This window comes from Euprymna scolopes, chromosome 5 (assembly GCF_053919585.1).
Source record: "Euprymna scolopes isolate OS-2025 chromosome 5, ASM5391958v1, whole genome shotgun sequence".
NCBI lineage: Eukaryota > Metazoa > Mollusca > Cephalopoda > Sepiida > Sepiolidae > Euprymna > Euprymna scolopes.
The window spans coordinates 113894543-113966631 of NC_136486.1; the positions used below are offsets into that span (position 1 = coordinate 113894543).

At 32.1% G+C, this 72089-nt stretch overlaps 1 protein-coding gene across 1 annotated transcript; it reads left to right on the top strand.

Annotated features, from left to right (window-relative positions):
* The first annotated feature begins 7142 nt into the window (after nucleotides 1–7142).
* On the top strand, nucleotides 7143–48961 carry LOC145276961 (perlustrin-like protein). The gene is made up of 4 exons (XM_080128501.1): nucleotides 7143–7301; nucleotides 25847–26124; nucleotides 35757–35843; nucleotides 48535–48961. The coding sequence occupies exons 2-4, from the start codon at nucleotides 25883–25885 to the stop codon at nucleotides 48593–48595; spliced, it is 390 nt and encodes a 129-aa protein (XP_079984627.1). The 5' UTR covers nucleotides 7143–7301; nucleotides 25847–25882; the 3' UTR covers nucleotides 48596–48961.
* Nucleotides 48962–72089: the final 23128 nt, after the last annotated feature.

Here is a 72089-nt window from a genome sequence, read left to right on the forward strand (position 1 = left end):
CGCTCTGAAGAACTACTAACCCTTGTGCGTCCTCGACGAAAATACCCCCGACAAACTCGACAAGCAGCACACTAGAGAGCCCTAGATGTAAGAAAGTCTTCTACTTTAATAGCTTCTTCCCCAGAACTGCTAGACTTTGGAATTCCCTTTTTGGTTCCTGCTTCTCTAACTGTACTAACTCCCTACATAATATCTCTGCAACTCATGTCTCTGATAGTAGCCCCCTACATCAAAATGGCACAGTGCCTTTTTTGAGGTGAAAATGTAAAAAAAAAGAAAAATTGTGGAGATGAAAGAGGCTGTGATGATGGTCATTGACAAGCTCACACAAGAGGACTTTCAGATGGCCTTCCAGAAGTTGTTGGTAAAGTATAAGTGCATTGCAGCCAGAGGAGATCACTTCGTATAAGACTAGAGTTTTATGTGTGTACTATCAATAAAAGTGTGCATATGAAAAAAGTCTGGAAACTTATTAAAAGCACCTCGTATATGACTTTCAAAGACATGCAAAGAATTACAATGGCTTCTAAATTGACGGTTTATCAGTTGTTGGCATTAGTTTCCCTGATATTTTTCCAGTCAGAGTTATTCCTAGAAGCTCACCGGGGATTACGGGAGGGACTACGAAGATTGCCAACATCCTTAGTGAAAATGATTGGTATGGAACGAACTAGATTCGAACTTAAGACACTCAGGTAGTCAGTCTGTGTCATTAACCACTGTCATTTCCAATTAGTTTATGCGAGGCAAACAAACTCTAATATAACATTAATGATTCTTTGTACAGGTGAGGATTGTTAATTCTTTTGGACAGTTATTTATCAGGTAAAAAAAAAATAGTATAAACAGTCAATCCTAGAGTACGTGTGACCTTTTTGATGATCAACATTAAACCTATTTTAAAAAAAAATGTCGTCCAGATAACTAATTGGAAAATACTGTCTAGTTTTTAAACTTAGTTTTTAAAAAAAGTTTTATTCAGCATCGCTTTTTCTTAATTCACGGAGTCCTAAAATCACGCCGTCAAGAGAAGGTCAACCATCGGTCACTGGTATAAAATATAGACTAGGAGCACAAATCCTTTTCTTCTTCTTTTCGGAATCGTCATAAAAGTGGCAACATGTTTGCTAAATCCCTTTATTTGTTTTTCTTCTAATTTTCTGACGGAATCAGCAAATCAACAACATTTAATTCTCTACTATTCCAGAGAAGTTCTGTGACATGTGGCCTTAGACATCTTACTAAGTTCACTTTTCATATATCCACGTATTAGGAAGTTTTATCATGACTTACATATTTTACTGTATTACATAGTGAGCGTAAATAAATCCAGTCATATTCTTATAAGTACAGTTTTTAGGTATTCGTTAAATGTCTTGTCGATGGAAAGACGCAAGAAAAATTCTGTGTATGCATTAAAAATTATTTTATGTTGTTGTTAAATATTATTAAATAACAAATCATTTAGAGTTAAAATTTCACGAAAACACTTGGACATAACTACGAAAAGGACACCTAAACAGAGAAACTGAATTGTTAATAACAGCTGTACAACATAACGTGATTAGAACCAACTATATCGAAACAAAGATCAATAAAACACAAGAAAACAGTAAATACAGACTCTGTCGATAACGGATGAAAAAATAAACCACATAACAAGCGAATGCTGCAAATTAGCTTAAAAGGAGTATAGGAATAGACATGACTAGATGGGAAAAGCAGTATACTAGGAACTATGCAAACAGCTGCATCTTGAATACATGGACAAATGCTACAAGCAAACCCGGTAGCAGTACTTGAAAGCGGAAACCATTAAGTCCTATGGAACATGGACGTGCAAACAGATAAGCTCATTTAAGCAAGGAGACTAAATATCATAATAGTTAACAAGAAGAAAATGTCCTGCCAAATCGTAGATTTCGCCGTTCCAACAGACCACAAAGGAGACGGAGAAGCAAAGAAAATTCACTAAAAGGGATATGGAAGATGAAGAAAGTCAAGATAACTCCAATAATAGTAGGAGCAAAAAAAACTTATATATGTATAGGCCATAACATCTCACGACTGACATTTTTTTAGTTTTTTTTTTTAATTAATTAATGCGTTACGAGAATGTGAAGGGATACTGTTATTTTCGTAGTCATAAGATTTTGCACAGAGGACTTCCCTTGAATCAAGTTCTCCCGGCTTGTATCGTATGGGGCATATCCTAACATATGGGAAACTCGTTCGGGTCGTTTCGTAACCTAATCAACAGAGATGATTATCAAATGAAAATGAATGGTGAATACGTAGAAAACTGTTATGAAAAAAAAAAAAAAAAATACCCACCAGATATTGTATGTTATTGATGTATTGATTTGGATACCAACATTTGTTATAAATATCATTCAAACACTACCGTGTTTGAATATATGGTTAAGTGGCAGTTTTAGTCATTTAGAACTGCTTTAAAGCTTCACCACTCATTCATTTTTCGACCAAATTTCAAACAATTATTACAGTTTATATATCACCTTCTCAGCTACATTGTGACAAAAAAAAAATTCAATTTTGTTCAGTAAAACAAAAGTTATGATGGTGTTACTGGTGTTCAAAATCGTAAAAAAAAAAAATAAAACAAAAAAAACATACAGAGGTAAGCGACGTTTTTTTATGACTGGTTTCCATAACAACCATGTCGCTTCAGCGACTATTGTTGCTACCAATTCACTGCTCTCACAAAATGAGAAATAACAAGTGAAACAGAGAGAATGAAAGAACGAAAGGGAGATAATTGGGAGGATTTTATTGAAAGCAGACGAGTGCCGTACATTGTTATTACATATGTGTATGTTATGTTTATGGGGCAAAAAAGTAAGACTGAAATTAAACAAAGAACAAGTGAATTTACTGGAAGCCTGAAAAAAAAAATCATGGATTATAATAGAAAAGTGTAGGGGTGCAGAGGTTTAGGTGGAATTAAATATCTTTTCGCCAAACAAAATAATAAAAAAAAAAAAAAGAATCAAACAAAATGACACCTCTTTCTGATTTAAAATGCACCGCATTTATTTTTTTAACACAAACAACAAGGTGAATGAACAAAGGTCCGATCGGTGAAAGTTCTTTCGAAGTCATTATGATTAAAATGTTAGATGAAAGCCCTTCGTGGAATCAAGGAGTTTAGAAGGTTAAAGTCCTGTGTGAAAACAATGAGATTATTTTAAAGTTTGTGTTTTATCTGACGAAGTTCCCCTTACTTAAAAGTCCCATGAGGAAAGTAATTCGTCAGGGAAGTAATTCGTTGTTATTAATTAGAAAATGTGCGGAATGGATGCGTGTGTGCATATGTGATTTTTGAGTGTCCGTGTGGTGTGTGTAATCATGGTGTTGACGGCTTCGGCAGCAACGATGTTGTGAAGACGAGAGACATGTTCTTGCGTGTCATCGAAGCGAGAGTAAAGGAAGAAGACTGAATTGATTGAATGAACGAATGAACTGAATTAATTGAATTAATTCTAGAAGACTGTTTGATGCGTTTTTATACATTTTGGGCCGGTTCCAAAAACAAGATTGCTACTGCTGATTTTTTGGTTTTTTGAAAAGCGTTAAAAAGACAATCTTCTGAATTTTATCATTGGTCGCTTGTGTCACGTGATACTGTCGCCAACTACGTCCGCCAGAAATATGTTCATTTTATTTTTGTTGTGAGAAAAGTGTGTGGGCGTATTTGAAATTGTGCCGTTGCTGGAAGAACTTGTTTTTGTGGAAAATACGCGGAAAAATTGAAATGAATAAACGTTCGTTTATTTGCGCGCGCGCGCGAGTGTGTGTGTGTGTGTGTGTGAGTGACTGCACAAAAGTAATATAGTTAAGCTTAGACATGGAAAAGTAAAGGACTAGTTGTAAAAACTGGAAAAGAAAAGGATAAGATAGTCTAGTAAAAATATAATAAATTTATAACTTAAAATATTGCAGCATTAAGAATTTTTTTAAAATTCAATTTATAACATTATATAATCAATTCTTAATGCTGCAATATTTTAAGTTATAGATTTATTATATTTTTTTACTAGAACATCTTGTCCTTTTCTTTTCGAGTTTCAACAACTAGTCCTTTACTTTTCCATGTTTAAGCTTAATCATATTAGTTTTCATGCTCGCATTTTTCGATTCTTACTCGCTACTTAATTTAGCTGAAATAATGCGAAGCTCACGATTTGTTTACAAACAAACGTTTGAGCCCTCTACGAGTAGCGGACGAATGTTTATTTAAATAATCGTTCGGACAGGTTAATTTCGGCCACCGATTCCGTAGTCAAGGGGTAGGACTGCCGACTGTCATCACGACGGTTCTAGGTTCGATCCTCGGCTTGGGAGAGGTGTTAGTCTAGCGGCACTGATGAGTTGTGAAACAACGAAACAGGTCTGTATGTCGATGACTAAAATATATTTTATAAAGCTCCCCTCTTTGGTAGAGCACTCTCGTAAATTATCTTACTCGCTACTTAATTTAGCTGAAATAATGCGAAGCTCACGATTTGTTTACAAACAAACGTTTGAGCCCTCTACGAGTAGCGGACGAATGTTTATTTAAATAATCGTTCGGACAGGTTAATTTCGGCCACCGATTCCGTAGTCAATGGGTAGGACTGCCGACTGTCATCACGACGGTTCTAGGTTCGATCCTCGGCTTGGGAGAGGTGTTAGTCTAGCGGCACTGATGAGTTGTGAAACAACGAAACAGGTCTGTATGTCGATGACTAAAATATATTTTATAAAGCTCCCCTCTTTGGTAGAGCATTCTCGTAAATTATCTTACTCGCTACTTAATTTAGCTGAAATAATGCGAAGCTCACGATTTGTTTACAAACAAACGTTTGAGCCCTCTACGAGTAGCGGACGAATGTTTATTTAAATAATCGTTCGGACAGGTTAATTTCGGCCACCGATTCCGTAGTCAAGGGGTAGGACTGCCGACTGTCATCACGACGGTTCTAGGTTCGATCCTCGGCTTGGGAGAGGTGTTAGTCTAGCGGCACTGATGAGTTGTGAAACAACGAAACAGGTCTGTATGTCGATGACTAAAATATATTTTATAAAGCTCCCCTCTTTGGTAGAGCACTCTCGTAAATTATCTTACTCGCTACTTAATTTAGCTGAAATAATGCGAAGCTCACGATTTGTTTACAAACAAACGTTTGAGCCCTCTACGAGTAGCGGACGAATGTTTATTTAAATAATCGTTCGGACAGGTTAATTTCGGCCACCGATTCCGTAGTCGAGGGGTAGGACTGCCGACTGTCATCACGACGGTTCTAGGTTCGATCCTCGGCTTGGGAGAGGTGTTAGTCTAGCGGCACTGATGAGTTGTGAAACAACGAAACAGGTCTGTATGTCGATGACTAAAATATATTTTATATATATATATATATATATATATATATATATATATATATAATGTTTCAAGGAGATGATTTGGTACGTCTGGAGTCAGGTCCGGGTTGTAGATATTAAGCGAATACCAAAAGTTGCTTATATATTTTGTATGCACAGAATTCACTCATAAACTAATTAAAGGATCATTATGAATTTTGGAACAGTTGTTCGGCGCAAGAAGTGGTAATGAGGGCTAAACTAAGTTCATTTTTTAAAGGTATGTGTGCTCTTCCACCGTATTTTATGCATTATTGTTTTTAATTGTTCGAAACAACAGTTCAGGCGCGTGTTGCCATATATTTCTGATCCAGTTGATTCTGGCGAGGAACATAAGCAATAATACACATTCACCTAAACGTTGTGAGAAATTCCATATACATTCGCCATCTTTCTTGTTTAGGCCGCCCACGCAGTTATGGTGGTCGGCCGTCATTGATTAATTTGAATGAGTCAGGTGATTTGCTTGGCGCTCTTTTTTTGTATCATGCTTTTATTTTTCAGTCTACGCAAGAACTCGGCAAAGGGATAGACTCCAAAACAGCGGCTCCCACACGAAAAGAGAGCTACGTCAATTCCTTCATGTTATATCACCAAACTGTTGGTGAACAAAGAATCACATCTCTACAAGCAGAGACAATTTTATATTGCTGAAATTATCTTAATTACAGGATGACGTTAATGAACATTTCTTCACGTTTTATTTATCAAATATTGGAGCTTATCTCAATTCAACTAGAGTCCGAAGTGACTCCCATTATGCCTTATTATAGGCGCCAATACTCCCGCCGAGTCCTCCATGAATATATATGGATTCTTTCGAGGAACAACTAACTGCCACTCCGTCAATAGGAGTTTATACTACTGGCTCCATGCATATGGGAGCAAATCGGGCCACCGTTTTGCAAATGGACATTACCAGAACCCATAAACTTTCATTGCTGTTACATTTGAATAAATTTGGAGTTTGAAAGGTATGGCTTTTGTATTTGTGGATTCTTTTGTCTCTGCAGGGAGTAAATTGGGATGTGAGAAATAATTTCTTACAACGTACTTAGGCATAAAGCACACACATACATGCCCACAGAATTTGGAAAAATGGTCGCACGCATTTGCGTTTCTCTCTCTCTCTCTCTCTCTCTTTCTCTCTCACACACACACACACACAAAAAAAAACCTTGAACACTTGCAGGCAAAGCAATCACTAAATAACACGCCAAAATTAATGACGTAAAAGTCGTAGCCATGTTTAACAAACAAAAGTTTCGTATATGCTTCAATGTTTAAAAACATGAAAAGGTCTTTAAGTAAAAGGGAAAATGATATGTGCAGCTAATATTTAAAAGAAGAAAAAGAAAATAAGTCAAGCTAAAATAAATAAAAAAAAAAAATAAGACGTGCGTCTAATGCAAAACAATAAAATGACAAACAAAAACGACCTCGTCATGAACCCGATGTTGGATAAACGGATATCTTTCTCACTTGAAACCAAATAGACCTTGTCTATTGACTTTGTTAGTAACCCAAACCAAAAAGGCACATCCTTCATTTTGTCAAAAGCAACTGATTGGTCGGCCACAAATAACAATGCAAACACTGCGCTTTGCCGCCAAAATCCGTCAGAAATTTCCTTCTCATTCTTTTCATTTGCTCGTAAAAAAATATATAAATAAAAAAAAAATAAAAAATAAAAAGAACAAATAAAAAGAAAAAGAAAAAATGGAATTTACACTCATCCTTTGGAGGACATCTCATTTTCTTTTATGTAGATTGTCTTTATTTATCGCAGAAATTTACTTTTTCGTCTATCACAACTTCTTTTTTTTTTGCGTCAAAATTACAGGTGTATTTCATCAGAGAGGTTTGACACCAGGGTTCAGGTGAGATTTCTTTTCTTTTTCTCTGACGTATCAAAAAGAATCATATTAACAGCAAGCATCAATGATGTAGATAAGAAGAGACTGTAATTTTATTTGGTTATATTAGTTGCAATAACCGTCAGAGAAGGGATATTTACAAACACGCAGGAACTCTTTTTTTTTCTTTATTAACTTAATATTCATTTTTTTTAAACAGTTTCAAACCTTTTTCATTTAGTTATATTTAGAACATTTTTCCATGCAAGCATTTTAATTTATGTTTTTATTTTTTACTTTATTTTAAAATATTTAAATTTTAGAGTCTGTAGGCATATATGTTAGTTTAAATTCAATTTTTCATACGAGAATTTAGAACGCTAAAACCAACGCAAAACATTTAACATTACAAAAAGATTTATAAACCAAGATCGATGACTTTTTAATGAAACAGTTTATAACATTAGATAAAAGTGGAATACCTCTAAAAATCAACTTTTAAAAGGCAAGTCTAATTGGTTTGCTAGAGCACTTTTACTAGGTACGGGCAATTAATGGCTACTTCAGTAGGGAGGTATTGTTTTTAATGCCGGTTAATCATAATAATTTTTTAAATTTTCGAGTACTTTTTAATTGTATTTGAAAGATTATAGTTTAAAGTTAATTTCTCAAAGAAAAAAAGTGTGTGAAATAAAAAAATACATGGAATAATTTTGTCTCAAATCTGAAAAAACATACATTTCACGTAAAAATTCATTATGACAAAAATCGTGTTTACATTTTTCTAGCAAGAAAAATATAAGTTTTCTGGAATTATTTCTAAGTTAAGTATTAAGTTAAAATCTTAAGATAATGAATTTATACAATAAATGTACTTAACTTTTGCAAAGAAAAAGTAATAATTATCCAAAAATGTGTAACTGGTAGCAACGAGACTCGTTCAGTCGTATCAAAATAAACTCACGCGGCAAAAATGAAATATGTATGGAAAGACAAATTAGACATAATTTATGTCGTTATTACAGAGCGACTTTTTTCTTTTTTGAGTCGAAGACCCTCCTTCCTTCATTTAAAAATGCATAAAAGTTAATTAAATTCATTAATTATACTACTGACAATTTATTCTTTGAAAAAAAATGTTAGCGACATTATTTATTAATATTAATACAGAATTACAATTGGTTAAGAAAACAATTTATAATCATTGAAAAAAAATCACACACTAAAAAAATACAGACTTACGCAAAATTTATCATAATGTTTACGTGAAATTTAAAGTTGATGAACTCAAACAGGCGGGTAGTTGAAAAGAGGAGGAGGGTGGGCAAAACAGACTGGTTTTCTTTTCAACTCTGCGCATCCGTACTTACGCACATGGAACGTTCGTATAATTTTTGCCATTTTTTAATTAAATTATTTTTCTATGTTCCTGTTTTTCAATTTATTTTTTTTACTTTATTTTCCAAGATTATATGAACAGTATTTTACATTGATAATTATACGTTCTTGCGTGCAAGATTACGTTAAAAATGTAAGCGTAAAAAAAAGTAGAAATAATTTTTGCAATTATAAATTTTTTTGTGAAAATATTAAATAAACAATGCTGAATTCAATGGTAGTTCGAGAAATTAATTTTTCTTCGAGTTTATCGAATTCATTAATACGAACTTCAGGGGCTTTTTTCGTAATGTTCCTGTAAAAAGTATTTTATTTTTATTTTATTGTTACAAATTACGATGTTTTATTTACATAAAAAAAGCAAAAATAAATTCTTGCGTTTTTTTGTTACTACTGAAAACCATAATTTTAGTAAAGGTATTTTTTGTTTAAACAAAATAATACATTTTCACTACATTACATTTTGAGCATCGGCATCCATTTTGCACGTATCTAACTTTTACCTAATGCTATAAACTTTGTTTGGGTTTATTTTATTATACAAATAGATTCGAGAAAGTTGTCAAAAAACAAATATATAACAAATAAATGTTATCAAAGCTAAGATAGGTTACTTTTCTACCTAACTGGATAATTTTTTAGTGTTTTTATTTAATGTAACATGTTTATTCAGCTCGAGAAACATACATACAGTGTTTACCGATGTATTTGAAAATTACAAATGGTGCCAGGCTCTCTGTTGAATACGATAAGTTTTGGAAAATTAGTTAAAAATTAAAAAAAAACTATACAAAATACTGTTAAAAACACACCGAATATATGTCAGCCTATCTCACAGTAACATATATTGAGCGAGTTTCTAACAATATTTTGTATAGTTTTTATATTTAACCCATTTTCCCAAAATTACCTTGTGACACGTGTTCAACAGAGAGTCTGGCGCCATTTGTAATTTTCAAATACATCGGTAAACACTGTATATTTTTCTAGCTGAATAAACATGTTACATTAAATAAAAACACTAAAACATTATCCAGTTAGGTAGAAAAGTAACTTATATTGTCCTTGATAACATTTGTTATATATTCGTTATATGACAACCTTTTCGAATCTATGTCTATATTAATACAAACCCCTTTGTTTCATTGAAAAATCGTCGAACTTGTTTATTAAATATTTAGGTACGGGCAAAAAAAGAAAAATATAAGAGGACATAGTTTTGAAAACCGGTTTATCATAATTCTTTTGTAGATTTCCGACTACTTTGGGATTGTATTCAAAAGATTAAAGTTAATTCCCAAAAGGAAAAAAAAAATACTTGTGCACGTGAAAAAAACAAACTTATAATGAAAAATGTTTTCACGGCTGACAATTTCAGCTAAATTTTGAATTCATTGTAAAAATACTTTAAAAGATAAATATTAGTTTTCTGTGTCTATTTCAAAGATGTTAAGTCCTAAGATATTGAATTAAATTTTAAAAAAACACCTTCTTTGTATAAAAAATAGCTTAATTAGCTCCCAAAAGCGAGAGATTTTACCCTTCGCAGAATCGCAACTAACTGAAGTTTTGTAAATATGTATTATACAGAAGCCCAAATGTAGGACAGTCGAAAGGCTGTCTGGAAATAACGTCAGGTAGCTAAAAGGAGGTAGGGGTGCTGGTTTTCTTTCTTCCTCCCGCCCCAGTCCTGCATCCGTACATTTCTATTGTGAACGTTTGTATCATTTTTACCATTTTTTTTAATTTAATTATTTTTCTATGTCCCTGCGTTTAAATTTTAAAAATAAATATTTATTTTTCAAGATTATATAAAAATTATGTTATGCCAAAAGTTTCGCATTCATTCAAGCAAGGAATATATTAGAATCTTACATATAAAAATTATACGAAACATGTTATTAAAAAAAAATGTAGAAATATTTTTGTAATTATAATTTTTTTGTGTGAAAATAGTAAATAAACAATGCTTAATTCAATGATAATATCAGTAGTTCGAGAAATTATTTTGTTTAGAGTTATATCCAATTCATTAATACGGACTTTAGGGGCTTTTTTCGTAATGTTCCTGTAAAAATTATTTTATTTTTATTTTATTGATTGTTACAATTTGTAATGCTTTATTTTCATAAAAAAATAAAAAATAAATTCATGCATTTTTTTTTACTACTAAAAACCATAATTTTAGTAAAGGTATTTTTTGCTTAAACAAAATAAGATTTAAATAATAATTATGTTCCATTATATTTCGTCGTCATTATTCGATAAATACTGAAAATTTCATTAAAATTGGTTAATTTTCTGATTTTTTGTGAATTTTTAAGTGAAGGGAGGGGTCAAAATGTTTATACATTATTCGATAAATACTGAAAATTTCATTAAAATTGGTTAATTTCCTGATTTTTTGTGAATTTTTAAGTAAAGGGAGGGGTCAAAATGTTTATACATTTTGAGTATCAGCATTCATTGTGCACGTATTTATAAATATTTCATTCTACTCTGCAATTGGCGTCGCATACTTGTCCAGAAAATTCATTGTCGAGCCCAAATATCAGCTTTTTTTTTTTTGTTATTAATATTTTTGTAATGTTAAATGTTTCGCTTTGCTTTTTAGCGCCCCAAATCGTGGTATGAAAAAATGAATTAAAGAAGTTTTAAATTGTTAAAAAAAATGAAAATGAAAGAAAGTTTTGTTTTTAATTAAAGAATCGCACTAAAAACTTTTGGGACATTTCTTGAAGAAGCTCGGATTGGATTTGAATTATTGTTTCTTTGAAATAAAAATGAATTGTTTGAAAACGAATCTAACTTGCAATGAAAAATACAAATAAAATTCGTAAAATGCCGATGAAAAAAAAAGGGATTTAGTTTTGTTTTTATTTGCATATTTTAAACGCGAAAAATTGTCGATTAAAAAAAAAAGCTTTCATTGCTTTGTTTTTATTTAATTACGCATGCGCAGAATTTTTTGATCCAGAAACTGTAAACTGGATGGACGGTTTCAACGCCCAAGCAAGACGATTTGAGGTTTATAATATTATAGATATATGATTAAATTAGTTATCAAATGATGATTCATTAGTTCTTTTTTTTTTTACTGAGTGGGTCACAGTTTATCAAAGCTCAAGGGCCACTCGAGTATAAGAGATAATGAGTGTCAGGTAGCTGGTGTGACAACGCCATGATGATTGGTAATGATGGAGCAAGGGTATTGTTTGATTATTGGAGAGAACGGCTCAACAAGAATTTGTTTACGTTAGACTTGAAAACGGTCATGATATAGTCAGCTAGGAAGTAGTCCCGCGATATTGTCTTCCACAGACGGACAGTTCTAAGAAAGAAACTTTACTTGTGGAATTTTCGTTTAGTTTTATGCACAGATGGAGAATAAGGTAAATCGTTGAGAGTTGCTGTAGCTAGACGGTGTCTGCTGCAAATGTTTTGCGGGGAGCACCATAGAAAGGAGCTCAGTCAAGCACCTATCATGAAAATAATGGTAGAACAGAGATAGATTCGCAACGTCTCTTCTGTGAGAAAGAAGAAGCAGGAAAGATAAAACGGCCTTGTCAGTTAGATTTTGGTTTTGTACCGAGTCAAAAGTAGGAAATGGAAATCGCTCCAGACAAGGTATGAAGCCACTTAGTGAAAGGAGCTAAATAAGTACTACTCCAATGTCAAATACTTGCTAGGTGTTAGATGGAATAGATTCTAATCTAAAAAACAGCAATTCTTCCCTCTTTGTCAGAAACATCGCTCATGGAATATGATGACTAAAGAACAAAAAGGAAGTGAGAATTGCGAGGCTCACAAGGCGTGGAAACAGTACTTTATCGTAGAAAGTATTTGAATCTTATACAAGTAGAGGATTGCACCAGGAATGTAAATAAAAATGCTCTCGCATTTTTATTTACATTCCTGGTGCAATTCTGGTGGAATGAGTTTAATTAGTCCATCATTTAATTTCAGATTAAACTAACAAAAAATTAATTTTAGATTAAACTAACAAAAAATTAATTTTAGATTAAACTAACAAAAAATTAATTTTAGATCCAACTAACAAAAAATTCATTTTAGATCCAACTAACAAAAAATTAATTTTAGATCCAACTAACAAAAAATTCATTTTAGATCAAACTAACAAAAAATTCATTTTAGATCCAACTAACAAAAAATTCATTTTAGATCCAACTAACAAAAAATTCATTTTAGATCCAACTAACAAAAAATTAATTTTAGATCGAACTAACAAAAAATTAATTTTAGATCGAACTAACAAAAAATTAATTTTAGATCGAACTAACAAAAAATTAATTTTAGATCGAACTAACAAAAAATTAATTTTAGATCGAACTAACAAAAAATTAATTTTAGATCGAACTAACAAAAAATTAATTTTAGATCCAACTAACAAAAAATTAATTTTAGATCCAACTAACAAAAAATTAATTTTAGATCCAACTAACAAAAAATTAATTTTAGATCCAACTAACAAAAAATTAATTTTAGATCCAACTAACAAAAAATTAATTTTAGATCCAACTAACAAAAAATTAATTTTAGATCCAACTAACAAAAAATTAATTTTAGATCCAACTAACAAAAAATTAATTTTAGATCCAACTAACAAAAAATTAATTTTAGATCCAACTAACAAAAAATTAATTTTAGATCCAACTAACAAAAAATTAATTTTAGATCCAACTAACAAAAAATTAATTTTAGATCCAACTAACAAAAAATTCATTTTAGATCCAACTAACAAAAAATTCATTTTAGATCCAACTAACAAAAAATTCATTTTAGATCCAACTAACAAAAAATTCATTTTAGATCCAACTAACAAAAAATTCATTTTAGATCCAACTAACAAAAAATTCATTTTAGATCCAACTAACAAAAAATTCATTTTAGATCCAACTAACAAAAAATTCATTTTAGATCCAACTAACAAAAAATTCATTTTAGATCCAACTAACAAAAAATTCATTTTAGATCCAACTAACAAAAAATTCATTTTAGATCCAACTAACAAAAAATTCATTTTAGATCCAACTAACAAAAAATTCATTTTAGATCCAACTAACAAAAAATTCATTTTAGATCCAACTAACAAAAAATTCATTTTAGATCCAACTAACAAAAAATTCATTTTAGATCCAACTAACAAAAAATTCATTTTAGATCCAACTAACAAAAAATTCATTTTAGATCCAACTAACAAAAAATTCATTTTAGATCCAACTAACAAAAAATTCATTTTAGATCCAACTAACAAAAAATTCATTTTAGATCCAACTAACAAAAAATTCATTTTAGATCCAACTAACAAAAAATTCATTTTAGATCCAACTAACAAAAAATTCATTTTAGATCCAACTAACAAAAAATTCATTTTAGATCCAACTAACAAAAAATTCATTTTAGATCCAACTAACAAAAAATTCATTTTAGATCCAACTAACAAAAAATTAATTTTAGATCGAACTAACAAAAAATTAATTTTAGATCCAACTAACAAAAAATTAATTTTAGATCCAACTAACAAAAAATTAATTTTAGATCCAACTAACAAAAAATTAATTTTAGATCCAACTAACAAAAAATTAATTTTAGATCCAACTAACAAAAAATTAATTTTAGATCCAACTAACAAAAAATTAATTTTAGATCCAACTAACAAAAAATTAATTTTAGATCCAACTAACAAAAAATTAATTTTAGATCCAACTAACAAAAAATTCATTTTAGATCCAACTAACAAAAAATTCATTTTAGATCCAACTAACAAAAAATTCATTTTAGATCCAACTAACAAAAAATTCATTTTAGATCCAACTAACAAAAAATTCATTTTAGATCCAACTAACAAAAAATTCATTTTAGATCCAACTAACAAAAAATTCATTTTAGATCCAACTAACAAAAAATTCATTTTAGATCCAACTAACAAAAAATTCATTTTAGATCCAACTAACAAAAAATTCATTTTAGATCCAACTAACAAAAAATTCATTTTAGATCCAACTAACAAAAAATTCATTTTAGATCCAACTAACAAAAAATTCATTTTAGATCCAACTAACAAAAAATTCATTTTAGATCCAACTAACAAAAAATTCATTTTAGATCCAACTAACAAAAAATTCATTTTAGATCCAACTAACAAAAAATTCATTTTAGATCCAACTAACAAAAAATTCATTTTAGATCCAACTAACAAAAAATTCATTTTAGATCCAACTAACAAAAAATTCATTTTAGATCCAACTAACAAAAAATTCATTTTAGATCCAACTAACAAAAAATTCATTTTAGATCCAACTAACAAAAAATTCATTTTAGATCCAACTAACAAAAAATTCATTTTAGATCCAACTAACAAAAAATTCATTTTAGATCCAACTAACAAAAAATTCATTTTAGATCCAACTAACAAAAAATTCATTTTAGATCCAACTAACAAAAAATTCATTTTAGATCCAACTAACAAAAAATTCATTTTAGATCCAACTAACAAAAAATTCATTTTAGATCCAACTAACAAAAAATTCATTTTAGATCCAACTAACAAAAAATTCATTTTAGATCCAACTAACAAAAAATTCATTTTAGATCCAACTAACAAAAAATTCATTTTAGATCCAACTAACAAATAATTCATTTTAGATCCAACTAACAAAAAATTCATTTTAGATCCAACTAACAAAAAATTCATTTTAGATCCAACTAACAAAAAATTCATTTTAGATCCAACTAACAAAAAATTCATTTTAGATCCAACTAGCAAAAAATTCATTTTAGATCCAACTAGCAAAAAATTCATTTTAGATCCAACTAACAAAAAATTCATTTTAGATCCAACTAACAAAAAATTCATTTTAGATCCAACTAACAAAAAATTCATTTTAGATCCAACTAACAAAAAATTCATTTTAGATCCAACTAACAAAAAATTCATTTTAGATCCAACTAACAAAAAATTCATTTTAGATCCAACTAACAAAAAATTCATTTTAGATCCAACTAACAAAAAATTCATTTTAGATCCAACTAACAAAAAATTCATTTTAGATCCAACTAACAAAAAATTCATTTTAGATCCAACTAACAAAAAATTCATTTTAGATCCAACTAACAAAAAATTCATTTTAGATCCAACTAACAAAAAATTCATTTTAGATCCAACTAACAAAAAATTCATTTTAGATCCAACTAACAAAAAATTCATTTTAGATCCAACTAACAAAAAATTCATTTTAGATCCAACTAACAAAAAATTCATTTTAGATCCAACTAACAAAAAATTCATTTTAGATCCAACTAACAAAAAATTCATTTTAGATCCAACTAACAAAAAATTCATTTTAGATCCAACTAACAAAAAATTCATTTTAGATCCAACTAACAAAAAATTCATTTTAGATCAAACTAACAAAAAATTCATTTTAGATCAAACTAACAAAAAATTAATTTTAGATCAAACTTACAAAAAATAAATTTTAGATCAAACTTACAAAACATTAATTTTTGATCAAACTAACAAAACATTCATTTTTGATCAAACTAACAAAACATTCATTTTTGATCAAACTAACAAAACATTCATTTTGGATTAAACTAACAAAATATTCATTTTGGATTAAACTAACAAAATATTCATTTTGGATTAAACTAACAAAATATTCATTTTGGATTAAACTAACAAAATATTCATTTTGGATTAAACTAACAAAATATTCATTTTGGATTAAACTAACAAAACATTAATTTCAGATTAAACTAACAAAACATTCATCTTGGATTAAAATAACAAAATATTAATTTTTGGTTAAACTAATAAAACATTGTTTTGTCTGCTGACAGAAGAGTCAGCTCAGGCGTAGAATTCACCGGTGTTCAAAATTTATATAATAAAGGTAATGTGCCTAGTTCGCTTTGATAACGACGAATGCAAACTAAGTTTATGAACAAAGGAAGAAACACTTAATATTAATAATAACTAATAATAATAAAAAAATGGGAAGGTTAATTACGTATGTAGATTTATGCGCAAACGAGAAGACGTAATCTTGGTAAATGATAATAAAATGTATAAAATTCATTCTGCCTGTGTGTGTGTCTGTCTGTTTCCATTTTTTTCAAAGTATATTTCCCTTGAGACGCAAGGTCACAGAGCAGCTCGAAGGGGGTCAAATTATTGACATTTTGTGTACGGTTCTTTTATGTTTTTTTAGCCGGTAAAAATAGCTGCCCAGAAGTAAAAATAAAAAATAAAATTGGAGCTTTGAAAGTGCAATTAGTCTAAATGTGTCATTTATATGTATGCGCAAATATATACATTTATACATTAAAGTAGGTTCATTTTTTACTATTTCTTATTCATCAAAGGGTACCGAATATAGGTGTAGTGTTATATGCTTTGGTTTCGATTCTAGCTGATGGCAACCAAGTCATTTCTTTTTTAATTTTGAAATCACTAATGTATAATTATATATTAAGCATAACACACACACACACACACACACACACACACACACACACACACACACACATAAACGTGAGAATGTGTATGTGAGGACACTTCTCAACCTATATACTCAACGGATTTTTAATCTATAGACTTGAAATTTGGTATATAGGATATTCAGACACGTGGAAAACTTTTTAATCGGTTTTCATCCGGCAAAAACGGACTACTGAGAGGTCAAAATTGAAAAATTGGTATGTGGCGGGGTCGTCGGATTTTTATGTTTGTTAACTATTCCACGAATGCGCATGTGTGAATGATTCACATAACAAATTCATTATATTAAAAATAAGAGCAATTTAAAAACACCTTTTAAAGATCGTGTCAAGCTGGCCTAGTAGTTGTCGTAATAGGCTAATTGTCTTTAGGGTTTGGTTTCCATCTTAGACCGAGTATTTTTTTTTAAAATTTAATTGCAGGAAGTTAAGTGTTTAGAAAAAAAAAAAACCCATAATACTCGCGTGCATATGTTTCAGTTTCAGGTCGTCAGTCCGTGTCGTTAACCACCTGACAGCCGTCACCTTCCCACAACAAACAAATAATAATAAATATTAAATACGTGAGTTAATTTGAAACCACTATTATATATTAAGTATAATATATATATATATATATATATATATATATATATATATATATATATATATATATATACTAGCTGTACCCGGCCACGCGTTGCTGTGGCTCAGTTTGTTAAAATGGAACACATTCCTCAAGAAAAATTGCATTTTGTTCGTTTATTTACTTTTATTATTTTTTGCAATTTTTTTAATCAATAAAAGTTGTTATTTTTTCCCCCCAAAAAGATTAATTTTTTACCATAAATTGTTAGGTGAAGGTGTTTTTTTTCAGGAAAACTTGCACTTCTTTTTTTTTTTAAAGAAATTCGGCAGTAAACGTTTCTCTTTGAGAACGGAATTTTTATTATAAAAAGAACAGATGAATGCTTTACATGAACACTGTAAATAGTTATGTGAATGTAGAGAAAAGTTTGATTCTTTTTTTCATGAGAATGTACAAATTATTTTTGTAACAGATGTTCAGAAAATAAATAGAAAAATACTTCCATCATTAATTATGCAAAAAAATAAATAAAATGTTGATTTAGTGTTTCAATATTATGCTTATAAATTACGATAAAATTTGCTGAGTATGCGCTGTTTTATGGTTGTTGTAAAAATGGAACGGAAACTTAAATTTCGCTCCGTTTTAATCTTTCTTAATTTTTTAATTGTGCCCCCCCCCAACGAATATAATCAAAACAGTAACATTCAACAATTGTACTTTATGTATATAAAACACAAAATATTAAAAAGAAAAAAGTTAATAACGAAAAGGAAATAATTCCATTTTTAAACGAAAAAGTAAGTTTGGTATAGCTTTTTGTTATTTTTTACATAAGTCCAGCTGACCATTCACATTGGAAGTGTCGACATTTATAGGTTGTCGGGTACGTTTACAACGAATAAACACTCCAATCTAGTAGATGTATCAGAATTTTTGTAGGAATTTTTGACACCCCTATCACGAAACTGCGAATAAAATATAAAAAAACTCGTAATTTCTCTTTTAAAAGTGGGTTGTTTATTTTCTTTATGGATTATACTTCCAAAATAAACTATTAAAGTTGTTTTAAAAGTAATAGAAATATTGTTTTTTATTTTTTAAAAAACAGTAATGAATTTTACGAACTCAATATTTTTCAATTTTTAAACTTTAAAAATCTATCAACATTTTTCTATTGATTCTATTTTTACGATATTTTCAGGATCAATGTGAAATTTTATGCTCTTTCCAATAAACCGAATATAATATTTTAGACAAACGTTTTTTTTTTAAATTAACGCCCCCCACATTTTCAAGTGTCTATTAAAAAGTAAATAATTAATTTACTCACCAAAGTTTTATATGTCACAAATTGAAGAGAAAAGTTCAATAAATAATATATTCAAATTTAAAACAAAAAAAGTAGTGTTTTTAGAAATTTACCTGTAAAGTCCGAAGTTTAAAACGTTAAAAAAAAACACGTTGTTTGCTTTTTTTTTAAAATGAAACCTTGGTCCTTGCTCCTTTAATTGAAAAAATAAATTAGGGCTTGAGTTACATTTTTCGAGTAGTTATAAGCTTGGAAAGACGGGGTGGAATTATTCACTATTTTTCACGAAATTTCTGACACACCTACCAATCTACCCGTGTTAGAACGGCTTTCGGAATAGACACCCCTAACCTTGCCAGCATACCCGAAAAGCTATAAAAGTTGACGTGTCGAATGTGAACGATGAGTTGGACGTAATGTAAAAATGTACCGAATTTAAAAGGGAACGAAATTCAAATTTCCGTTCGATTTTTACAACCGTAAAGCAGAGCATTCTATGCAAATTTTACATAACTTACTGTATTAATGCTATTTTTTTTTGGCTTAAAAAAATATTTAGGTTTGGCTATAAATTCCTAAACTCATTTCACCCTAAATAATTTAGGTGACTGAAATAGGAACCTAACTGAATCTTTAATTTCCTGAATTGTATGTGAGAAATTCATTTTTCTTCGAGTTATATCGAATTCATTAATACGGGCTTTTTTTCGTAATGTTCCTGTAAAAATTATTTTTTATTGTTACAAATTTATATAAAAATAGCAAAAATAAATTCTTGCGTTTTTTATTTACTACTGAAAACCATAACTTTAGTAAAGGTATTTTTTGTTTAAACAAAATAAAACATTTTCACTAAGAGTTAAATAAAAATAATTAGTTCATTATATTCTGCGATCATTATTTGATAAATACTGAAATGTTCATTAAAATTGGTTAATTTCCTGATTTTTGGTGAATTTTTAAGTAAAGGCAGGGGTCAAAATGTTTATACACTTTGAGCATCGGCATTCATTTTGTCTGTACCTACCATTTTTCGATGAATATTTGATAGGAAAGCGACCACGTGTGGTTAATTTAAATTAAATTTCAATCACATGATTACATTATCAATAATCATGTGATTAAACCCATTGAAAATTTACCGATATTGTAAACACATTCTGTGTAGTGGTAAGACCAAAATATCCTCTACATGCAGTGTTGGCAACTGAAATTTAAGAAAAAAACGCGAGATCAGGAGAAAGAAATCTCCAGAAAATCGCTAGATTTTTAACTTTTATCGTCTGAAATTGTCAAAAATCGCTAATTCAACCCCCCCAAACTCCATATTTTAACTTTCTACCATAAAAAATTATAAATATAGTATATACAATATATAAAATGTTTCGTGTTTTCTCACTATATGTTTCTGGAATTATATTGAAGCGGTTAGCTCGCCAGAAGGCTTACATATTTTATCAGCTAGTTTTACCTGTTTTCTCAGAGAGGGTATTTTTTTTTCTTTGCAAGAAACAAATCATAAACTCAAACTTTTTATAATAAAAGTTAAATTGAAATATACTGCAAACTAAGCACCACAATAATGGTGCAACATATTTTGAAATTAGAAAAATAAAAAAACAAAAAAACTTTGTTTTAGCATGTTAAAAGTATTTAGGTTGGTAGATAATTAAATTCTAGTGGTATAATTTTTTTTTTGCTGTTGTTTCTTGCTTTTTACAATTTCCGACTAATTTAGAAAAATTAAGCGGGGTTGATTAGATCGTATTTTAAACTAAACTTCGAAGGTTGGAATGCCCACCCACCTAAAATGTACTTAGAAAAATCGATTTTATAGCGAGATTTAAGAATGGTTAGCCCCCAAAAAAGGTGAAAAACGAAACAAATAATCAATAAATAATTGTCACCAAAGGCAATAAATGCTACTTTTTTTTTACTTACATGAATGAGTTTATTTTATGCTTTAAAGTATTTTCAAGCGCTTTTCTTTATTTTTTAATCTAAAATTGCGGGTGTGTGGGTGCGATATATCTCCAGATTTTCTAGAATTCCCCGCTAGATTGCAAATGAAATCTCCAGATCTAGCAGGAAAACCGCTAAATTGGAAACACTGGTCACGTGACAGGAAGCGGTAATAAATAATTGTCCCTAAATAAAAAAGAAATGGCCTATCGGTACAAAGAAAACCACCTATTTATCATAGAAAAATTAAGTATAATGTTATAATTAAAAAGAAATATATAAAAACACACATGGATATAGTAAACATATTATACCAAAACGTGGAAGCCATCCGTCCAGTGTTTTTTTAGACAATTAATTGCGAACGAACCAAGAGTTACATTTATATATACAGTTGTGCGCAAAAATATTCGACCCCTGTCTAAATTTTCTTGTTTCGTTGAATTTATACTTAAAAAATCTTCATAACGCCTTTTAACGGCTAATTATGAATAAATTGTATATTTTTCAACAATTAATGAGGAAAAGTAATTCGAGATTAATAATATATATCAATTTATTTACAAAAAATATAAATATGAATGTTGCAAAAATATTCGACCCCTTTAATTTAAAGTTTAAATAAAAGCATCATTAAGTTTATTATTTTAGTCTGACCTTGTATTTATTTCCTATAAATAATATTTATGACTCTACTGAATTTAAAATCAGTTCAAATTGAACTTCAACGCCATATTGAATGATTGAATAATTGTTTCAAGTAAAAAAAAATTCTTTTTCAACGTCAACAAATCTGCAACTATGACAAAGAACAAAGAGTACTCTGAAGACATTAAAAAGAAAGTAATCGATGCCTACCAGTCTGGAGAAGGTTATAAAAAATTTCCAAACGTTTTTCTATAGCACGGTCGACTATTATGTCCATTATCAAAAAATGGAAAGTAAAAGGGATTGTATCAAGTCTTCCAAGATCAGGTCGTCCAAGAAAAATTACGACACGTGGGGCTAGGAAAATTGTTAGACAAGTTTCAATAGACTCTAAATCTAACCTAAAGGACGTGCAGAACGATTTGAAGAAGGCTGGCTCAGATGTACATTTGTCAACTATTCGTAGGGCATTAAATCGTGCCGGATTGCATGGGCGTATTGCCAGAAGGAAGCCCTTACTTTCCAAAGCTCATCAAAAGGCTCGATTAAATTTTGCAAAAAGAGTTCCTAGAAATGCCTATTGATTACTGGAATAATATAATTTGGTCAGACGAACTATTTGGACGCAACCAGCAACGCTATGTTTGGCGAAAAGAAAATACTGCTTATAATGTGAAGAATACCGTTCCAACCGTTAAGCATGGAGGTGGATCAATCATGGTGTGGGGCTGTTTCAGTATAAATGGAACTGGAAGATTAACCATAATCGATAGAAGAATGGATTCAGTAAAATATCAGTCCATACTGAAAGAAAATCTCGTTCCGTCTGCGAACCGGTTGGGGCATGGAAGGAGGTATACCTTTCAACAGGACAACGATCCTAAACACACTTCAAAGAGCACTAAGGCATGGTTAAAGGTAAAAGTTCTAGAATGGCCTTCCCAGTCTCCAGACCTAAATCCGATTGAGCACTTATGGTATGATTTAAAAATTGCGGTACATAAAAGAAAACCATCTAATTTGATTGAATTAAAACAGTACTGTTAAGAAGAGTGGCTTAAAATTCCAGTGGACAGATGTAGAAGTCTCGTTAGATGTTATAGGAAACGTTTACTTGCAGTAATCAAGGTCAAAGGAGCTTCAACCAAGTATTAATGAAAAGGGGTCGAATACTTTTGCAATATCCATATTTTTATTTTTGTAAATAAATTTATTTATATTATCAAGCACTAATTACTTTTTATTATTTTTTGTTGAAAACTATACAGTTTATTCGAACTTAGTCGTTAAAGAAGGTTTTAAAGATTATTGAAGTATCCATTCAAAGAAATAAGACAATTTTGGTAGGGGTCGAATACTTTTGCGCACAACTGTATATAGATATATATTTCACTTAAAGAACAAAAACGCGAGTAAAGTTTTGCAAGAAAAATACGTGACATAAGTTTTTTACAAGAACTAAGTTGATTCAACTATTTCTTGTAAAATTTATGTCACGTATACAAGACCACCCAAAACTCAAGATATGCTGCCCCCTTACCCTAATAATAAGTGGTCTTATAAGCATTCATCTTTCAATTCCTTCCTTTCTCTTTCCTTCAAAGTATAAAACAGAACTTTACACACTCAAATTTAAACGAAACTTTTATTGTGCATAACATCCATCCAAACGTTAAATGTTCCTTGTTGGTCTTGTTTTCGTATGGAGTTGTTATTGCATGTTTTAACACATAGCAAAACCCATATATTTATCAATATTTTGGGACATGCTCTTTTATTTTTCACTGATGGTGGCAATGTATTCTAACTTCTTGGGGTCTCCGTTTGCGTCGAACAACCAATAAGAGAAGAAACACAAATGCCTTTTCTCATCAATTTAATTTTTTCGATTTCCTTTCTTTTTACTTGAATGAAATTGACCGTTAACGTTTCCACGTATTCTTTAAACGAAAACGCTCTCCCTTAATTCCAATACCAAAATTAAGTCACCGCTGGAAATTAAACTTTCACCATTACTGTAGTCGGGCAGAAACAGTAAATTATCTGTCTATCTATCTATCTATCTATCTATCTATCTATCTATCTATCTATCTATCTATCTATCTATCTAATTATCTGTCTATTTATGTATCTATCTATCTATCTAATTATCTGTCTGTCTATTTATGTATGTGTGTATGTATCTACCTATCTATCTATCTGTCTATATAAATATATGTGTTTATCTGAAACAACTATCAATAATCCCCCCCACTCTTTATCTGTGCCTAAACCTAAAACGTAGATTCCATGAACAAAGCTTCTTTCTTAGAACTGCACGCCTGTGGAATTGTCTTCTGTTTTCCTGCTTTCCGGCTGACTACAATATGGTTGTCTTCAAGTCTAACGTAAAAAGTTCTTGATGAGCCGTTCCATATAAGTTAACAAATTTACCGAATTGATTACTATATTGTCCAATTTCTACTGTACACTCTTTAACCCTATTCCTCAAGTGGCCTCTTGGCCTTGATAATGTGGTGATGCCTGTGTAAAGAAAAAAAAAAGAAATAAAATAAAAAGAAAACGTCACAAACTAGAAAGTTTCAAAAAGCAAAAGAAAAACGTATACATCGGTATAGATAAGGAAAAAGAAATGAAACGTCTGGTTATAGAAATAAATTTGTGTTCTCATTTCTTTTATTCGTTTGAAAAACCTTTGTGTGACAGTACGAATATATATTAAAAATAAATGCATACTACTCTTTATTATATATTTGTTGCATAGGAGACCAAAGTTATTAAAAAATTGTCACAATTAATCTCAAGAAAAATGGATTTACACTCTCAGAGCATATAAACTTTATAAAACATTCCAGAATCACAGAAGTATTCACTTAATTCACAAGAGAGAGAGAGAGAGAGAGAGAGAGAGAGAGAGAGAGAGAGAGAGAGAGAGAGAGAGAGAGAGGGATGGTGACATTCATATTGATGAGGGGCAGATACATTTATACAGATATTACAGAGGGAGAGAGAAGAGAGAAGACATTTATACCTTTTACAGTTCTGCGGATGTTCCTTCTTTTAACATATATTAGAGTGGAGAGAGATTGATCAGTTTTTTAACACCACAGGAGACAGTCATTACTGAGATGAAGAGGGGGACACATTTCTTAGATGGAGAGGGGGATACATTACTTAGATGAGTCATACACAAAGTTTATTATAAAGATGAATGGGAACAATGTTTATATAAATGATTTCACTTTACCTTCAATTTAGTAGAAAGACGACACGAAGACGGCATTTACAAAAATATGAGATGTTCTTTTATTCCATTTGACCGGTCAAAATGATGATGACATCCAGGAATTCAAAGTTGTTTCTACATATTTAAAACTTTCCCCTCCGCTTCTAAAGGGTGACCCTCCTCTGATTCGATCTGGACTCAACTTTGGACTCCGTCTCTCTCTGTCTAACTCTCTACGACTCTAGCTCCTATATTGAAAATTCATTTTTGCCATGAAGTCATACGTGTGTCCAAAAACGTGATCGACCTACGTGGAGTGAACATGCGTGGTTCGTACATGTTCCCAAACCATTTCTGCAGACAAAGAATTCTTACTAACCTATTTTTCGACCTAACTTATTTTTCAATATGTTTTTAATTTGCTATTGTTCGTTATTTTCTAGATGACCTTATTTTAATTCAGTTTTCATAAAAAGAATTGAACAATCAAAATTCCTTTTGCAACAACATATCTAAACTATTTCATGTGAACTGAACAATGCTAAATTCCATTTCTGAATCTATTTCTGAACCTTGCTTACAAGGTTCGAATCTCGGTCTATCTAATGTTTTTCTTACTTGCAATGTCCCAGAAAAATATATTTGCCTGAAGTAGCCTTCGTTATAGTCATTGAGCAATACAATCTAGTAAGTCACCGTAATGAACTGTTGTTCATAGTCGTAACATATAATATGCTTAAGGTTTTGGCTTTCATCGTATCTTTTAACATGCTTCCGTATATTCCGGTCAGTGTTTATGACTTACACCAGCTAATCATATTCTTGTGTGGAGGAACCCGGATGTATTCAAATGCATTGCATCCTATAGAGTGGAGGACTGGATACAATTTTTCTACCAATCTAATACAATATTTTTTGTTTTAAATTTTCAGTTCTCTACAGTCTTCCAGACGGCATCGAATCACAAAATGGCAGTCGCTCGTCTCCATCGTTTCTTCATTTTCTTACAGACGACACTATGTCTTCTCGGAATTTTTCTGTCGCCAGTCGAACCGTTTTCTCCACCCGTTTGTCCGTGCCGATTAAAAGACATCAGATTCACTTGCTCAACACTGACGTCGAAAACATGTGAAATCGTTTATGATTTTTGCGGATGTTGTCCAAAATGTGCCCTGGATTTGAACGAAAAATGCCAAGCATTTGGAACACCGTAAGTTGATTGTAAACCACATTCATATGAAGATAGATATGAACAGATTGATACAGATCTACCTTATGTGTGTGTGTGCGTTTGTAAACAAATATATATTTATAATATATATATATATATATATATATATATATATATATATATATATATATATATATATATACAGTGATGATCATATTTATTGGCACGGTAAAATAAAAGTTAAATTTTGTCTAATAAATTCTAAAAAAGGGATTAAATTAAAGAAAATAACAAAGTATATTATGTATTTTTAACTGGCCTTTCCGATGCAGCAATCGGATTTTAGAAAAAATAACAAAGGAACAACAAACATAATTGCAAAAAACCCTTGTTCAAAATTATTGGCACGGCTTTGTTTTTCTTTTAGTATCAGTATAATATCAATCAATTTCCGGTTTACGTGCTTTCTGAACTTTTTTATAGCCATATTATGCTTGTTTAACGCTAATTCAGTGAATAATTTTTTTCAGATAATTTTTAGATAGCGATTTATTTAAACTATTATAAGTGACTAAATTATAATTTTCAATCGCCATGGTTAAAACGAAGGAACACAGCGAAGACGTCAGGAAGCTTGTTGTAGCATGCCATACCAATGGGGAGGGCTATGATAAGATTTCAAAGAAGCTAAACCTTCCCAAATCCACTGTTAGAGCCATAATAAACAAGTTCAAATCGCAAGGCCACGTTATGAGTTTAGAGGGTAGAGGGAGAAAAAGGATTCTTTCCCCAAGAGATGAACGGAAAATTGTTCGACAAGTAAAACAAAACTAAAGGATCTCTGTTGGGGAGATTGTTGATGAACAGAGCACCTCTGGAGTGAATGTATCTCGACATACAGTTGGTAGAGTTTTGAAGAGAGCTGGTTTAAAAGCATGTCGTCCGAGAAAGACTCCCTTATTGAAGCCTATGCACCTGAAAGCAAGGCTAGCCTTTGCAAAACGTCATATTGATAAAGATGTTGCATTCTGGAAACGTGTTCTATGGACTGACGAAACGAAAATAGAGTTATTTGGCCATAATAAAGTGTCTTATATTTACAGAAAATCTGGCGAAGCTTTCCTGCCTAAGAACACCATACCCACAGTGAAGCACGGTGGAGGCAGTTTGATGTTTTGGGGATCCTTTGCTGCCTCTGGACCAGGGCGACTTGTTAAGGTCACAGGTAGCATAAAAAAGGAAGATTATGTTAAAATATTGGATGAAAACCTGAAAGACTCTGCTAAAGAGCTCTCACTTGGTCGTCGTTGGTGGTTCATGCAAGATAATGACCCAAAGCATTCGGCTAAACTGACTAAGAAATGGCTTGAGGACAATCATATTAATGTTTTGGAGTGGCCATCACAAAGCCCAGACCTTAATCCAATTGAAAATTTATGGAGAACATTAAAATTGAGGGTAATGCAAAGGAAGCCTAAGAATCTTATTCAATTGGAGGATTATTGTCAGGAAGAGTGGGCTAAAATTACTACTGAAGAGTGCAACAACTTGGTTGTAAACTATGAAAAGCGACTGAGGAAGGTAATCAAGGCCAAAGGCTATACAATTGATTATTAAATAAATCGTGCCAATAATTTTGAACAAGGGTTTTTTGCAATTATGTTTGTTGTTCCTTTGTTATTTATTTTTTCTAAAATCCGATTGCTGCATCGGAAAGGCCAGTTAAAAATACATAATATACTTTGTTATTTTCTTTAATTTAATCCCTTTTTTAGAATTTATTAGACAAAATTTAACTTTTATTTTACCGTGCCAATAAATATGATCATCACTGTATATATATATATATATATATATATATATATATATATATGTATATATGTATACACATACATTTGTAAACAAATATATGCTTATAATGTATACATATTCAATAAAGTTATTAAAAAATTGCCACAATTAATCTCAAGAAAAATGGATTTACACTCTCAGAGCATATAAACTTTATAAAACATTCCAGAATCACAGAAGTATTCACATGAGAAAGAGAGAGAGAGAGAGAGAGAGAGAGAGAGAGAGAGAGAGAGAGACAGACAGACAGACAGACAGACAGAGAGAGAGTAAAAAATGCAGTTTGTTTAGGAACTAATATATATCTTTGATGATCGGTTTTGTATATTCATGCCATCGAATGAAACACTTGTAAGGCACAGCAACAAAACAAGATGTGAATTAAATGAATGCTTCTGTGACTTTGGAATCTTTAACAAAGTTTGTATGCTTTTATATTATATGAATCTCTTTGGATGCAGGCAAAAAATATAAATTCATCCAAAAATTATCTTTAATATATATACAGAGCAGACAATTGTTTCGGCCTACCTTCAAGATATTTATAACATCCATAATGTATATTACAATAGAAAAATGCGAGCATGAAAAGTAGGACAAGATATTGCAGTAAAAAATATAAATTTACAACTTAAAATATTGCAGCATTAAGAATTGATTATATAATGTTATAAATTGAATTAAAAAATTCTTAATACTGCAATATTTTAAGTCATAAATTTATTATATTTTTTACTAGAATATCTTGTCCTTTTCTTTTCCAGTTTTAACAACTAGTCCTTTACTTTTCTATGTTTAATCTTAACTATATTACTTTTCATGCTCGCAGTATTCTATTGTAATCCATGATTTTTCCAGGTTTCCAATAAATTCACTTGTTCTTTGTTTAATTTCAGTCTTACTTTTTTGCCCCCTAAACATAACATACACATATGTAATAACAATGTACGGCATTCGTCTGCTTTCAATAAAACTTCCCCAATTATCCCCCCTTTCATTCTCTCTGTTTCACTTGTTACTTCTCATTTTGCAAGAGCGATGAATTGGTAGCAACAGTAGTCACTGAAGCGTGGTTGCTATGGAAATCAGTCATAAAAAAACGTCGCTCACCTTCTTACAGTTTTTTTTATACCATTTTGAACATCAGTAAATTCATCATAGCTTTTGTTTTACTGAACGAAAATTGAATTTTTTTTGTCACATATATAACTGTAATAATTGTTTGAAATTTGGTCGAAAATGAGTGAGTGGTGACGCTTTAAAGCAGTTCTAAATGACTAAAGCTGCCACTTAACCATATATTTAAACACGGTAGTGTTTGAATGATATTTATCGTTTTCTGAATTAGATCATCATCGGTACTCATGTTTTTTTTTTTGTTTTTTTTTTTTTACACAGTGATCACCACTTTCCACACTTTAATAGTTTTTTCTGCACACACACACACACACACACACACACACACACACACACACACACACACACACACACACACACACACACACACACACACACACACGTTTATGTTTATAAGTAATGTAACTACTTAGGGTAATAATAACATAAATAAGTAACACAAAGTTTTACATTTAGATAGCTTAATAGTGCAATACTAGAGTTATAAATATTTCGTAAAGTACCACGTTACAAGGACATTGATACAGTTACTCATTTTCAAAATATCGGTCTTTTATTAGTAACAACTGGCGTACAATAGTTTCGGCCCCAATGTTGGCATATACTTATATACTTATATAATAGTCCATTTATTGTAGTTTTGCACAACAGGGCATCTCTTCAGCGCAAAGAAAGAACCAACTATTAAAATTTACTTATTTATTGTATGAAAAAAAAAATGAATAACAGTAACAGTAATATATCCCGATCTTTTGAACAAAATTATCGTACAATAAATGTGATCTAAATTTAATTAGTGCCATTTTTTTTTGTATTACATTGTGCGTTATATAACTTATGCATGTCTGATAACAGTATGTCTTATTTAGCACGTCAATTACGCTTATATAACTAAAAACGTAATCACCAAAATTTAGGTTTCTGACTAAAATTTATACAAACATATAATACAACTTTTTCTCAATGATATTATGTGAATATGCATTCCAAAACTTTCCCTACAATTTGTAGAGGACTAGGATATATAAATCCTAATCCCGTTACAAAAGGAAAATAATGAAACGAATGGATTGAAGGAAACAAAGACTCAATTGCTGGAATAGATAAACATGTCGTTTATTTACTGTTGAAAGAATGAATGTTTTAGATATAACACGTGTTCATGTCCGCACGGGTGTAACCATTGTTTGTTGCGGGAGTGGTGGTGTAGAAAGAAAAAGGAAATGTGTGTTCATCTCACGTTCGGGTCACTATCGTTTGTTCACGTGTGGGAAGAGAAGTGAGTGATGTAGTGGAAAATGGGAATGATAGTCCAGCGTGTAGATAAAGAAAAAGATAGAGACTTGACATCAGTTAACTTGTACGCCATGTTTGCCGTCAGCTAAGCGGTGGTGTTCTCTGGCACGAGTAGTAGATAGAGAGAGAAAGAGTGAGAATGTCAATCCAGTTCATGGAGAGAGAAAGCATATAAAGTGTACGTACTGTCTGTTGGCTTTTTGTCCCACATAGTAGCAAGTGGCGTGAGGCACGCGCGTGTACGCGCCTGCCGAAAAAGGCGGTGGGAGCAGCTGGTGCGCCGACCACTCACCTCGGAAAGCGAGTTGGAAAAAGGGCTGGAAACAGATTGTCTCTTGCTTTTATAGGTGTTTCCGGTGGTCTTTTGCGCATGTGTGGATTTCCTTTGAAAGGGGAAGTGACGTTGTCCATGCATGCGTGTATGTGTGCACGTTAGCGTGTGTGTGTATACACGTGAATGTGAGTGTATGTATGTGAACGTGAATATGTGTGGACGTGGACGTGGCCGCGTATGTTTGTGTGTGCGTATGTATATGACAAGTAATATAGCTTGAGATGTGAATGCATGTTTTTGTGTGAGACTAGAAAAGGCTCACGCAAATTCTTTATTTTAAACTCAAACTTAATAACAAATTGCTATTTTTCTCTATACACATGTTTACGGTTTTTGTTTACGGTTTATGAAAGAGGAAGAGTTCACATTTATAAAAACAACACTGAGTTTATTTACGCGAGACTGTTTCTCATTCACTAGCAAATAATAATAAAAAACGTTATTACTGTTCAACTTGACATGATGTGAGAAAGTAGTTGTATTTTATTGGTCAACCGACTTAGTCAGATTTGGACCTTGTCCGTTGGTTCCAAAAATTCTCAATGACTACTCGTTACATTTTTCTGGCCAAAAATAGCACTTTTTCTTTTCTTTTCTGATCATTAGATCTTGTTGAAAATTACCCAAAAGCAAGATCTCATACATATACATCTGGAAACGTAATATTTGACCCTTGGAAAATTCTGGTTGCTTCGACAGGAGGTTAAAAAGAAATTAAAATCGTCAAATATAGCACATAGAATATTTTCCGACCATTAGATTTTGCTGAAAATTACCCAAAAGCAGGACCACATAGATATACATCTGAAAACATTATATTTTATCCTGGGAAAATTTTGGTTTCGTCCCCAGGGGGTCAAAAGGGGTAAAAATGGTGATTTTTAGTCCAAAATCGCAAAAAAAAAAAAAAATAAGTAAATAAAATAACACTTTTCGGGACATAGAAAGCTCATTAGTTTTTGCTGAAAATTACCCAAAAGCTAGACTACATATAATATTTGACCCTTGAAATTTTTAGGTTTCGTCTTCAGGGGTAAAAAGGAAAAAAAAAAAAAATGTGGACTTTTTGTAAATTAAAATGAAAAAATTTTGGGTTGTTTCTCTGTTTCAAATAAAATGTTTAGGTTATTTCCCTTTGATTGTTAAGTTTTTATTTATTTATTTATTTTAATATTGTTCCTATTTACTTGCCTCCCCACAAAGGCAGAGTTATACACAAGGTCGGTTATTAATGTGGGGAAAATCTAGCCCTCCAAAAAGGGGCACTCTGGATAGAAACAAAATTAAAAATTGCCTCAGTCTAGAGGGATATTCATTTCTACATTGAATTTAAATGAAAATTGTTTTTTTTGCACTCATACATTATACAGACAGCGCCATTGTTAGGGGCGATAACACCAATTTCTTCTGTGAATAGTTACAAAACACCCCCTTCCCATGTTAAATAATAGGTTTCTAAATTATAACATTAAAAAGAGCATTGCGCTTAAATTTTACATTTACCGAAAAAAAAAAAGGTCATTGAATTGTTTTCTTGTCTAAATTTAATAAAACATTTCTTCTTGGCCAAATAACACACAAAATGAATAAAAAATATGAATAACACCAAAATACTTGAAAAGCAAAAATTATTGTATAAAAATGTATCAAAATATAATTGTAAAAACATTTATTGAAAAAATACATTTTTTGTATTAAAGCAACATTACTTGGCTAAGAGCAAAGTGTAGTATCTGATCTTATACTACACATCCTCTTTTCTGTCTTCAGTCAGTGGAGGAGAAATCCTTCTAGATTGAGACAATTTTTACTTTTGTTCCTCTCCCCAAATTAAAAGCCGACCTTGTGTCTAACTCTGCCCTCGAGGAACATTGGATTTTTTGCAAACAATTTAATGGAAAGAAGTTGCCATAAGAGAAAAATAGAATTTTTCATAAAAAAATTGTTTGAATTAAAGTAAAACTATAACAAAATATAATTTTAATTATTGTTACTATTGAATTAGATTGAAAAGTTGCGCCCCCTATCGGTCGTTTAATGAAACCTAACAAAACAAAATGGCCCCGCCCGTATAATGCATAAGTGCCTTATATTTTGATAAAGTAAATGTTTTTACAATTTTATTTTGATGAAATAAATGTTATTTGGTGTTTTTGCATTTAACGACCCTGCGCTATTTGTTAAATATTATTTACAAGTTAAATTCAAGTTTTATGATATCATTTTTATTAAATTGCTTTCTTAAACATTTGGCCTTGGAAAATAATCATAGTCTGGCAACTGTGTATCTCGGCCCGTGTCATACATAACTGCCAAACCTGTTATAACTTACTCTTTTTAAGTCATCATTTTTATTATTATAACAAATATGGTTTAAGTAGAGATAATTTGTTTGGAAGAAATGCCAAAATCATTTCACTCTAAAGAATTTATGTGATTGAAATAGAAATTAATGTGGCAATCTGGCAAATTATTTATTTTTTTCATTTAACAACGAAAAAGTTTTCAAATTTAATTTTGTTCACTTGAACAAGATTTCTATAAATTTGATGCATTTCGATTAAATAAATTGTTTAAAATATTTTTTTTAGATGAGGATTGGTATTAATTTTGAACTATCGCTCTCATCTTGGTAGTTTTTCTCACAATAGAACCTTTTCTGACCTTTAGATTTTGCTGAAAATTACTCAAAACCAAGACCATATGATTATACATCTGAAAACGTAATATTTTACCCTGGAAAAATTGTAGGGCTTGAGAACCGGGGTGTTTTAGGGGTAAAAAAACACCTATTTTGGGGCTCTTTTTTTTTCTTTCCAAAAATTCATACTTTTGTCTAAATAGGGGGTTTGAATGGTATCGAATTCATGTAGTTTTTGGCTTGTTGTTTTATTCAAATTAATGCATCGTTTTTCATGAAACGGTGTCATTTGGCTGTTTTACCCTGATGTTTTACATCAGATTAGGGGTTTAAATGAGGAAAATAGCCAAAATCAGTCGGGAGACCATGTAGTTTTTGGCTTGTTTTTATGTTGTTTATTTTAACCGATAACGTAAGTAACTGTAATATAGTAAATGGCGTTGTGTCATACTAGGCTATTCCGATTAATGAATGGCTCATGGGAAGTCAAGCGTTACGGAGGGTCAATAATGCAGAAAGTGACTTATGAATAATATATTTCTGTAAATATGAGAAAATTCATTTGTGACTTGAGTGAATGGAAAATATACGACTTTGTTTGGATGGCATTACTGATGAATTCTCATCAAATCTTTCATGGAGTTCATATATTAGTTCAATTGCTCTTTTTGTTTCTCGTAAAGTCGGTTCTCTCTCTCGCTCTAATCACTTTCTTGTGCCTGAAATTATTTTTTATCGCTACGATTCTATTATCAGACCATGTATGGAGTACTGTTGTCAGATTTGGGTTGGTAAATCTGTTGGTTGGTTGTTTTTGTTTTACGGCATATCAACCCTTTTCAAGTTATTTAATGCCGAATCCAGTGATTTTGAAGAACAATGTAATGTTTGGGGTGATATAGATAACTTTGAATAAAAAAAAAAAATAGCTAGGCGAACTTAATGAGAAAGACTAATAATTCTATGTATTAATTCATACTAAAGAAATGGATCCAAATTAATTTCAATGAAATATGTTAAAAACAAAACAAAACAAAACGACAATGTTCCTGCTATTATGTATATGTATTACTTTAATTCTAATCCACCTACTTTTCCATAAAACTAAATTTGTAATCATTAAATTAGACAGCCTGCCTGCAACACTTATCGCTGGATTCGTTCGCCCCTTTTGCGTGGAGAAATTTAGCAACGGTTTGACCCCAACACTATACACCAAAGTACATATTTACAGAAGCTACAAAACTTTCAGCCAGCCGAACGTATCACTATTCCGTCTATCTAGTTTTCAATTGTAAACTACCAACGATAAGAAAGATAACGAATATGTGACGTTACGTCACGGCTTGTATAAAAAAATAATTTTTGGTAATTTTTTTTATGCACTTTAGCAAAGATCTTTAAAAAAAGACAAAGAAAAAATCTTTATTATAAATTTTTTTTTAATTTATTCCCGTTATGGAATGAAGTTCTCATGAAAGAAAAATCACTTAACTTAATCAATTAGTTTTTATTACATAGGGAAATCACAACGCAAACATCTTGGCAAATTTAGCTACGGAGAGTGATAGGGGTGGGGCGCCATGGGGAGATAACGCTATATAATTCTTGAAGTTTGCCAAATCGCAGTTATTAATACTTTTAGGTATTCCTTTTTTTTTTTTTCTGTTTTCGATCTCCCACCCACCAATATATATATATATATATATATATATATATATATATATATATATATATATATATATATATATATATATATATATGAGAGCAGAAAAAGTCAGATTTGCAATTCACCCTAAAAAAAATAAAAATAAAAATGCCCACCCCCATCTAAAACGAAAAAAAAAACTTTCCTTGAGCGGTCAGAACTCTCCAATAATACCCCCCCCCCTAGAAAACGGAAAGAAAAAAGAAATACCTGAAATTATTCAAAACTGAACATTTTGGCAAACTTCAAGAACTATATGGAGTCATATCCCCTGGCTTTGTAGTTAAATTTACCTAAACATCTGCATCACAAGAGATCTTACTAAAATTTCGTTTGCCTTTGTAAAAAAAACAAAACAAAAAAAAAAAAAACATAAACAAGAAGAAGAAAAAGAAGAAGAAGAAAAAGAAGAAGAAGAAGAAGAACAACAACAACAACAACAACAAGCTACTTGATCAAATTAAGTGAATTTTTTTCTGAGAACTACATTCCTTAACGGGCACGTATATAATGGAGATTTTTCTTTATCTTTGTTTTTTAATATCTTTCCTAAACTGCATCAGCACCATTTTTTTCTTATTGACAGCATAAGTAAGTAATAGAACTAATAGAATTATTTTTAAATGTGTTGCTTTGTTAATATTTGAAATGAATAATAAAAAAAAAATACGATTATAGTTTTTTTTTCTCTTTTCTATCTTCAGGTGCAAGAAAGGCTTAGTGTGTTTATGGGATCGTTTCTGGTACGAAGAACCTATTTCCGGCAAATGCGTTTATGGCAAGTATTTCCGGTAAGGCAAGAAAATTACGCCCATTTATTATTAATTCTGCTGAAAGACTTTTTCTCGTTTCTTTGCTAGAACGGATTCTAATATTATTTTTTGGAAAATGCAGCGTGGTCAAATATATATATATATATATATATATATATATATATATATATATATATATATATATATATATATATATATATATATATATATATAAAATAAAATACGCTGAAGTGCGCTTGAAAGCCTAATCACAACGTAATATCAGGAAAATAAACAAATTTTTTATTTTGCGTATTTTATTTTATTCAAATTAAATCAACGTTTCTATATGGGACTCACACCCTTGACGATCTCCAATCATACAAACCACATCACAAACTATAAGACAAACATTAAAGACAACAAAACATCTAACAAAACAAACCAATTTCCAATGAAGACATATACACTGTTCCTTGCAAAAATTGCCATCATATATACCTTGGTGAAACACAGCGTAGATGAGAGAAAAGGCTCAATGAACATAAAAAATATATAAAAAAATAGCAATCCTCTGAATGCATTATTCTTTCATTCATTGCAACATAATCATACTTTTGACTTAAGGCAAAAATAGTTAAATTTATTTCAAATAAACCGTGACGGAGACTTCTTGAATCAGCGGTTATCACAAATTCTAGCACAATTAATCAACGTGAAGGTTTCTGTAATGTATCGACATTAATAATGTTTTAGTGTGACTTTTGATACTAGTTATTGTGAACACAAATGACGCCAGTTGTAAAATTTGTGTTATAATCTCAATACCCGATAACGATCATCACAATAACAAAAAATAGCATATGGTAGCAAGAAAGACAGACTAAATATTAACTTAAATATTTTTGTGAAGAAACGTAATGAAATTAAAAAAATCCTATTGTTGATAAGAAAGTTCTGAGAAGTTTAGTTTGGAATTAATTAGAATTTTCTCTTGTTAAAAAAGTTTCTACAAAAAAATAATAAAGTCCTGAAGCATCAAGGTTAGGAAGATCAACATTAATTAGAATTGTCTCTTCTTGATTAAAAAGTTCCGAGAAGAAAAATAGCAAATAGCATCCACACGTTGGGATGTTTTGTCGCCAACGTTGAGCGAATGGCTTCTGCTGCTATGAGAAAGAGAGGGTGAAGGCTTTTGCATAGTTGTTGACTCCGTTGTCAGAAGGAAAGCGTGAGACATTCGTGTTAGCTGCTGTTGGTGACAGCTGATGACGCAACCTTTTTGTAGCACATGTGGTGGACATAGTTGAAAGCATATTTTCAGGTGTAAACAATTTGCCGCTGGGTGTGTCTTGAGGGTATGATCAACCTTGCTATAGGGTATGTTGTTTTTTCTTACTCCGCATCTGTTTTGTTTGTATTTTAACCTGGTGTGTCTGTGAGAGAAATTAGATTAAGTTTGTCACTTGTAGTTCTGTTAGATATTTTATCATATATTTCCGTATTTGATCTGTCGAATTTTTCTGACCCCCCCTCTCTTAGTGTAGCTATTTTCTTGGCCAATGTGCTTTGCCCGATAATTCTTTGCTATAATGAACTGTATATCATAGTGAAAGGATATGTACAAATAACAGTTTAATGCGTCGTTAGCAGTCGACTGAATGTCGAAGTAAAACACAGGTCAGCGCCATTTTTATTTATATGTCACCGTTGTTGGTATCAGTGGCTGCTCCTGGTTTTTGAGTGTCTTCGCTCCTGCTGATGCAAATTGTGCTTTGTTCATGTTGTTATTATAGGCTCGATGGAGATCTTGTATTTCATCATATAACAATAAACAAACTCCTGTTAAAAGAACATAATTTAATTTTGAACACAGGTTAATTCCCTCACACCATAGGAAACACCAACTATAATAATTAATACATGCAACCAGTCAATAAATTACATAAAAAATACACATTTAATTTCAGTTACGCATCCATATTTGAATTATAACATACATATTTGTTCCAAAAAGAATATGAATTGCATCATATCTTTTTAAATATATTAACGGCTATATGACGTTATAGAAAATCTCTTTCAAAACGCTATGCCCCACCCCACTTTTTTTTTGAATATCCAACAACATTTTTCATTTCTGAAATGGAACAAGATCATACGTTTCATTGCATCAAAAATATATTTTCAAATATTTGTACTGGTGTTTTGTCTTCTTAATTTCATTCATCCAGAGGAAGTCTTGCACTAAAGACACATAACTTTTTTTTTATATCCCTATCTCGTTGTAATACTATTTTCATTATTCTCATCATTGTGTGTGTGTGTGTGCGTATGTGTTTGCGAACTTTAAATATTTATATTTTCTTTTATGAAAAACATTGTTTCTTACTAAAATTCTTTTTCCTTTTAAGGACCCTCGCCACAAACTTTCCAACTGTTTTTTTATGAATATACATTTATCTGGGCTGAGTTGTTTGGTGGTCTTCCACTAGTCAACGAAATACGTGTAAGACATATTACATGAAAATATAAATATTACGAGTGCGAATTAAAGACACACACACACACATTATATATATGAGCAAACAGTTAATAAAATATGTTAAAAAACACTTTGAAATGAGTTAAAAACATTTAATCTGAAAAGGAAACACTAGATAAATGGATAGTCCTTAATCCGAGGAGTTTCGAAGAAATACTTTCCTTCTCATCAGATGGTAGGAATTAGCAAAATGCGGGATTGGATTTTGGATTATATATATATATATATATATATATATATATATATATATAGTCATCCACATACAGTACTGTTTCGCTGTTTCACAGCTCATCAGTGCGGCTAGACAGGCAACTACCTCAAGCCAGGATTGAAACCCGACCGTTTATACGGCAGTCAAGGCTTCTAACCATTACGCTATTGGCGGCTGCTTGAACGAGTAGTGAGTTTAACGATGTTTTGATATCGTCCGAAATACCTCCGCTCGATTTGTTTACACAAAGAGCGTCGCTTATATGCTAATGGTAATTCGTTTTTCACTTCTCAATATGCTCAACTCAAGGTGAGGAGCACTATAGTCATCCACATACAGTACTGTTTCGCTGTTTCACAGCTCATCAGTGCGGCTAGACAGGCAACTACCTCAAGCCAGGATTGAAACCCGACCGTTTATACGGCAGTCTAGGCTTCTAACCATTACGCTATTGGCAGCTGCTTGAACGAGTAGTGAGTTTAACGATGTTTTGATATCGTCCGAAATACCTCCGCTCGATTTGTGTATATATATATATATATATATATATATAAAATTTAAGGTTAATATTTTCCAGGGGTAAAGTAACCAATGAAGTTTTAACAAGATTAATACAAGAGTGCTCAATATCTAAGTAGGCCAAGATATACTTTCTATTTGTTTTTACATAAGAATTGGTATGTCACTACACATTCAGGAGTATGTTCATGTGTACAACATACGAAAGCCTATACGAAAGCTTTCAGACCTAGCTTTCATATAAGCTGTACCGCCTGAAGAGGTCTCTAGTTACAAGTAACCGAAATATGCTCATGAATATGTAGCGACATATCAATGCTTATGTAAAAACAAAAACATATATATATAAAACATATACACTGGAGTCCTTCAAGGGTCCATCCTGGGTTCAACTCTCTTCCTAATCTACATCGATGATCTTCCAAATCACATCCTTAGATCATTTGTAGACATTTATGCTGATAACACTACTATCTATGGCAACACATCAAAGGCCGCAAACGACCAAGTTCTCTCTGATTCTCTCTCTTCTGATCTTGAGCATGTGGTACAATGGGGAAAGAGGTAGCTGGTTTTTTAAATGCATCTAAAACTAAGCATCTATCTTGACACCATGAACGCTCTGATCCCCGTCTGGCATCAATGGAAATGAACAGCTCTCATCTTGAGGAGGCTCCACGCTTTGACAAGCTTCTAGGTCTGACCTTTACTCCTGATCTGAGATGGAACACATACATCAAATCCGTTGCCAAGGCTGCTGGAAAAATTGTGAGATCGTTCTACCACTCCAGGAGATATCTACCTGCTCATGCAATTCTCTACCAGTATAAGAGCCAGGTACATCCAAGGATGGAGTACTGTTGCCACATCTGGGCAGGAGCTGCTAGAAACAACTTATCCTGCCATGACAGAGTTCAAAATAGACTTCGTATCCTAGTGGGGGATGCCCTTTTCTCTTCCCTGCAACCTCTATCCCACAGAAGAGACATTGCGAGTCTTCCTCTGCACTGTCGTTATTTTCATGGCAAGTGCTCGTTTGAGATCCAATCTATGGTTCCCCCTCGCCAAACATTCACGAGAAACACTCATCTAGCTGAAAACACTATCAATAATTTCTCCCATTCTTTATCTGTGCCTAGACCTAAACGTGGATTCCCTGAACATAGTTTCTTTCTTAGAACTGCACACCTGTGGAACTCTCTTCCGTTTTCCTGCTTTCCAGCTGACTACAATAGGGTCGTCTTTATGTCCTATGTAAACAAGTTCTTGATGAGCCGTTCCTCTTAAGTATTCCAATTTATCAAATTTACACTTCTAGCAATTACTATAATATTGTCTCTTTGACTACTGTACACTCTTTAACCCTTATCCTCGAGTGGCCTCTGGGCCTTGATAAGTGGTGATTCCTTTGTAATGTACATGTGTGTATAGTCTTGTTTATACTAATGTTTGCGAATATTACTAAACGAAAAAATGAAACTCATAGAGGATTCGAACTCAGTGATATACCCGGCGAAAGAAGAAGAAGAAGAAGAAGAAGAAGGAAAGAAGCAGCAGCAGTAAAATGAAAGAATATGATACTAAGTGTATAAATAATGATAAAACGTTTAAGGTATTGACTTACCTTTAAATTCAAAATTATCTATCTTATTCCAAATATTTTTATGTCACATGACAAAAATCATCCAATTGGATAACAACAATGCACCGATAGGTGTATCAGAATTGTGGGTGAATTTATGACACCCCTAAACGAAATGCGAATAAAATATAAAAAAACTCGTAATTTGTCTTTTAAAAGTGGGTTGTTTATTTTATTTATGGATTATACTTCCAAAATAAACTATTAAAGTTGCATAAAAGTAATAGAAATATTATTTTTATTTTTTAAAACACTGTAATGAAATCAATTGAATTTTATGAGTTAAGTATTTTTCAATTTTTAAACTTTAAAAATCTATCAACATTTTTCTATTGATTCAATTTTTACGATATTTTCAGGGTCAATCTGAAATTTTATGCTCTTTCCAATAAACAGACAAACTTTTTTTTTAAAATTCACCCCCCCCCATTTTCAAATGTCTATTAAAAAGTAAATAATTAATTTACTCACCAAAGTTTTATATATCACCAATTGAAGATAAAAGATCAATAAATAATATATTCAAATTTAAAACAAAAAAGTAGTGTTTTTTAGAAATTTACCTGTAAAGTCCGAAGTTTAAAACCCTTTTAAAAAAAAAAAAAAAAACGTTTTTTTTTTGTTTTTTAAATGAAACCTTGGTCACTGCTCCTTTAATTGAAAAAAAAAAATAGGGTTTGAATTACATTTTTCGAGTAGTTATAAGCTTGGAAAGACAAGGGATCGAATTATTCAATATATTTCACGCATTCGTAAGGTTAGTTTCTAACACACCTGCACTGCAGTGCAGGTGTATCAGAAACCTGCACCGATCTTGATGCAAACTAGAGGTCACGGAGTGTAAATACTTAACTATATAGCTCGAAACCACAAACACGTTAAATAAAATATAAAAAACTCGTAATTTCTCTTTTAAAAGTGGGTTGTTTATTTTCTTTATGGATTATACTTCCAAAATAAACTATTAAAGTTGTATAAAAAGTAATAGAAATATTATTTTTATTTTTTAAAACACAGTAATAAAATCAATTGAATTTTACGAGTTAAGTATTTTTCAATTTTTAAACTTTAATAATCTATCAACATTTTTCTATTGATTCAATTTTTACGATATTTTCAGGGTCAATGTGAAATTTTATGCTCTTTCCAATAAACAGAATATAATATTTTAGACAAACGTTTTTTTTTTAATTCACCCCCCCAATTTCCGAATGTCTATTAAAAAGTAAATAATTAATTTACTCACCAAAGTTTTATATATCACCAATTGAAGATAAAAGATCAATAAATAATATATTCAAATTTAAAACAAAAAAGTAGTGTTTTTTAGAAATTTACCTGTAAAGTCCGAAGTTTAAAACCCTTTTTAAAAAAAAAAAAAAAAAAAAACACGTTTTTTTTTTTATTTTTTTTATTTTTTTTTTAATGAAACCTTAGTATTGCACCTTTAATTGAAAAAAAATTAGGGTTTGAATTACATTTTTCGAGTAGTTATAAGCTTGGAAAGACAAGGGATCGAATTATTCAATATATTTCACGCATTCGTAAGGTCAGTTTCTAATACACCTGCAGTGCAGGTTCAGAACCTGCACCGATCTTGATGCAAACTAGAGGTCACGGAGTGTAAATACTTAACTATATAGCTCGAAACCACAAACACGTCAAATAAAATATAAAAAACTCGTAATTTCTCTTTTAAAAGTGGGTTGTTTATTTTCTTTATGGATTATACTTCCAAAATAAACTATTAAAGTTGTATAAAAAGTAATAGAAATATTATTTTTATTTTTTAAAACATAGTAATAAAATCAATTGAATTTTACGAGTGAAGTATTTTTCAATTTTTAAACTTTAATAATCTATCAACATTTTTCTATTGATTCAATTTTTACGATATTTTCAGGGTCAATGTGAAATTTTATGCTCTTTCCAATAAACAGAATATAATATTTTAGACAAACGTTTTTTTTTTAATTCACGCCCCCATTTTCGAATGTCTATTAAAAAGTAAATAATTAATTTACTCACCAAAGTTTTATATATCACCAATTGAAGATAAAAGATCAATAAATAATATATTCAAATTTAAAACAAAAAAGTAGTGTTTTTTAGAAATTTACCTGTAAAGTCCGAAGTTTAAAACCCTTTTTTAAATAAAAAAAAAAACACGTTTTTTTTTTAATTTATTTTTATTTTTTTTTAATGAAACCTTGGTATTGCTCCTTTAATTGAAAAAAAATTAGGGTTTGAATTACATTTTTCGAGTAGTTATAAGCTTGGAAAGACAAGGGATCGAATTATTCAATATATTTCACGCATTCGTAAGGTCAGTTTCTAATACACCTGCAGTGCAGGTTCAGAAACCTGCACCGATCTTGATGCAAACTAGAGGTCACGGAGTGTAAATACTTAACTATATAGCTCGAAACCACAAACACGTTATGTGTGCAATATTACTTGGCGTGCATGACCGTCGACCCTTTTCCCTCTCCTCAATCAATCAATCAATTTCCAAAAGTTAACTGTACTAAGAAGTTTAATCTAATTGTCTGTGTAGGATAAGAAACAATTAAATTGCCCGTAATAAGGGATATAACTCATAGATGATTAATTTTTTTTTCCTTTATGGTACTTCATTTGATAAGTCGTTTGAGTTACCTCCCCTGGGCCACAGTCATTTTCATAGTTTGCGAGGCTGAATAAGTTTACTGCTTAATTGTTCGTTTTTTTCATCTTTTTATTTCTACACGTCACACAGGGAAAAAGAATCGATGCGAAGAAGATAAGATAAAGGTTCAGGATATTTGCTTTTATGGGAGAGGCTCCCGACAGAATTTTCCTATCAAAAAAAAAAAAAAAAAAAAAAAAAAAAAATATTTCCTAAAAAATTCCTTCTAGATTAATAGTTTTCAGCCATAATGAAGATTAATATATTGTAGATGTCAACAGTCGGGGAAATAAAAAAATAAGTGACATATACAACAAACAACTGTGATTTTTGTTTTATCGACCTGTATAGTTTTAAACTTTAGACTATCAGCTTTGTTATTTCAATTTGTTTCGTCACTTTCACTTAATCGAATTCGTAGTTCAAAAATTGCGATCAACTTTTAAAGGATGTCGTGTTTATTCATCTACTGGCGCTTCTGTTTTAAAGGAGGATTATCTAAGGGAGATAACTCCCATTTACTTTAAAAAAAGTACGAAGATGAAACACATTACCAAACTGTAACAAAAACGAATACACGAATGTTTTAATGATAATAACAAAACTGAATACAAAATAAAATTATTAATACACGAATACCTGAACAATTATAATCAGTTAATCAATCGAAAAATGAAAAAAAGTTGGGAACAAGTTAATTAACAAACTAAAAAAGAAACAATGTTAAGTAATAAAATAATTAAATGCTTTTAATTAAATGTTACTCAATAAAATAATTAAACTTGTTAATTAACGCACACAAAATGAAAACAATGTCAAAACTACAAATAAATAAATAAATAAATGAATAAAAAAATGAATAAAAACAAATTATATCAAATATTGATCCCATATCGCAAGAATTACTTCTTCCTTTTCCACCAAAGAAACTTCATGAAATGAAGGTGGAACATTTCAATCTTGGTCTCCAACAATTTCCAGATATGTCTTTTGGCATGAGACCAAAAATCAAAAGGGATCAATATGTAATATAACTTTTTTTAAAATGAATTTTCGTAAACTGTTTCGGCAATGCTTCTTTTTTTTAATAGTAAATGGGAGTTATCTCCCTTAGATAATCCTCCACTAAAACAGAAGCGCTCATCTACCCATCCATGAAATCGAGAAATATGTTTGTTTATAGTGTGGGTTATTGCTCTATGCGTTGTGTAGCTTACTGGTATCTATTTAATATTCTGCATGTCCATTCGTTAGTTACGCTTTGAAAAAAGCCAAATACAATTTTTGAATGCCAAACTACTTTAAAAAACACCAAATTCGCGAAATTTGGCTTTTAAAAGTCTGGCAATTCTGTAACTTCGTTTCTGAATATCATTATAATAATATATGACCATTGTTGTAATGGTGTAAGAAAGAAACTCATAGTAATTTCGACGTGCAGTGGTTCTTCACCGAAGAAAAAAGTCATCAAAACGTTACATGAAGAGAACATTCGAAAGAAACAGGGCAACAAAAGAACATTGTCTGCAAAAATTGCTGGATTGAAAGAGTAAATTAAAGATCGTTTCTTACAATGTGATATTATTATTTGTATTGAACTATGTAGCACAATATTATTTTGTATTAGTACTTATTAATTGATCTCATTTGGGTCGATTCTATATTTAAAATACAATGGACACTAGTTTCATAAAAATGTTAATAAACGAATATTTTTTTCTGTCCAAAAAAACTAATTTTTTTGTGCTATTCAGAAAAAAATATCAGTTTTATCAAAACATATTTGTTGATTAAATATATTTATTATTCCGTGGAATTTCCACAGGTCCTGCTAATTTATAAATATCATCTTTGCTTCATAACCCTAATCCCCATGAATATTTTAACGGTACAAGTGACACGATTCAAGTAATGGTCTAAAATTCCATAGCAAGTTTTAATTTTTAGAAGAAAGATTTTATTAACCTTTCTGAAAATTAAAACTTCAATAAAGATATGAAAATGCTCCGTAACCCCAAACGCATGTTACTTAGAAATATTTGTATGCATTAACAGAAAAGCATTCGTCTTACAAGAAATCTAAAATTCAAGTTTGAATATTCATTGTTTTTTTTTTTTCTTTTAACAATATCGCTAAAATGATTTTTCAAAGAACATTTTTTTTCTTTTCGCTTTAAAATGGTAGGGTATTTGTGCCAGTGCATTTATGATTATATAACTAAGAAACATAAATTAAATTGAAGATTTATATTTATACTAGCTGAGTGCTCGTCGTTGCCCGGGTATTTGTAGGTGTGTGTTGAGCAAAAAAAAAAAAGTTGTAGTTAAGCAGGCTCGAACTCGTGATGCGAAGGCGGAAAAGAAAGGTGTTAGTTGAACAAAAGAGAGAGAAAAAAAAGGAAAATTGCGAAGTAAAGAAAAAAAATGGCAGTAGGCACGCAGGCTCGAACTCATACTGCGAAGGAGAAAAAGAAAGTGAAAATAAAAACCTGACGTGTTAGCTGTTGCGCCCATCGCCAAACCGGAAGTGACGTAGGTTTAAATTAAGGCTAGACAATCGGAAAGAAGTGATAACTTTCGTAAATATCAGCGAGCAAAGCAACCCCTCCCGGTAGAAAAGTGCCCAGTTGAGGGTGAAGGAATTTATGTATTTGGCTAATTTTTCCATTGTCGTCAGAAGGGTCGGGCTTCAAAATGATACCAATCTCATGAAAATCCGCCTCCTCTGTCAAAAGTTTTTGCGAGACATACACAATACATAAATACATGCATACATTTAAACAGACAGGTGAGATTGATATTATAGGTAGGAAACGTGTATTTAATTGAATATTTATGTTTATATAGCCGTGGGACTAAAATTAAATGGAAGAGTTATATGTACTAGAACACCTAATCATCGTCACAGTTTCGTATGAAATTGTTATCAAAAGTTCGAGTCATTGTTTCTCGTTTTTTTCCTTTTTTGATTTGCCTATCTCTTTCACGTACGCAAGCACACATTATATATATATCTCGCCACTACCGAGAATAGAAACCAAAACGTTTATCTTACGGTTTACTTTTCTCTTTGACGTTAATGCTTGAGCTATAGAGACATGTTTACTGCAAGGCTAAAAATTAAAACATGAACCAATAGCTATTACGTTACACATGCATATTCATAATGCCGTCGTTCGGCCTTCATCTGGCAAATTCCTTTTTTTTCATTTTCATACTTTTTCACAGATTTTCCCCGGCTAAAACCCAAATATAAAGTTTCGCATAGGTTCGAATACCCTTTATATTAAGTTTCATGTATGTAGACCAAAAACTGACGGGAGTTTGATAGGTGAATTTTTTTTTTAACAAATATATGTACGCATACATAAATATATATAGAAAGATGTTTGTGTTTAGTCTAAGCTTTTTTACGCAAGTATAAATAAACTAGAATATCTGCATTAATATAATTACACAATAGTTAACTAAAGATGAACATACACTGAGAAAACCGAAAAAACTAATAGGGAATCAATTAAAATATGTAAATTAGATCTTTTGCAGATGCATGCAAATTCCACGTCCCATATATAACAAAGTTGTTTTTTTCTTTTTAAATAAATAGAAAAAAGGGTTTTTAATATGAATATCATTACACACACACACACACACACACACACACACACACACACACACACACACACACACACACACACACACACACACATATAGGAGTATATACATACATATATATATACATATATATAAGAAAAGTTTTCATGGTGATACACCGGTATAATCACGTTAGATCATCATAATTAAGCAACGATGAGTCTGGCCAATACAAGATGGGTGACTGTGAGGATATTAAGCACTATATGTACTGCGTCGGGATGTAGCAATTTCTAGATTACTATCTGGGAGCGCGTTTAAAACCATTGGGAGGGATGCACTCTAAGCCTTAATTAAGACTGGCAGCTAGGAGAAGGAACACTGATATAAAACCTCAGGTTTACTGTCTGCTCTGTCCGTAGTATTCAATTGCATCGACTGGGATTAACGGTTGTTACAAAATTGTGGATAGTTCTGCACAAGCTTTCACCACTATAAAACAATTCATTCATCTGGATTTCGGATAACTTAATTATGTTAACCTTATACACAGAAATCAACGGGTATATATATATATATATATATATATATATATATATATATATATATATATATATATGCACACAAAAAGGAGTCACCACTTATCAAGTCCCGGAGGCCATCCGAGGATAAGGGTTAATAAGTGTACAGTAGTCAATGGGAAAATATCGTAGTAATCGTTAGTAGTGGAAATTTGGTAAATTGGATTACCTAAGGGGATAGCTTATCAAGAACTTGTTCACGTTGGATTTAAAGACGACCATATTGTAGTCAGTTGGAAAGCAGGAAAATAAACAGAGTTCCACAGACGTGCAGTTTTAAGAATAAATCTTAGTTCATGGAATCTACGTTTAGGTTTAGGCACAGATAAAGAGTGGGGAAAATTATTGATAGTTGTTTCAGCTAGACGTGTGTCATTCGTGAAAGTCGGGTCAGGGAGGACCATAGATTGGAGCTCAGACGAGTACTTGCCATGAAAATAACAATAAAGCAAAGACAGGCTCGCAGCATCTCTTCTATGGGAAAGAGATTGCAGGGAAGAGAAAAGGATATCCCTCATAAGGCTACAAAGTCGATTTTGTACTCTGTCAAGGCAGGATGAGATGCTTCTAGCAGCTCCTGCCCAGATGTGGCAACAGTACTCCATCCTTGAATGTACTGGCTCTGATACAGGTAGAGAATTGTATCAGCAGTGAGATATCTACTGGAGTGGTAGAACGATCTCACAATTTTCCCAGCAGCCTAGCTTAGTTTTAGATGCATTAAAATTAACCAGCCACCTCTTTCCCCATTACACCACGTGATTAAGATGAGAAAAGAGAGAATCAAGGAGAACTTGATCGTTTACGACCCTTGAAATATTGCCATAGATGGTAGTGGCATATGTATATGCGTGTGTGTGTGTGTGTGTGTGTGTGTGAGAGAGAGAGAGAGACAGACAGACACACACACACACACACACGCGCACAACGTGTATCAGTAATGCTGTTGATATATATTTTCTACTTGCAGAAAGCCTCCAAATCAGTTTGGAAATATTTATTGGAACACACTTACCAGAAGGAAAAACTGAATTAGAAAAAGAAAGAAATGATTCTTCATCCTATTTTTATTTTTACTTCAACAATATCTTAAAAATTGATTTCCGTTTCCTTATGCAAAACTGTCTGGATTTTAAAATTCTATAAAGCATAAACATGTTTAGTTCCGTACAACTGAATTAAAATCGAAGACTTTTCCAGTGGAACATGTCTTGAATCTTTTTTTAGCAGTTTTTTTTTGAAAGTGAATACTGACTTATTCTATTATTTCTGTCTGTGTTAATAATAATAAACAATGAACCCGTAATGGACATATTTTTAAATGTTTTTCTTCTGAGAAGTTTATTATATGTTTTCTCATCTAAATTCGCTAAATAAAATATTCTCAAAAACTAAAATGAGTCAAATTGATTATTGAGTATCATATTTTATTAAGGGGAGAAAATATCGATTGTTATGTGTTGCCACGGTTAATTTCTTTTGCTATTATCCGAGGAAGGGACAGCGAGCGGGATTTTTGTTGTAGCTGTCAGTTTTGTGAATGATTTAACAAAAAAAAAAAAAATAAAAAAAAAATAAAATAATAATAATAATAATAATAATAATAATAATAAAGCAGCCTTTTCCTTTCTTAATATTCATGATTTGGATTATTCAAACTACTATTTTTATCTGGTGTGTTATTTTCATAAAGTTTCAGACGATGTAACCTCCGACTTTCTTGTTAGGGTCAATGTATAAAAAAGAGTTATTTCCCTTGAACCAACAAGTGAATGACACCTTTGGTCTTTGGGATCGGCCATGACACTTTGAGTCGGACATAAGCGGCTCTACATAGAGAGACTTTATCATTGCACATCCAATGGTTAAACTTATAATTTCAATCGTAACTTGTTAAATAAATCTGCTAAACATTTCACTTAGTTCTTGTATCAATTTTACGTGGTTATTTCACAGAGAACACCTATTTTTTTTCAATTCATAACACTTCAGTTGTATCTTATCGAACTCTGGAATCTTTCCGATGAAAACAAGCGTGTCGTCTGTATATTAAAGAAGAAAGATAATATTCTACAACACGCTTGGCTTTACACGAATGTCGTTCTGATTTCGTGAACTATGAATACCAAATTAATACTTATTTTTTTATTAAAATTCTGCTTGTTAATTTTGCTTAATTTTTGGTGTACACTAATATCTTTCACTAATAAATAAGTATATTCATAAGTTTTCCTATTATTTTATTTTGAACTGTCGTGTTTCACTTGAGTCACAAAATAAAATGTGGCCGCCGATGTTTATAACCTGGCGTTCAAAATGAAATGTTTAAACAGGTCCAGATTATTTCAGGCATCCGCCTGAATTAATAACAGATAATTGTATTTTGGACTAATCGGAGGATTTTCTAAATTAATTTCGAATAAATTTAGAAAATACAATTATCTGTTATTAATTCAGGCATCCGCCTGAATTAATAACAGATAATTGTATTTTGGACTAATCGGAGGATTTTCTAAATTTTTAAATAAATTTAGAAAATCCTCCGATTAGTTCAAAATACATTATTTTTTATTAATGGCTCTTCTTGGAGACACTTCAATTTTTTAAAAGGGCCAGATTTGCTTCAATGAACTAGTGGAGTCCAATTGATCCGAATCCACAGAAAGGTGTCGCTCGGCGCCTCTCTGTTGAGCCTTGAACCTACTGAATCTCTCAACTCGCACAACAATAGTATACAGATATTACCGAACACACTTCTGAACTCATATTATTGCCACTTGCAATATTCATGCTCTCTCTTTCTCACACACAGAGAGAGAGAGAGAGAGAGAGAGAGAGAGAGAGAGAGAGAGAGAGAGAGAGAGAGAGCTCGATTCCTTCATTCTCGTCTGCCCATTCAAAAGCCAATTTATTCATTGAAATATTCCAAACCTTCTATTGAAATTTCTTTCTGATATAATAACCTATGAACACTGACTCTTATTAATAACTTTTAATAAAATATAATTTACATAACTGAGCAAAATCGTCTTGATTTACGATTGTTTGACCCATATAACACATGAACCTTTAAGTATGGTCTTTGACGTTTTCGATATCTCAATTAATGTACCCCCACTTGTTTTTACAAGGACTCTAAAATAATTTTTCACAAACAATCTATGCTTTTCCTATTGCTGTAAATTTCCATTTGAAACGTATATAAAATATTTCAGCCAATGTTCTCTTTTACGCCAACTGAAGACGCCTCACCATTTTTCGATAAATTAACAACTTTTGTAGGTTTTCGAGTATCCCGAAAAGGAATATTGCAGGGAAAATTAGAGCAGACAAATAGTTTTCAAGATATAAATACCTGTATTTTGAAATGTAAATCACTGGCGGCCATGTTTGAACGGCTGACAAACCCTCAGGGTTTTTTTTCAGTGCAATTCCGAAAGCCATTCACAACATGGGGAGGTTGTAGGCGTTTATTCTGAAAGCCGTTTTTAACATGGGGAGGTAGGGGATGTTTATTCCGAAAGCTGTTCTTAACATGGGGAAGTTGGGGGTGTTTATTCCGAAAGGCCTTTTCTTATTTTCAACCTTCCCATGTTAAAAATGGCTTCCGGAATAAACAGGTTGGACAACCAGTGCACATTGACCGAATTTTCTGGAATTCTTGAAAAAAATTTCTTTGGTGGAATTAGCTAAAAATGATGTTGAATAAACGTTTGTATTTCGTAGACTTAACTTCACAGTTCGTCTGCTCTTGCTCACTGAACTATTTCAGTGAAACAACAAAAGTGGCGATTATTCCCAACTCGCATTTAGGTAAAAATGCTCTTTCGTATAAATAATTGAATTCATTCAAAAAGTATCGCTAACAAAAACAAAAAACTGTATGAGCCCTTTCCAAGTCTCACACAAAACACACATTCATATTTCAAGCTGTCATATACATATGCGCACACAAACATACGCGCCCACGTCCACACATGTACACATATTCACGTTCGCGTACATACACTCACATTCACGTATATATACACACACACTTACGTATACACATGTACTCACACACGCGAACACAAACACACACATGGACGACGTCACTTCCGCTTTCTAAGGAAATACACATGCGCAAAAGACACTCCAGAAGCGAGTATAAAACATGGAGACAAGCTGTTTCTAATCCTCTTTTTAGGACCAACTCCCAACTAGAAAGGTTGGGCGAATAAGCCGCCGCCGTTTCGGCGCGTGCGCACGCGCACCTCACGCCCACTTCCTACTATGTATGTGGCACGAGCTAATGACTGTATGTATACATTCTCCCTCTTTCTCTCTCCATCTACTACTGGCCACTAAGAACACCTTCGCGTAGCTGACTACTAACTGATGACAACTCTAATATCCTCTTCCTTGCCTACACGCTGGATTCTCATTGCCACTACAACACTCACTTCAATTCCCACACGCGAACAAACAATAATGACCCAAACTTGAGATGAAAACACATTTCCTTTTCTTGCTACAACACCAGTCCTGCAACGGACATTGGTTACATACGCGCGGACATGTTATAACTAAAATGTTCATTTCTTTCAACAGCAAATAAACGACGTTTATCTTATCCATTACTTGAGTCTTTGTTTCCTTCAATTCCCATTCGTTTCATTATTCTTTTGTAACGGGATTGGGGTATTTATATATCCTAGTCCCCTACAAATTTGGTCACCCCTTTATTTAAATGAAATGGATGAGGTTGAACAAAGCACTCATACACACACAGACTCTTTCTCTACAAAGATAAACTTTCCCTCTTCACCACTTAACGAGAGAAGCACGCCAAGGTATAAACTTTTCCTCTTCACCAGCTAACAGAGAGAGACGCACGCAAAACTAACCACGTGTCGTACCCTTTTCTTTTACTTGTTTCTTTCACCAAAGAAATTCCTGTTCGTTTAATTCAATTTAACACGTCGCTCGTTTCTTCCTCGAGACAATTCATTTTCCCTTGGAACATGAGAGGAGCACGCATTTCCTCCTATGCCACAAGTCCACAACAAACTGGCGCCTGACTGACGTGGAACGAGCAGGCATGGCGACCCTACCGTTTTGAGATTAATTGTTTGGAGCGAGACGTGCGTTTTATTTGATAAAGAAAAAAACGAACTTCTCAACAAAGAAAACCAAGCGAACCACTACCCACAGGAATAACTACTACCAACCACAATGACGAACCCTCGTCAGACTCGGCAAAAAAAAAACAAAAAAAAACGAACACGGAGCTGTCGACTTTCATATCGAATTTAAAAACAAATTCGAGCTTGACAAACATTTTCACGGTTTCCTGACATTACCCTGCAACAAACGCGAGGAGCAAAATCACATAGGCCTATGCAATTCCCTCCCGCACAAGCAGACGCAACAACAAAGAAACAGGACATCCCTATCAACACATAGGAAGAAGTTGAATCAACAATACGAGTTGAGATGCACGTCGCATGCGGATAAACTCAAAACTTGGAAGTTTCGTTGACAGCCGGCAACCACGAACGAATACACAACAAACGCCCGTACAGACAATGTACACACACTACCGCAGACGCACTTGCGAAGACAACAGTAACCAGACCCCGTTCAACAAGAACAAACGCGCGACTAGCGCCCGTCCAAACGATGCACACATTACCGCAGAATCACATGCAAAGATACCGTCAACTGGGCACACACACAACACCGTCAACACGAAACAAAAATTTTCCTTCCAAACGGAACAATTCACTTCTCTGTCCAAGCAACGCTTTGCACATGTCAGCACACAACAGAAACCAACCAAACAAATGTCAGCCTAAAAAAAGAGTAAACGCATTTTCCACGCGTAAGTAAATACTTTTTTTTACGAACACACTCCGTTTTTGACATTCCGTTCCTTTTTGACGTTTTTTTCAAACAACCACACCAACAGCAAAAAAAAAAAAACAGGACAAAAAATCAACTGCAGAAAACATTACTCACAAAAAAAAAATATATATATATATACATAAATATATATATATTGCATGTATTTTTTTTTTCCTGGGAAGGGGAGTATTTGTACGAGCCCTTTCCAAGTCTTACACAAAACACACATTCATATTTCAAGCTGTCATATACATACGCGCACACAAACATACGCGCCCACGTCCACACATGTACACATATTCACGTTCGCGTACATACACTCACATTCACGTATATATACACACACGCTTACGTATACACATGTACTCACACACGCGAACACGAACACACACATGGACGACGTCACTTCCGCTTTCTAAGGAAATACACATGCGCAAAAGACACTCCAGAAGCGAGTATAAAACATGGAGACAAGCTGTTTCTAATCCTCTTTTTAGGACCAACTCTCAACTAGAAAGGTTGGGCGAACAAGCCGCCGCCGTTTTGGCGCGCGCGCACGCGCACCTCACGCCCACTTCCTACTATGTATGGGGCACGAGCTAATGACTGTATGTATACATTCTCCCTCTTTCTCTCTCCATCTACTACTGGCCACTAAGAACACCTTCGCGTAGCTGACTACTAACTGATGACAACTCTAATATCCTCTTCCTTGCCTACACGCTGGATTCTCATTTCCACTACAACACTCACTTCAATTCCCACACGCGAACAAACAATAATGACCCAAACTTGAGATGAAAACACATTTCCTTTTCTTGCTACAACACCAGTCCTGCAACGGACATTGGTTACATACGCGCGGACATGTTATAACTAAAATGTTCATTTCTTTCAACAGCAAATAAACGACGTTTATCTTATCCATTACTTGAGTCTTTGTTTCCTTCAATTCCCATTCGTTTCATTATTCTTTTGTAACGGGATTGGGGTATTTATATATCCTAGTCCCCTACAAAACAACACATCTCGAAAACTATTTGTCTGCACTAATTTTCCCTGCGATATTTGTTTCAGCATACCCCAAAACCTATAAAAGTAGCCATTTTTTAAAGAAAATGTTGAGGCGTCTTCAGTTGGCGTAACGGAGCACACTGACCAATATCTCTTGTGAATATATGCATTCCGAATTCATTATTTTGTTTTTGTTTATTATATAACATGTGTTTTCTTTTCTCGCATTTAATTATGAACCCTAAACAATTTTTCGGGTTTGTATTACTGTACACATAGATTCGAAAAAGTTGTCAAAAAACAAATATATAACAAATAAATGTTATCAAAGACAAAATAAGTTACTTTTCTACCAAACTGGATATATTTTTTGTGTTTTTATTCAATGTAACATGTTTATTCAGCTCGAAAAACATGCAGTGTTTACCGATGTATTGGAAGATTCAAAATGGCGACCGACACTCTCTTTAACACGCTAAGTTCAGGTAAAGATGTTATAAATAATAAACTAGACAAAATACTGTTAGAAATTTGCTCATTATATGTTACCGTGACATAAGTTGACATATATTCGGTGTTTTTTTAATAGGATTTTGTCTAGTTTATTATTTATAACACCTTTTCCCAAACTTACCATGTTAAAGAGAGTGTTGGGCGCCATTTTGAATTTTCCAATACATCGGTAAACACTACATGTTTTTTTTGAGCTGAATAAACATGTTACACTGAATAAAAACACAAAAATATATCCAGTTAGATAGAAAAGTAACTTATCTTGCCTTTGATCATATTTACTTGTTATATATTTGTTTTTTGACAACTTTTTCGAATCTATGTGTACAGTAATACAAACCCAATTTTTCACTGAAAATATTTCTCTCAAACTGGCTCATCCCCAAAATATCTCACCCAAATCAAAACTCCTAAATAACCCTCCAAAAATGGAGGATTCCTTAAAATATGGACCCCCCCTCCCCTAAAAATCGTTCATATTTCTGATATAAAAGTTTTCCATTAATTCTTATCATTACATGTAGTCATTATTTACTTTCCTCCCCAAGAGAGTAGATTTAGATAGAGAGTCGGTTTTAAACAGTCAGCCCCCCCCAAGGGTTACTCTTAATTAGGACAAAAATAAAATTTGTATTAATTTCAGTTCAGAAGACTCCCTCCTTCCCTAATCAAAGATTGAAAAGACGGAGTGGAACATTAGACTAGATACTACACAAATAATGATGGTTTCTGTCGCAGATTCACGATAGCAGTTTTCCTAACAATCTTCATAAGAATCCCAAAGTCTATAAGCATTTAGGCACCGCCAAAACTGGGGGGGGGGGGGGCAGGTAAGTACTTTTTGACGGACCGTCTTTTTAAAAATCTACCAAAAATCAGATAATTATCCGATCAATACGAAATTTTCAGCGATTATTAAGAGAAGAATGAACTTTATAACAGTGTACTTATTTTTCATAAACGATATTTATATATATATACATTTTTTTTGCTTACAAAACCCCCTTGTTTTGAGGGGGTACAAATATGCTTAAAATAATCATCTGAAACTGAACACAACATATTGTGTTGTAAGGGACAGAATTATAGATTAAAAAAAAAAAATTGTTTGCATATCTTATTTTGACATCTGAATATCAGAACTTCGATTGTGTTTAATTATCCCGCTTTTGAATTTTGAAAGGTGAAATTCGGTGAATATGTTAAGTAAAATAATTAATTTAAGTGAAGCAAAAAAACCAAAAAAAAAATATTTTACGAAAAAAGCCATTTTAAAATCTTTGATAAATTATAAATTTTTTTTTGTAGCGAGCCGAATAATGCATGACCATTATTAAACAGGGCATGCTTTGAAGAATCGATACAAAAAAAAATTGATAAATATTGTGCCCTTTGTGTTAAAAATAGCATCATTTTTTCGATCCCGTTTGAAAACGTTTGCCGCCTTTCGACTACGGTGGACCAAACGTGCTGAAATATTTTTTTTATTCTGCTTTAAATTGCCCCCCCCCCATTTTGGGGAGCCTGGACCCCACACACATACACATTAAAAACCAAACTTATACAAATGGTCACCCATCTGGTACTGGACAGCCTCAGCATTAATAATACATTGAAATTTTCGTCACTGAAAAAAAGTTTTTTTGGCCTGTTTGGTCTTCCATAGTTTGCTTTTTATCAACTACAAACGTAAACATTGTCGAGACTCTAGATCGATGCGAAGTAACTGGTTGCCTATATGAATAAGTGGAATTATTTGAAATCCAGGTACTTATATTATAATATTTTTGCATATTCTCATAGAAAATCATCCTAAATCTTAGTTAGACAACAAATAAATAAATAATTTCAAAAACCTTTTTTTTTTTTTTGAAATATTTATGTACGTTTTTTGTGCAAGACAAAAAAAATGTCAATTGTTAACTTTTTGGGAAAATTTAACATTTAAAATTTAATTAAAAATAGTAGAAAAAGTTTTACATTATTCTGTTTTCTATATAATAAAATTCAGGGTTTTATCTTTCTGGAAAAATAAAAGTTACTCAGAAATAATGGATTTTAATAAATGTAATTTCGTTTTAAAAAACAACAACAACAACAACTTGATTTTTCGGCCATTTTTGGCGGTGCCTAACTCACCGTTTGTCTATGACCATGTCTTGAAATAAATATAGCCGTGAATCCAAACTGTGAAGTCATGGTATTAAAGGGACATAATTTGTTATGTTGCTTTCTGTCGATTATGTCCCTTGGATAGATTTTGTTTAAACTCGTAACCCGAACCACTTATTGAAAATAAATAAATAAATAAATAAAATAAAAATAAAAATAAAAATAAAAAATATAATTAGGAAACAATAAATAAATGAAAAATAATGGATGAATTGAATGAGTAAATAATAGAACGAGAAATAAATATTTACATTTAATTCGTATTGGTAAACGTTAGTTGCTATGAAAGTAATAATATTATTCATTAAATCCATATATTCAATAACGCGTTCGTTGCATACTGAAAACGTTACTTTAGCAGGGCGTAGCAGAAGAGGAAGTGAAAACGTTTTTAGTTCAAATAAAATAAATTTGCCGATATACAATATTTTTAGTTTTTCAATCTTGCTTACTACTATGTGCATACATATTTATAAGAAAAAGAACCAAGCACAAAAAAAAAGAAAAAAAAAGAAAAAAAAAGAAAAATAAAAAAAGAAAGAAAAAGAAAAAAAAAAGTAAAAAATAATAAATAAATAAATAAATCGTTGAGAATGATTTTAAAACAAAATACAAGGTTTTCCTTGCAGGTTTTTTTTTAACAATATTTCTCTACTGATTTTTAAAACTTGATATTTGGTTGAAGAAAGTGAGAGACCTGTAAAAAATTTAAAACCCGGCAATTGGAAATGAATATATATACATATATACATATATACATACATATATATATATATATATATATATATATATATATATATATAGTAAGTTATAAAATATATATGGCGATTAAGCTACACTGAATATTCCGCGTTTCATTCACTCTAGAACTCTTCAGGCTTATGCGCATAAGCCTGAAGAGTCCTAGAGTGAATGAAACGCAGAATATTCAGTGTAGCTTAATCGCCATATATATTTTATAACTTACTAACTAGCTCTACCTACGTGTTAAGCACTATTGAAGTAAATACTTAAAGTTTACGCATAAATTTATACTTTCGTATATTAATTTTATGTGAGTAAATGAAGTATATATATATATATATATATATATATATATATATATATATATATATATATATATAGGCAGCATTTTTTCATTGAAGCAAACCTTATTAAATGCAATGGAGACACTTTGCTTTATGATTCTTTTTTTTTAATTTTTCAATTTTCTGTATAATCTTTTTCATATCAAAATCGAAAATATTAATAAAGGTTCCATAGTTGTTATTGTCACAAGCGCTTTCGATTCGTCTGCGTTAGGTGATTGAAAGTTAAAATATATAAAGTCGATGAGACGTCGATTAAAAATATCGGTCGATTAAAAATTCGAGTATTAAAATCAACAAGTTCGTGGGAACTGTTGGCAAAATCTGTCCCTTACGCACTGTGTAAGGCATTTTAACTGATTAATTTGCTCTAACATGGTTTAATGTATCTTTTACTTTTCACTTTTCAATTTTCATTTTCGCTCCTTCGCACTTTTACTTCCTCAACACCTGAAAATTATACGTGGACGAATCGAAAGCGCTTGTGACAATAACAACTATGGAACCTTTATTAATATTTTCAATTTTGATATAAAAAAGATTATACAGAAAATTGAAAAATAAAAGAAAAGAAGAATCATAAAGCAAAGAGTCTCCATTGCATTTAATAAGGTTTGCTTGAATATATATATATATATATATATATATCCCTTCAACCAGGATTGGCTCTCTTTCCTCTCTTTCAGAGAAGTTATAGTAAGCTGTCAATCTTAAAACAATGTTCTGGCGTCTACTGGTGAACATTATTTGATTGTATTAGTTCGCTTGCTTCGACATTACATATAGAACTTTATTCTTTTTATTTTCATGTGATAATTTTTTAATATCGAACTGCAGAGACAAAAGTGATTTTGTGACTGGATTCGACTCCTTCTGACCAGCAGTAATTATCACTTCTTACACTGATGATTGCGTAAGCATGAAATAGAAGTATTGTATCAGATGGCGGTTAAGTGATTAACAACCCGGACTGGCAACTTGGGTGTGCCAAGTTCGACTCCTGTTCGTTACACAGAAACATTTTCACTTAGGGATGTTGGCAACCTTTATGTGGCTCCAATCCCGTGAGTACCCAATACCTTTCTGAAAAGAATTCTAACTAGAAAGATGTTGGTGAAACGAATACCAAAAATAATTATCTGATTCATTTGAAATGAATAAATGATGCTTAACAACAACAAGAAGAGCCAGTGACAGCTTGTGGTTTACGATCTTGAATCTGTGTTTGCTTTATAAGCTTGCCACTTATTCGTCAGAAATATTCTCAAACTATTATCACTGAACTATTTTCTAATATAATAAACAAATGAACATTAACTCTTATAAACAACTTTCATTGAATCATAATTTATTTATGTGAGCTGAAAAGTTTTGAATACGATTTTCCTGTCCCCTGAAACTCACAGCTCTTAATTAATCGACCCAGACTTCTTCTAATGTCTCAACTAATGAACCCCTTATTTTTACAAGAACTCTAAAAATATTCACGAACATTCTATGTTTTCCCAGTGCTGTAAACCTTTCATTTTAAACACATATAAATGATCTATTTTGTGAATATATGACTTATTAACTCATTATTTTGTTTTGTTCATCGGATGACAATGTCTTTCATTTTCTCACATTTTATTAGAAAACTTGCAAATCTTTTTCATTGAAAATATTTTTCTGAATCTGGCTCATCCCCAAAATACTTCTCTCTTTACAAACCACCCTGAAATAAAGCCTTGCGTGAACGTATCCCTACAAACTAATGACGGCCTCCCTAAAACTGGTGAACGAAATCCCATAGCTAGTAACCTTCATTACCATAAATACTTTTCTTTTTCTCCATTCTTCTTTTATCAACACGTTAACGAAGATCATCAATAAAAATGTTTTAAATGTTAGAATGAGACTTTGTCTTCCTTTTCTAGATGTTGGTGACCTTGATATGATGCAAGGGTGCAACCTTAAATGGACGTTGTCATTTATTCCACATTTTAGTGACCCTTAGAACATGCAGCCTTTGAGAGCTTTGTTGGTCATGTTCGTTTTTTCTTAACCTCTTTCAAGCACGCACACACTTTCCATACCATTGAGACTTTATTTCGCCATAATAATTTATTTATAAAATATCTTTCTCTTTTTCTGTAGACACACTATATATCTATAAAAGTGAAAATGTGTGTGTGTGTTTGTGTGTAAGAAAACGCTTCTCAACCTATATACTCAATGAATTTTTTATCTACAGACTTGAAATTTTATATATAGGGCATTCAGACATGTGAAAAACTCTTGGATCCGTTTTCATCCAGAAAAAAGGGCTGCTAAGGGGAGAGGGTAAAAATTGAAAAATTAGTACGTGGGAGTCATCGGATTTTTATCTGTTTTCAACTGTTTCACGAATGTGCCTGTACAACCGTATAACATCACAGCTTCTTTATATTAAGAATAAGTAGGTTGGAAAACACTGTGTTAAGATAGTGTTAAGCTGGTCTAATGGTTATCGTACTTGATTCACTGTTTTTAGATTTTGGTTTGAATCTCTGTATGAATTAAAATATAATATTATGTGTATTCTATGACCGGACAATGCCAGGTAGCCTGCTAGCATATATATATATATATATATATATATATATATATATATATATATATATATATGCAACAGTAATATATATATATATATATATATATATATATATATATATATATATATATTACTGTTGGGATGATTAATCAGAATCGAAATCAGAAAAATCTGAACTTTTGGAAGTATTGGAATCGGTAAGATTTATGCCTATTTTCCGATGCTAAAAACGATTCTTTTAATTGTCTCTTTTATTTGATTTTGTTTTAAGCAAAATCTTCCACTGCTGTTAATAATGTTAGAATAATAAATATTCATTGATTTCAAACTACCAGTTTAACTAAAATCTATAGATTATCCTCCTACAAGTGTGTTTTTATTGTTTTAGGAAATATATGCCCAATTAACATGTGTTTTTTTTATGGTAAATGGAACAAAATAACTCCGTACTTAAATATTTAGAGATTTATAAAGAATCGGAATCGGGGATTTAGTACAAAATCGGTAATTGTATTAGAATCAGGATAAATATTGGAAACGTCCCATTACTAATATATATCTATATGTCTATATATGTGTACATATAATCTGTTTATTATAAAAACATTATTGGTTACATATGTGCATACATGTTTCAGTGGAATCATAATTCAAGGAGACCACCTCTTGAGACCATAAAAAAAGGGACCATATTTTTTCAACATCGCTCCTTTTTTGGTCTGATGAGGTGGTCTCCTTGAATTATGATTTCACTGAAACGTGTGCACATATGTAACCAATAATGTTTGTATAATAAACAGATTATATACCAACTCTGTCCTCCATTGAGCACTCTTTAATAATCACACAGGTTTCATTGGATTTACCTCTAGGAAACCAATCTATATAACCATTGTACCTATATATATATATATATATATATATATATATATATATATATATATATATATATATATATATATATATCTATCTTTCAGCACGGAACGAGTGCTACACTAAAGAAATATGTGAGCATTTCAACAAGAGTATCACAGCAAAAAGAGAGGTGAACAATGATATACAACAAATAATTGCTACCAAAGGCAAGATAAGTTACTCTTCTACCATTCAAAACCGGATAGATTTAATAAACAAAATAGCTTGTTTTTCTTAACTCCTTTCAAACAATCATGCTTTCCCTAGCATTGAGAATTTATTTAATATTAAAAATAATTAGTATTTATTTATAAAAATATTATCCTTCTCTTTTTCTTTACACACACTATATATATCTATAAAAGTGAAAATTGGTGTGTGCGAGAGGACACTTCTCAACCTGTATACTCAATGAAATGAAGTAGTGATCTCCAATTGACTTGTCCTTATTTGTTTACCTTCCAATGAGAGTAAAATTAGACACAATGCTATTTTTTTTTATGTGGGGAAAAAACAACTCTTGCAAAATGCGAACTTTGGATTGAAACAGAAATGAAAAAATTATTTCAGTTTAGAAGGATTTAGTTTAACTGACTAAAGACAAAAAAGTGAAATGTGGTATCATCGGACGTGACGGAATTTATCTATTGAGGAAGCAAGTACTGTTTTTTGTTGGGTTATTTCTGGCACTGAGGAATCAGTTTATGTAAGATTAAATTTCTGGTACTGAGGAATCGGTTTATGTAAGATTAAATTTCTGGTACTGAGGAATCGTTTTATGTAAGATTAAATTCTCACATGAGAGCATTGCATTTTCACGCAATTGATACAGGATGTGTTTCTAACAGTATTTTGTTTAATTTTCGATTTTTGAGCGATTATCAAGTTTTTCATGCTTACGGTCATCGATTTTTCATTCTGATTGAACAGAGTAAGCACAGGGTATCTTTTGAAGCGAAAAACGCTTTAAAATATGTTAAAACAAAAAGAATGCAATACAGGTTGGTAGAAGAGTAACTTATCTTGTCTTTGGTAACAATTATTTGTTGTATTTTTGTTCACATTTTTGTTTTGTTGTCTTAGTTCTCGCATGTTTCTTTAGTGTACTGTAGTGCTTAGTTTCCATGCTGAATGGTATTCCAAATCGTTTACGATAAAGAGGGTATTCCAAAATCGGGTATTCCAAATCGTTGGCGATAAACAGTGAAAATTAAGATTTGCTACTGAATTCGGAACACACGTTCATCAAAGCAAAGTTCACAAATCTGAAAGTCAATAATCACTGGTCCAAGGCAACAACAAGACGGTCTAAAAACCGAATGTAGAAATGAAAAACAAAAAGAAACTAAAACAACGAAACTCGATGAACAATGATCAAGGGGGAGCAACTCTGTACGATTCCCAAATTTTAGATTTAGATAAAATAGTTATTGAGAACCAAATATTTAAATTTTAATCTCATAAAACATTATTATTTCTATGACTTTAAAAATAATTTTACACCTATTTGTCTTTAATCAGATAACATGATAATTAATATCTAACGAGATGATGTGTTTGATTTAAGAATATTTAAGCTATTGAAAAAGAACTTGTTATCGAGTGATTGTCTTTGTCTTTTGATTAATATTTTTATTTTGACTCTTATGTCTTGTATTACTGCTCTATTTACAATATTGAGCATCCACTATCGTATTAGGAATTTCTATAATATTCCTGGATACCACCCTTTATGATATTCTTTAAACTATCATTATAAATGTTTCTAATAATAATAATAATAATAATAATAATAATAATAATAATAATAAATAGCAGAACCTGTGGAAATCCCACAGAGGATTCATTCATATGTAATATATTTATGTTGGCATTCTGTAGATGTTCAGTGTAAATGGAGATGCTCTGATATTATTGTAGCTTTTTTGTTAAAACTGCAGAAGTATTTATCTAAGCTAGCACGAACGCACGGCAAAGCCCGGTCGTAAAGCATGCTTAAATATATTTTAATTCTTGCAGATTTCGTATATATTATTAGAGAGTTAATGTTCTATCGATTTTTATATATTATAAAGTTGCGATTTCAAAAATAAAAATATAAATATCCATATGACTTGGGTACATTAGCTTGAATCGAAACCGAAATAAAAACTTATGAGAAAAATATATGTATATATATAAATATAACTTGAGTTCCTTCAGCCATAATCGAAACCAAAACCAAAACTTATGGAGAATTGTTGATAAAATTATTCATAAAAAAATTGATAACTTAAGTGCCATCAGCTATAATCAAAACCGAAACCAAAACTTATGAAGAATTTTTGGTAAAATTATTTATGACAAGAAATGGAAGTACATAACAATTAAAGGACTCGGATGTCAGTGTGTTATGATTTAATTTGTTGTTAAGAGTTATCCCCCTTGGGATTGACATTCATAATAAAAGCGCCCTCTGTTTCATTTTCCCGCTCGATCCTTTCAAGAGCGTACGTGTATTTTACAGTTAATAAAACCTTTCTAAAAGGCAATTCTTTACTTACTGGTACTATTCACTTCAATTTTATTAACTGTAAAAAAAAAAAAAAATAATGGATCGAATCTTACGTCCCGACAGATTCGAGGTGGAACCTACATGCCCTAATTCCGAAAAATCCTATAGGCATTGGAAATTAACCCTCCAGAATTATATCCGCTCACATAATAACGGATTAATCGAAAACACTTCAGATAATTTCTTTGCCTTGATCAATTGTATTTCAGCCTCTGTTTTCGATTTAATAAGCGATAAAACTGACTACGATAGTGCATTAAGAACATTGGACGCCGCTTATTTAAAACCTGAAAATATTGTTTATAATAGATATCGATTGATGACGACGAAGCAACAAACAACACAAAATATAGATGCCTTCATACTACAATTGGAAATGCTTGCCAAAACATGTAACTTCGAAGCGGTTTCTGCTGAAGAAAACAAAAATCAATACATTCGGGAAGCTTTCATCGGCGGAATTTCTTCTTCGTCCATCCAACAATGACTGTTAGAAAAACCCATCCTGACTTTACAAGACACATATGCCACGGCCAGATCTCTTGAACAAGCAGAAAAGCATTCGATAAGCTACGCAAATAACTTTACTGTAGCAGCTACAAATAATCCTTCGGGCTACAATCGTATAGCTGTGACTAAAGAAAATATGCATCCAAAAGGGGTTTGTTTTTTCTGTGGAAAATCACGTCATCCTCGATATTTATGTCCTGCACGAAACGCCGAATCTAAAAAATGCAAAAAAAAATGGTCATTGGGCTAAAGTGTGTAAATCTTCTATTTCTAACACTCATACTGTTGTTCTTTATGACGACTCTGACTACCCCTCACCTTCTCTATCCTGACTAGGAACTAACTCCAAAGATGTCACATTCACTCAATGCCAAATTAACGGGCACTTCGTGAACGCTATGGTGGACTCCGGCAGTGTAAAAACATTCATTAATGAAAATACTGCTAAAAATCTTAAACTCTTCACAATACCTAAAAACAAAACTATAGCTCTGGCTGCTTCCGATCAACATGCTAAAATAACTGGCGAAGCTGTCGTGGATTTAATACTGAAAGATAAAACCCATTCTGGAATAACAATTGAAATCATTGAAAACCTTTTCATTGATTTAATAATCGGAAAAGATATTTTAAAAAAATATAAAAAAGTAACACTTAAATTCGACGGTCCTAGAGACAAACTTATAATTGGAGCTATAAACACGAATAATTTTTTTCCTACCATAAACGTTCCACCCCCTCCTCTCTTTTCTAATCTTTCTCCTCATACTACTCCTATTGCGACAAAATCCCGACGTTACACTTTTGCCGCCAACAAATTCATAAAAGAAGAGACTGCTAGAATGTTGAAAGAAGGCATAATTGAACCTTCGATATCTCCGTGGCGAGCGCAGGTTCTTGTAACTTCGAATGAGAATCATAAGAAAAGAATGGTAGTCGACTACAGCGATACCATCAATAGATTCACGGAACTAGACGCTTACCCAATGCCTAATATCAATAAGATGGTAGACGACATTGCTCAATATAACATCTTCTCTACTCTCGACCTAAAATCTGCTTATCACCAAATACCTATAAATCATGCTGATCGTAAATTCACTGCGTTTGAAGTAAGTGGCAAACTTTTTCAATTTACTCGTCTTCCTTTTGGCGTCACCAATGGAGTAAGTGCTTTCCAGAGGAGCATAGACTATATTATAGAAAAAGAAAATCTAACCGATACCTTTGTGTATGTTGATAACGTAACTATATGTGGGAAAAATCAAGAAGAACACGATTACAATCTTCAAAAATTCTACAAAATTGCTAAACAATATAACATCACTTTAAATGAAAATAAAAGCATAATTTCTTCTAGTTCTATTACTCTACTCGGCTACACCATAGAAAATAATCAAATAGCTCCCGATTATCAAAGACTAAAACCATTACTCGAAATGCCACCTCCGCTGAATCTTAAATCTCAAAAAAGAATAGTTGGAATGTTTTCCTATTACTGCAAATTCATTAAAAAATTTTCTGATAAAATTTTATTACTAAATCAAAACAAAGAATTTCCACTACCTCCATCTGTATTAAAATCTTTTCAAACATTGAAAAATGATCTAAAAGACGCCACTTTAATAACGGTAGATCCAAATAAAGAATTTGAAGTAGAAACGGACGCTAGTAACTATTGCATTGCTGCAACACTAAATCAAGAAGGTCGTCCTATTGCATTTTTTTCAAGAACTCTCAATACTAACGAAATTAAGCACCATGCAGTAGAAAAAGAGGCAGCCGCTATTGTAGAAGCTCTCCGTAAGTGGCGACATTTTCTACTCGGCAGGCACTTTAAAGTCATCACAGATCAGAAGAGCATCAGCTTCATATTCGACAATAAAAGAAAATCTAAAATTAAGAATGACAAAATATGTCGTTGGCGTATAGAATTATCCCAATACAATTTCACTATAGTTTATCGACCTGGACCTGAAAATATTGCTGCTGACACATTCTCTCGCATCTCTGCTCTTACTTACAATCTACAAGATCTTCGTGATTTACATAAACAATTATGTCATCCTGGTGTTTCAAGATTAAGCCATTTTATAAGAACGAGGAACCTCCCTTTTACTTTGGATCAAATTAAGAATATTACTGACTCTTGCTCATCCTGTCAATTACTGAAACCCAAATTCGCCAATACCAATGGAGGGACTCTCATTCAAGCCATATTACCTTTTCAACGATTAAATCTTGATTTTAAAGGCCCTCTACCTACTTCTATACATGGCAACAAATATCTACTTACTCTAATTGATGAGTATTCCCGTTTTCCTTTCGCTTTTCCTTGCAGAGATATGACAAGCAAAACCATTATCCACTGTCTAAACAAACTCTTTTCAATTTTTGGTTTGCCTGACATGATACATACTGACCGTGCTTCTGATTTCTTAGCAAGAGAAATAAAGGATTTTTTACACAAAAAAGGAATTGCTACTTCTAAAACAAGTAGGTATCATCCTGAAGGTAATGGACAGATTGAAAAACTCAACGGTACCTTATGGAAGGCCATTCAAACAACATTACATTCTAATCAAATGAAACTACCTTATTGGGAAGACATACTACCGGACGCACTTCATTCAATTAGATCATTACTTTGTACTGCCACTAATATGACTCCCCATGATAGACTATTTAAATATAGTCGTAAATCTGCTTCCGGAATTTCAATTCCTTCTTGGGTTAAACCAGGCCCAATATATATTAGAAACCACACTAAAACAAATAAACATGACCCTCCTGTAACGCCTGCCACCCTAATAGATGTCAACCCCCACTACGCTTATGTTCAACTACCTTCTGGTACTGAAACCACTGTCAACGTTCGAGACTTAGCTCCAAACTCATCAAATGAAGAAAACTCTAATAATAATCCTACTACTTCAGAGACTTTATTTGAACCTTCTACTAATGAAAACATTGGTCATGAGGAAGGTAAAAATCAATCGTCTGATCTTGAAGAAAATCAGATTTCACTAAAAAATAATACTGAAAATCAGCATTCCTGCCAATCTGTGCGGAGGTCGTCCCGAGTTCGACAATTCCCTAGTAAATATAAGGATTTTGTGACTAAATACTGAAAAAAACTGCAGTTTGGGTTCATATGTTATTTGTAAATAAAATGATTCTTATGTGATTGTAAAAAAAAAAAAAAAAAAAAAAAAATTTGTCTATAATTAATTACCCCTTACTTGAATACTTTAGGACGGGGAAAATGTTATGATTTAATTTGTTGTTAAGAGTTATCCCCCTTGGGATTGACATTCATAATAAAAGCGCCCTCTGTTTCATTTTCCCGCTCGATCCTTTCAAGAGCGTACGTGTATTTTACAGTTAATAAAACCTTTCTAAAAGGCAATTCTTTACTTACTGGTACTATTCACTTCACAGTGTGACACAAAAAATAACATGCACGCTATCGTATTAATCGTATTAATATATAGATAATCTTCTATTATATAAATCTCACCTGTCTGTTTAAATGTACTTATGCATGTTTGCATGTCTGCTTAAAACGTTCAACAGAGCCGACAGATTTTCACAAAATTGATATCGTTTTGAAGCTCGACTCTTCAGATGACAAATATCGAAAAATTGGCTAAAAACATGAATTCCTTCACCCTCAACTGGGCACTTTTCTACAGGGAGAGGTTGTTTTCTTTGCCGATATTTTCGAAATTCATCCCCTCTTTTTTGATTGACTAGCCTTAATCACTTCCAGTTTGGCGATGGACCAACAGCAAAGACGTCACGTTTTTTTTTTTCTTTTTTGTGTTCTTTTCTTCCTTCATGGTGTGGGTTCGAGCCTGCCTGCCTACTACCACTTTTTTTTTTTTTTTGCTCAACACACACCTCCAAACACCCGGGCAATGCTGGGCAACGCCGGGCAACCAGGCTGTTAATATTATAAAAGCGAATTCTATCAATTCTATTAAAATGTGAATGGAGGGAAAACACTGACAGAACAATTGGACCCAACAGAAACAAAATGCTACTGAAGCCAAGTATGGTAAGAGCGACAGGATCATAATAGAAAGGAAATCAACAAGTAAACACTCAAGACAACCCTCTGAAAAATGGCAAACTGGAGAGCACCAGGCCACAACGAAACACAACATACTGGTTTAAAAAATTCACTGCACTACATGAAATATTAATTCAGAACCTGAAAAGATGTATTTACAAAGCAGACGTACCAGAATAGATGACCAAAGATAGACCCACACTAGTGCAAAAAGACTTGCAAAGAAACACTTCCAGTAACTACTGGCCAATAACATGTTTACCTACAATGTGGAAAATACTAACAGCACAACCGAGGGAACAAATTTATCCTTCATAACCGTGAACTACTCCCAGAGGAACAGAATGGGTGCGTCCCTTCATAACCGCGAACTACTCCCAGAGGAACAGAATGGGTGCGAAAAACGAAAAAGAAGAACACATGACAGGATCCTGCAAGCATGGTTAATAGAATGCCTGAGAATGTACAAAATACCAAGCAAAATTATCAATTTGATAGAAAATGCAATGAGAGCATAAAGACTTGGACTGACAGCTGATGGACAACACATAATTGAAATTAAAATATAAAGAGGGATCTTCAAGGTATCACTGCTACTGTTTATCATAGCCAGGATGCCCCTAAACAATATACTAAGTAAATTCCAAGCTGAATACAAGTTTACTAATACAGATGAAAGAATGAACCATCTAATGTACATGGATGGCCTGAAACTGTTTGCAAAAGCAAAGACAAAACTAGAGACGCTAATAAATACAGCTGGAATCTTTAGCCAGGATATCCGAATGGAATTCAGTATGGAAAAGTATGCACTGCAAATCACGAGGAAAGGAAAACTGAAAACAACAAACGGTATAGTACTACCTAATTAAACTGAGATGAGGGCGCCAGGTGAAGATGATAGCTACAAATACATGGGAGTTCTGGAGCCAGACATCTCCAAGACAATAGAAATGAAAGAAAATTGAAAAGGAATACCTGAGAAGAACAAGAAAACACCTCAAAGCTAAACTAGACAGTAGAAATCTAATTATAATTATAGATACATGGGCAGAGTCCCTAGTAAGATACTCTGGACCGTTTATAGGTTCGACCAAAGAAGAACTGAGGAATCTCGACCAGAAAACAAGGAAACTTGTGACAATGTGCTACACCCAAAGGATGATACCGACCAACTATGTAAAAAGGAAAGATGGTGGAAGAGGACTGATTTGTACAGAAGACTGTGTGAATAATACGAAAAAATAATTAGAAAACTACATAATGTAGAATGCAGAAAGAGTAATCACTGCAACAAGAGACACTGAAGAAACAAAAAAGATAGAAGAAAAAGATGAGGAAGGAGGAATGAGAAGAGAAACAGCTACACGGACGATTCATAAGGATTACAAAAGATGAGACTAACAAAAATACTTGGAATTGGCTACAAAAAGGAAATCTAAACAAGGAAATTGAATCCCTAATAACAGTCGCAGAAGATAATGCAATTAGAACCAACTTCATCAAAGCAAGGATCGACAAGACACAAGAAAACAGCAAATGTAAACTGTGAGCAAAGAGACAAATCAATAAATCACATAATAAGTGAATGCAGAAAACTAGTTCAAAAAGAATATAAAAATAGACACAATCAAGTGGGGAAGGCAATGCACTGGCAATTATGCAGACAATTGCATCTTGAACATCCAGACAAAGAGTATAAGCACAAACCGGCAGCAGTACTTGAAAATGAAAATCACAAGATCCTATGGGACATGGATATACAAACGGATAAACTCATCTAAGCAAGAAGAGCGGATGTCATAATAATTAACAAGAAGGGATCTGGAAAATGAAGAAAGACAAAATAACACCACTAATAGTAGGCGTACTAGAAACAATACCGAAAAAAACCTGAAAAAAGAATGGGAGAGATTGGAATCAGAGGGATGGCTGAGAAGCTACAACAAATAACAATAATGAAAACTGTAGAAATTATAGGAAAACCCTTGAATACAGAGACTAACATGCATAAGCTACAGGCACAAACTGGACATAAAACACAAAGGAACATCACATGGAATCATGAAAACTGAAACGGCACAATTGTAAGTTTAACGACCCTGCGCTTCTGTCAGCTGCCACCTTTTTTTTTGTGTGTGTGTCACCAAAAACTGGCACCACACCAAATAATTGAAGAACGTCAAGGAGGATAGAAAGATCAAGGAAAGAAAGCACTAGTCAGGCCGCCACAGGATGAGTTCAAAGAGGACTGGGACCTTGGGAAGGATTATTGCCACCCAAATTCTAGTGAAGATCAATGGTCACTGCCAACAAGAAATCAATGGTAAGTGGCTGTTGTGATAATACGAATTACAACTGCAAAGGTTATCGAAAGAAGTGGAGAGTACTGAAAATCTGGAGAAACTTGTTGTTATTCAGGCTCCAGAGAGTGCCACAAGTTGTTCTCAAAGCGAAATATCTGATGATGGCCTGTGCGACTACTTCTAGTCAGTAAATAATAGTAAAGAAACACCATATGGAATCATGAAAACTGAAACTGTATAATTGTGTATTAACTTCCACACCCCTTCACCATCCTTCCAAATTGTAGTTTTGGCTTATGCCACACCACACCAAATAATCGAGAAGGGCCAAGGAGGTGGGAAGAACCGAGAAGAGAAAGAACTAACCAGACCTCCACTGGACGAGTGCAAAGAGGACTGGGATCTTGGAGAGGCTTATTGCCACAAAAATTACAGTGAAGACTAATGGTTGCTACCAACGAGAAATCAATGGTAAATGGCTTTTGCGATAATGTAAACTAATTTGCAAAGCTTATTAAAAGAGGTAGTGAGTACTGGAAATCTGGGGAGACTCAGACCCCACGAAACACCATAAGTTGTTCTCAAAGAGAAATCTTTGATGATGGCCTATGTGACTACTCCTAGTGAGTAAATAATAATAATCACACATACTGGTTCCAAAAATTCATGACAGTAGATGAAGGGCTAATTCAAAATTTGCCAGAATCGACGACCAGAAATAGAACCCCACTGATACAAAAAAAAAAACAAAAAAAAAAAACTGAGCAAAGGGAACAACTTCCAGCAACTGCATGCCTATAATCTGTTTACCAGCCACATAAAAAAATATTAATAGCAGAAGTGAGAGAACAAATTTAACTTTCCCTTAAAAATTTTGGATTACTTCCTGAGGAATAGAAAAGATGCTGCAATGAGAAAAG

Bases quoted from the DNA above. Each gene is read 5' to 3' on its own strand.
- LOC145276961 (XM_080128501.1), top strand. From the start codon at position 25,883: ATGGCAGTCGCTCGTCTCCATCGTTTCTTCATTTTCTTACAGACGACA. The intron at 26,125-35,756 runs GTAAGTTGATTG...TTCTATCTTCAG, and splicing joins TGCCAAGCATTTGGAACACC to GTGCAAGAAAGGCTTAGTGT. The intron at 35,844-48,534 runs GTAAGGCAAGAA...TTCTACTTGCAG, and splicing joins GTTTATGGCAAGTATTTCCG to AAAGCCTCCAAATCAGTTTG.